Consider the following 72089-nt stretch of genomic DNA (forward strand, 5'->3'; position numbering starts at 1 on the left):
ATTCCCCATGCCAAAAATAGATCCATGAGTGTTTTATATTGTGTTCATCTCTCTTAAACCATTAGAATCATGGGACTATTTGAATGTGTTTTCCTTTTTTCTTCCATTTTGCAAAGAATCATTAAACTGTCAAACTGCAAACTTATCCCAGTACAAAAATATGCCAAGAAGCTATAAATATAGATTAGATGTTCAAATTCCCATAATTATATTTCTTCCTTTAATTTTTCTTTTTAAATTAAGTATTTTGATTGAAAACACACATTGAGTTGTCTGGAATATGCCATCATTTCATTGTCTCCAATATATTGTCATGAAGGTCATTCAGTGTCCAGAAAAGTAACTGGCTACTGGAATGGGTGAATTTAACTCAGATGACCATTATATCTACTACTGTAGGCAGGAATCCCTTAGAAGAAATGGAGTAGCCATCATGGTCAACAAAAGAGTCTGAAATGCAGTACTTGGATGCAATCTTAAAAACGACAGAATGATTTCTGTTCGTTTCCAAGGCAAACAATTCAATATTACAGTAATCCAGGCCTATGCCCCAACCAGTAATGCTGAAGAAGCCGAAGTTGAATGGTTCTATGAAGACCTACAAGACCTTTTAGAACTAACACCCAAAAAAGATGTCCTTTTCATTATAGGGGACTGGAATGCAAAAGTAGGAAGTGAAGAAACACCTGGAGTAACAGGCAAATTTGTCCTTGGAATACGGAATGAAGCAGGGCAAGGGCTAATAGAGTTTTGTCAAGAGAATGCACTGGTCATAGCAAATACCCTCTTCCAAAAACACAAGAGAAGGCTCTACACATGGACATCACCAGATGGTCAACACCGAAATCAGATTGATTATATTCTTTGCAGCCAAAGATGGAGAAGCTCTATACAGTTAGCAAAAACAAGACCAGGAGCTGACTGTGGCTCAGATCATGAACTCCTTATTGCCAAATTCAGACTTAAATTGAAGAAAGTAGGGAAAACCACTGGACCTTTCAGATATGACCTAAATCAAATCCCTTATGATTATACAGTGGAAGTGAGAAATAGATTTAAGGGTCTAGATCTGATAGATAGAGTGCCTGATGAACTCTGGATGGAGGTTCGTGACATTATAAAGGAGACAGGGACCAAGACCATCCCCATGGAAAATAAATGCAAAAAAGCAAAATGGCTGTCTGAGGAGGCCTTACAAATAGCTGTGAAAAGAAGAGAAGCGAAAAGCAAAAGAGAAAAGGAAAGATATAAGCAACTGAATGCAGAGTTCCAAAGAATAGCAAGGAGAGATAAGAAAGCTTTCCTCAGCGATCAATGCAAAGAAATAGAGGAAAACAACAGAATAGGAAAAACAAGAGATCTCTTCAAGAAGATTAGAGATTCCAAGGGAACATTTCATGCAAAGATGGGCTCGATAAAGGACAGAAATGGTATGGACCTAACAGAAGCAGAAGATATTAAGAAGAGGTGGCAGGAATACACAGAAGAACTGTACAAAAAAGATCTTCATGACCAAGATAGTCACGATAACGTGATCACTGACCAAGAGCCAGACATCTTGGAATGTGAAGTAAAGTCCTTAGAAAGCATCACTACAAACAAAGCTAGTGGAGGTGATGGAATTCCAGTTGAGCTATTTCAAATCCTGAAAGATGATGCTGTGAAAGTGCTGCACTCAATATGCCAGCAAATTTGGAAAACTCAGCAGTGGCCACAGGACTGGAAAAGGTCAGTCTTCATTCCAATCCCAAAGAAAGGCAATGCCAAAGAATGCTCAAACTACCACACAATTGCACTCATCTCACACGCTAGTAAAGTCATGCTCAAAATTCTCCAAGTCAGGCTTCAGCAATATGTGAACCGTGAACTCCCAGATGTTCAAGCAGGTTTTAGAAAAGGCAGAGGCATCAGAGATCAAATTGCCAACATCCGCTGGATCATGGAGAAACCAAGAGAGTTCCAGAAAAGCATCTATTTCTGCTTCATTGACTATGCCAAAGCCTTTGACTGTGTGGATCACAATAAACTGTGGAAAATTCTGAAAGAGATGGGAATCCCAGACCACTTGACCTGCCTCTTGAGAAACGTGTATGCAGGTCAGGAAGCAACAGTTAGAAGTGGACATGGAACTACAGACTGGTTCCAAATAGGAAAAGGAGTACGTCAAGGCTGTACATTGTCACCCTGCTTATTTAACTTCTATGCAGAGTACATCATGAGGAACGCTGGGCTGGAAGAAGCACAAGCTGGAATCAAGATTGCTGGGAGAAATATTAATAACCTCAGATATGCAGATGACACTACCCTTATGGCAGAAAGTGAAGAGGAACTCAAAAGCCTCTTGATGAAAGTAATAAAGGAGAGTGAAAAGGTTGGCTTGAAGCTCAATATTCAGAAACGAAGATCATGGCATCTGGTCGCATCATTTCATGGGAAATAGATGGATAAACAGTGGAAACGGTGTCAAACTTTTATTTTTGGGGGCTCCAAAATCACTGCGGATTCTGATTGTAGCCATGAAATTAAAAGACGCTTACTCCTTGGAAGGAAAGTTATGACCAACCTTGATTGTATATTAAAAAGCAGAGACATTACTTTGCCAACCAAGGTCTGTCTAGTCAAGGCTATGGTTTTTCCCGTGGTCATGTTTGGATGTGAGAATTGGACTGTGAAGAAAGCTGATCACCGAAGAATTGATGCTTTGGTGCTGGAGAAGACTCTTGAGAGTCCCTTGGACTGCAAGGAGATCTAACTAGTCCATTCTAAAGGATATCAATCCTGGGTGTTCATTGGAAGGACTGATGCTAAAGCTGAAACTCCAATACTTTGGCCACCATGCGACGAGTTGACTCACTGGAAAAGACTCTGATGCTGGGAAAGGTTGGGGGTGGGAGGAGAAGTGGACGACAGAGAATGAGATGGCTGGATGGCAACACCGACTCTGTGGACATGAATTTGAGTGAACTCCGGGAGTTGGTGATGGACAGGGAGGCCTGGCGTGCTGTGATTCATGGGGTTGCGGAGAGTCGGACACGACTGAGTGACTGAACTGAACTGAAACATATCAAAGCAAAGTTGATTTAACTCCATATGATGACGGATGGCAACTAGACTTATAGTGGAGATAATTTTGTAATGTATAAAAATATCAAATCATTATGTTGTACACTTGAAATCAATATAATATTGTAAGTTAGTTATAATTCAATAATAAAGAGTTGATAAAGTAATCACTTGAGTGGAACTCAAGGTAAAGAAGTGAATGTGCTGAGCTTAGTCACTCAGTTGTGTCCGACTCTTTGCGACCCCATGAATTGTACCATGCCTGGTTCCTCTGTCCACGGGGGTTCTCTAGGCTAGAATACTGGAGTGGGTTGCCATGCCTGCCTCCAGGGAATCTTCCCTACCCAGGGATCGACCTCAACCCAACCCAAGGTCTCCCACCTTGCAGGTGGATTCTTTACCATCTGAGCCACCAAAGAAGCCCAGAAGAAGTGCATATCCATTAACTACTTTTCATAATAGAAAATATTTTCATTCTTTTCTCTTGAGCAGCGACTTTCTCCTCCATCTGTGGGCATCTTTAGTTACACGGGAAATTTTTAAATTTCTCAGAGCTAGATAAGCTAGCATTTCCTAGGAGTCTTCATGTTCTACAAAACAATATGTAATATGTACACAATCATCATTTTAGAATATATCACCTAAACAACCACTAGAGAAATGAAAGACTAATATATGCCATATGCTGCTCTTTTAGAAAGTACTATATTTTCAGGGCATCTTACATGAAAAAGGACATTTTTCATTACTTCTTGGTTCAATAATTTCTGCTATACTGTATAATAAGTCTCTCTTTAACATACAGGAACACATCATTCTAAATCTACTTTTTTTTTCTAAGAAACACTAGACTCAGAAAAACTGGATTATTTTAGTTATATGGATGTGTTATGTATGTCTCAATGTCCACTCAGAAAAATCTTATAGAAAGGACAACTGGAATTTTACATCCATAACCACTTAAAAGCCTCACCCCTTGTAAGCAATATGCTTGAGAGCATTTATCTCTAATGTACAAAGAAGAAAACTAATCAGAAATAATACTTTTGATAGTGGTCAGTTTTTAATTTGCTCAAATTTCTGCCTGTCACTTAAGAAGCCTTACATTCCTCAACAACATAAATTGCTTAAACAATCAGAAAACTTAATTTTACGCTTAGAAAGATCTAAGGAAGAAAGTACCTACAGGATTGGTTCATTCAGTTACTCACCATTAGCACCAAGAACCCAAAGTGGTTTTTTTTTTTTTTTTTCAGCCTTATATAATCAGTGTTGTTCAAGTAGTCTTTTGGAAATCCCCTCCTATTTGAAAGATTGCTGCAAAATTCTAGGTGGTATATGCAGTGATATCAATATCCAGCAGAAAAAAATGAGCCTTCTTCTTTTCTTAATTGGTGAGGATACCTTCCCCAAAGATAGCCACATGCTTGCCCCCAAAACTAGCTGCCTGATGAGGCCACATTTCCATGGTACATCAATTACACTCAATGGTAATGTGATCACCATGCTAGGTTAATAGGAATCAGCTGAACAGACGTCTTCAGAAGTTCTGTTGCAAAGAAGGACGGGCATAGACATAAGTGTGGAGAGAAAAGGGGGTACCCAATGCTATTCTGACTTGTCATATTTATAAAATATATATGTTGTGAAAATGGTATTAAATTCTGAATGATGTAAATACTTAGATTTGCATACTCTGTAAAAATAATTATTTCTGAAAACATAAGTTAGGAGGAGGGAACAAGATGGTGGATGAATAGGAGGGCAAGAACACTTTCTCTCCCACAAATTCATCAAAAGAACATTTGAACGCTGAGTAAATTCCACAAAACAACTTCTGAATGCTGGCAGAGGACATCAGGCACCCAGAAAAGCAGCCCATTGTCTTCGAAAGAAAGTAGGAAAAAACATAAAAGATAAAAAGAGAGACAAAAGAGGTAGGGACGGAGCTCCGTTCCAGGAAGGGAGGCTTAAAAAAGAGAGAAGTTTCCAAACACCAGGAAACACTCTCACTGGAGAGTCTGTGGCAAGCCTTGGAACCTCAGAGGGCCATATAACCGAGAGGAAAAAGAAAGAAATAATTAAAACCCACAGATTACGCAGCCAGCGGTAACTCCCAGCGGAGAAGCAGCGCAGACTCCCACATCCGCCATTAGCAAGTGGGGGCTGGCAGGGAGGAGCTGGCTGAACTGCTGAGAGTGAGGACCGGGCCTGAATGCTGTGAGGGCAATCTGAGACAGCTAACTGGAGATAGCAGAGCAGACTGTGGGATAACTACCCCGTGAAAAGGCAAAAAGTCCTAACCTAAGACTCCGCCGCTGCAGACGGCCCATCCCCCGCCGAGACAGGCAGGGGAGGGCAGTCAGAGCCAGAAGTGGGTAATCGCGGCCCCAGAAAGGCATCGGATACCAAACTGCAGGCAGGCTTCGTTGCTAACCAAGACTTCTTAGGTTTCTGGCTGGTCAACATCTGCCTGAGAAGGTGCACCGGTTTTACACCCAGAAAACCGAGCAGGAGGGACCAGGGAGGCAATAAGTTGCAGTGACCGCGCTTGCCAAACACCTGGCCACCTGAGTTGCTCGGACCGGGGAAAGCACAAAACGCAGGCTCAACCAAATCTGCACCTTTGTGGAGTACCCGAGTACCTCAACCTGAGCGGCTTAGACCTGGATTGTGCATGTAACCCAGCACCAGCCTCAGACAGTTCTCAGCAGAGCAACCTAGAGCCTGTGCAGTGTAGACTGGGACAGCACACATGCCATGAGTGGGGGCAAACCCATTGTGGCCGAGACACTATGAGCACTCCCCACAGACACCAGAGATATTTGTCTGCAGCGTTCCTCCCTTCCCAGAACAGGACTGAATAAGTGAGCCTTAAAAGTGTCCACCTGTACAATGGCTGGATGGCATCACCGACTCTGTGGACATGAGTTTGAGTGTACTCCGGGAGTTGGTGATGGACAGGGAGGCCTGGCGTGCTGTGATTCATGGGGTCGCGGAGAGTCGGACACGACTGAGCGACTGAACTGAACTGAACTGAACTGAAAAGTGTCCACCACTGACCCTAGTGTCAGGGTTGAAATTAGACACTGAAGAGACCAGCAAACAGAAGCTAAAACAGAGGGAACCACTTTGGAAGTGATAGATAGAGAAGTCTAGAGGCTACTGCAAGAATAAGACTGAAAACCAGAGGCAGGAGGCTTAAGTCCAAATCCTGAGAACACCAGAGAACTCCTGACTCCAGGGAACATTAATGGATAGGAGCTCATCAAACGCCTCCATACCTACACTGAAACCAAGCACTACCCAAGGGTCAACAGAGCAAGACGTACCACGCAAATTCTCCAGCAACACAGGAAAATAAACCTGAGCTTTAATATACAGGCTACCCAAAGTCACTCCAAACCCCCTGACATCTCATAACTCATTACTGGACACTTCATTGCACTCCAGGGAGAAGAAATCCAGCTCCACCCACCAGAACACCGACACAAGCTTCCCTATTCAGGGAACCTTGACAAGCCACCCATCCAACCTCACCCATAGTGAGGAAACTCCACAAAAAGGAGAACTCCACAAACTTCCAGAAGTTGGAAAGCCACCCCAAACACAGCAATAAAAGCTAGATGAAGAGGCAGAGAAATACCCAGCAAATAAAGGAACAGGATAAATGCCTACCAACCCAAACAAAATAGGAAGAGATAGGGAACATGCCTGATAAGAATTCCAAATAATGATAGTGAAACTGATCCAAAATCTTGAAAACAAATTGGAGTTACAGATAAATAACCTGGAAACAAGGATTGAGAAGATGCAAGAAAGGTTTACCAAGGATCTAGAAGAAATAAAAAAGAGTCAATATACAATGAATAATGCAATAGATGAGATAAAAAAAACACTCTGGAGGAAACCAACAGTAGAATAATGGAGGCAGAAGATAGAATAAGTGAGTTAGAAGATAGAATAGTAGAAATAAATGAAGCAGAGGGGAAAAAAGAAAAATGAATTAAAAGAAATGAGGACAATCTCAGAGACGTCTGAGACAATGTTAAACGCACCAACATCCGAATCATAGGAGTCCCAGAAGAAGAAGACAAGAAGAAACCATGAGAAAATACTTGAGGAGATAATAGTTGAAAATTCCCCTAAAATGGGGAAGGAAATAATCACCCAAGTCCAAGAATCCCAGAGAGTCCCAAACAGGATAAACCCAAGGCAAAATACACCAAGACACATATTAATCAAATTAACAAAGATCAAACACAAAGAACAAATATAAAAGCAGCAAGGGAAAAGCAGCAAATAACACACAAGGGGATCCCCATAAGGAAAACAGCTGATCTTTCAATAGAAACTCTTCAGGCCAGGAGGGAATGGCAAGGCATACTTAAAGTGATGAAAGAAAATAACATACAGCCCAGATTACTGTACCCAGCAAGGATCTCATTCAAATATGAAGGAGAAATCAAAAGCTTTACAGACAAACAAAAGCTGAGAGAATTCAGCATCACCAAACCAGGTCTCCAACAAATGCTAAAGGACCTTCTCTAGACAGGAAACACAGAATGAGTGTATAAATTCGAACCCAAAACAATAAAGTAAATGGCAACAGGATCATACTTATCAATAATTACCTTAAATGTAAATGGGATGAATGCCCCAACCAAAAGACAAATACTGGCTGAATGGATACAAAAACAAGACCCTATATTTGTTGTCTACAAGAGACCCACCTCAAAATGAGGGACACATACAGATTGAAAGTGAAGGGCTGGAAAAAGATATTCGTCCCTTATACTGCAAGGAGATCCAACCAGTCCATTCTAAAGGAGATCAATCCTGGGTGTTCATTGGAGGGACTGATGCTAAAGCTGAAACTGCAATACTTTGGCCACCTCATGCGACGAGTTGACTCACTGGAAAAGACTCTGATGCTGGGAAAGGTTGGGGGCGGGAGGAGAAGGGGACGACGGAGAATGAGATGGCTGGATGGGATCACCGACTCTGTGGACATGAGTTTGAGTGTACTCTGGGAGTTGGTGATGGACAGGGAGGCCTGGCGTGCTGTGATTCATGGGGTCGCGGAGAGTCGGACACGACTGAGCAACTGAACTGAACTGAACTGAACTGATGCAAATAGAGACCAAAAGAAAGCAAGAGTAGCAATACTCATATCAGATAAAATAGATTTTAAGACAAAGGCTGTGAAAAGAGACAAAGAAGGACACTACATAATGATCAAAGGATCAATCCAAGAAGAAGATATAACAATTATAAATATATATGCACCCAACATAGGAGCACCGCAATATGTAAGACAAATGCTAACAAGTATGAAAGGGGAAATCAACAACAACACAATAGTGGGAGACTTTAATACCCCACTCACACCTATGGATAGATCAACTAAACAGAAAGTTAACAAAGAAACACAAACGTTAAATGATACAATAGACCAGTTAGACCTAATAGATATCTATAGGACATTTCACCCCAAAACAATGAATTTCACCTTCTCAAGCGCACATGGAATGTTCTCCAGGATAGATCACATCCTGGGCCATAAATCTAGCCTTGGTAAATTCAAAAATATTGAAATCATTCCAAGCATCTTTTCTGACTACAATGCAATAAGACTAGATCTCAATTACAGGAGAAAAAGTATTAAAAATTCCAACATATGGAGGGTGAACAACACGCTGCTGAATAATGAACAAATCATAGAAGAAATCAAAAAAGAAGTCAAAATATGCATAGAAATGAATGAAAATGAAAACACAACAACCCAAAACCTGTGGGACACTGCAAAAGCAGTGCTAGGGGGAAGGTTCACAGCAATACAGGCATACCTCAAGAAACAAGAAAAAAGCCAACTAAGTAGCCTAACTCTACACCTACAGCAACTAGAAAAGGAAGAGATGAAGAACCCCAGGGTGAGTAGAAGGAAGGAAATCTTAAAAATTAGGGCAGAAATAAATGCAAAACAAACAAAAGAGACCATAGCAAAAATCAACAAAGCCAAAAGCTGGTTCTTTGAGAGGGTAAATAAAATTGACAAACCACTAGCCAGACTAATCAAGAAACAAAGGGAGAAAAACCAAATCAATAAAATTAGAAATGAAAAGGGAGAGATCACAACCGACAACACAGAAATACAAAGGATCATAAGAGACTACTATCAGCAATTATATGCCAATAAAATGGACAACTTGGAAGAAATGGACAAATTCTTAGAAAAGTACAACTTTCCAAAACTGAACCAGGAAGAAATAGAAAATCTTAACAGACCCATCACAAGCACGGAAATTGAAATTGTAATCAGAAATCTTCCAGCAAACAAAAACCCAGGTCCAGACGGCTTCACAGCTGAATTCTATCAGAAATTTAGAGAAGAGCTAACACCTACCCTACTCAAACTCTTCCAGAAAATTGCAGAGGAAGGTAAACTTCTTAACTCATTCTATGAGGCCACCATCACCCTAATACCAAACCTGACAAAGATGCCACAAAAAAAGAGAACTACAGGCCAATATCACTGATGAACATAGATGCAGAAATCCTTAACAAAATTCTAGCTACCAGAATCCAACAACACATTTAAAAGATCATACATCATGACCAAGTGGGCTTTATCCCAGGGATGCAAGGATTCTTCAATATCTGCAAATCAATCAATGTAATACACCATGTTAACAAAATGAAAAATAAAAACCATATGATTATCTCAATAGATGCAGAGAAAGCCTTTGACAAAATTCAACATCCATTTATGATCAAAACCCTTCAGAAGGAGGGAATAGAAGGAAGGAACATTCCTCAACATAATAAAAGCTATATATGACAAACCCACAGCAAACATTATCCTCAATGGTGAAAAACTGAAAGTGTTTCCCCTAAAGTCAGGGACAAGACAAGGGTGCCCACTCTCACCACTACTATTCAACATAGTTTTGGAAGTTTTGGCCACAGCAATCAGAGCAGAAAAAGACATAAAAGGAATCCAAATTGGAAAAGAAGTAAAGCTCTCACTGTTTGCAGATGACATGATCCTCTACACAGAAAACCCTAAAGACTCTACCAGAAAACTGCTAGAGCTAATCAATGAATATTGGAAAGTTGCAGGATATAAAATCAACAGACAGAAATCCCTTGCATTCCTATACACTAATAATGAGAAAATAGAAAGAGAAATTAAGGAAACAATTCCATTCACCATTGCAAAGAAAAGAATAAAATACTTAGGAATATATCTACCTAAAGAAACAAAAGACCTATATATAGAAAACTATAAAACACTGGTGAAAGAAATCACAGAAGACACTAATAGATGGAGAAATATACCGTGTTCATGGATTGGAAGAATAAATATTGTGAAAATGAATATATTACACAAAGTAATTTATAAGTTCAATGCAATCGCTATCAAGCTACCAATGGTGTTTTTCACAGAGTTAGAACAAATAATTTCACAATTTGTATGGAAATACAAAAAACCTTGAATAGCCAAAGCAATCTTGAGGAAAAAGAATGGAACTGAGGGAATCAACCTGCCAGACTTCAGGCTCTACTACAAAGCCACAGTCATCAAGACAGTATGGTACTGGCATAAAGACAAATAGATCAATGGAACAAAATAGAAAGCCCAGAGATAAATCCATGCACCTATGGACACCTTATGTTTGATAAGATAGGCAAGAATATTCAATAGAGAAAAGACAATCCCTTTAACAAGTGGTGCTGGAAAAACTGGTCAACCACTTGTAAAAGAATGAAACTAGAACACTCCCTAACACCATACACAAAAATAAACTCAGAATGGATTAAAGATCTAAACGTAAGACCAGAAACTATAAAACTCCTAGAGGAGAAAATAGGCAAAACACTCTCCTACATAAATCACAGCAGGATCCTCCATGACCCACCTCCCAGAATATTGGAAATAAAAGCAAAAATAAACAAATGGGACCTAATTAAAATTAAAAGCTTCTGCACAGCAAAGGAAACTATAAGCAAGGTGAAAAGATAGCCTTCAGAATGGGAGAAAATAATAGCAAATGAAGCAACTGACAAAGGATTAACCTCAAAAACATACAAGCAACTCCTGCAGCTCAATTCCAGAAAAATAAACGACCCAATCAAAAAATGGTCCAAAAAACTAAACAGACATTTCTCCAAAGAAGACATAAAGATGGCTAACAAACACATGAAAAGATGCTCAACATCCCTCATAATCAGAGAAATGCAAATCAAAACCATAATGATGTACCATTTCACGCTGGTCAGAATGGCTGTTATCCGAACGTCTACAAGCAATAAGTGCTGGAGAGGGTGTGGAGAAAAGGGAACCCTCTTACACTGTTGGTGGGAATGCAAACTGGTACAGCCACTATGGAGAACAGTGTGGAGATTCCTTAAAAAACTGGAAATAGAACTGCCATACGACCCAGGAATCATACTCCTGGGCATACACACCAAGGAAACCAGAATTGAAAGAGACACATGTACTCCAATGTTCATCGCTGCACTGTTTATAATAGCCAGGACATGGAAGCAATCTAGATGTCCATCTGCAGATGAATGGATAAGAAAGATGTGGTACATTTACACAATGGAGTATTACTCATCAATTTAAAAGAATACATTTGAATCAGTTCTAATGAGGTGGATGAAACTGGAGCCTATTATACAGAGTGAAGTAAGCCAGAAAGAAAAACACCGATACAGCATACTAACGCATATATATGGAATTTAGAAAGATGATAACGATAACCCTGTATACGAGACAGCAAAAGAGACACAGATGTATAGAACAGTCTTTCAGACTCTGTGGGAGAGGGCAAGGGTGGGATGATTTGGGAGAATGGCATTGAAACATGTATATTATCATATGTGAAACGAATTGCCAGTCTAAGTTCAATGCATGATACAGGATGCTTGGGGCTGGTGCACTGGGATGAACCAGAGGGATGGGATGGGGAGGGAGGCGGGACGGGGGTTTCAGATGGGGAACACATGTACACCTGGGGCAGATTCATGTCAATGTATGGCAAAACCAATACAATAATGTAAAGTAATTAGCCTCCAATTAAATAAATAAAAAAACATAAGTTAATAAGACTCACTAAGATGGAAAATTTATGCAGAGATAGCTAAATAAATGGGATAGCTGGAGATTTAAATATTCTCTAACAGAATATCGATTTTAAAAAGCCAGCCTATCCTTATATCGGGCTTCCCTGGTGGCTCAGTCTGGCTAACAATGCAGGAAATGTAGGTTGGAGCCCTGGGTCAGGAAGATTCCTTGAGGAAGGAAATGGCAACCCACTCCAGTACTCTTGCCTGGGAAATCCCATGGACAGAGGAGTGGTGGACTACAGTCCATGGAGTTGCAAAGAGTTGGAAACAACTTAGCAACTAAAAAACAACAACAAACCCTTGTGTCTCTCAGCACTTACCCATCTTCCTTCTCAAATAATCTGGAAATGTTTTATCTATCTGTATTCTAGTCTCAATCACTTGGCTTTCATATGAAACACACACACACACACACACACACACACACACACTTTGATATTTTACAGTATAAAACTATATTTACTATACTGAGCCTCTGATTTTTCCATTGCCATTTTTTTCATAATTTGTTCATTATCACAAATAATAGGATATTTTGTAATATGTGAAACATTTTGTCAAATGGGTTTTTGCCTAGGATAAAATTGAATATGAGTAAAACATTTATTATGCACTATTTTACAAAGGGCAATATCTGTTGATCATGAATCTCTTTAAATTACTTTAAAGTGCAGCTTGGCTTTACTTCACACTCTATCTGTTTAAAAGGAAGGGGTGCTTCCTATTCATCATTTGAAGACATTTTGAAAATCTTTTCTCACACGTGATATTTGAGCTGAATTCTAGAGACATGAGTTCAGTCCCTGGGTCAGGAAGATCACCTGGAGGAGGGCATGACAACCCAACCCAGTATTCTTGCCTAGAGAATCCAATGGACAAAGGAGCCAGGCAGGTTACAGTCCATAGGGTTGCAAAGAGTTGGACTTAACTGAAGCAACTTAGCACACACACACTAGCCTCAATGGTCCAAATGAGTTTTATTTCAGTTCTTGAATGTGACTGCATCATGACTTTTACAAATTCCTGTTCTAGAAACTTCTCTCTTGTAAAAGATATATAACATAAATGATGCTATTATTTTTTACACCAAAATTTTCACTTTCAAAATACTGATAGATTGGTGTAAAGCTAGGTCAATGAGGATACAATTTTGCAGACAATTTCTTCTCCTTTTAAATTTAGAATAATTCAAAAGAGGTTCCATGTGCCCCTGACTTCTGTAGCTCAGTGGTGGGTGAGTATATTCTGAGATTTGCTTTCTTAATCAGAAGTAATTTTTTTTAAACTCTCACATTATATTTGAAAATTTGAGATGTGACTCATACTCTATTTTCAGCAAATATAAAGAGTTAGATGCTTTGAAAGTATAGTTCTTGGTAATCCCAAAGAAATAATTCAGAATCTTTTGTGCATTGAAAATGTTAAGCTAGAAATATTTTTATAGCATATTTAACATGTGAATATCCAAGAAAATTAATTTTCCTTATTTCTTTTCAGGATATTTTATTGTATTTACCATAAAACATTCTCTCTTCTAACAGTCCCTATTTCTTTTACAAAAAAAGGAATAGCTGTTTGGATTATCTACTCATGAATTTCTACTCTTTGGTTTTACCCATTTGTTAACTTTAAAGCCACTATGAGCAAAATATCTATGAAAGTCCTTAGCCAAGACTATCTGATAGGAATCACACTAATAAAAATGAAAACATATAAAAGTGTTTGTATTGAATTACAGGAGACACTGAACTTTTTTTTTTAATGTATACATTTTCAGAAAAGTGCAAAAATATTATAGTATTTCAAAATACAGTATCTCCCATTCTTTTTGCATCCTCAAAGATGTCAGTATTTTTCTTATTCTCATTGTAATTATTACTCTTATCACCACCTTATATAATACAGTGTATATAATACACCTTATATAGTATTATATATTGTCTCAGAAAATAAGAAAATAAAAATAAAAATGGTGAGGTTTATTTTGAGGCCTTCCCATCCTAGAAATGCTGTTTCACAGTCAAGATTGAGGCTTGTATCAAAGCCAGCGGATGGTGAGACCTCACTTCATGATCTTACTTAATTATTATTATTATTATTATTTACTTAAGGTATTGTAGGTAGGAGTCACATAACATTGTTCCTAGAAATAATCATGTAGTCTTAAGACTAGCCTTGTACAGTGCAATGAACCAGTTGGCTAAGCACTTGTAGGAAAAAAGCAGAAAAATTAGCTCAAAATGAGACCATAAGGATCTGGCGAATATTGCTTTCCTCATAAGCAGCTCTTTGTATGATGCTTGAGTAGTTGTTTTAAAATTTCCATATTTTTTAATTGTGTTCTAAGCAGTATTTTATATCTCACTCTGTTTTTCCTGCTTAGCAAAGCCATTTGAATGATTTGTGGGCTCATTTTCATGTTAAATATTTTAACAAGAATGGGTTCTTGACATCAGGGAGTCAGTCAGATATAATGTAGTTCTGCTAACAAGCCTCATAAAAATATAGGAAACAGATAATAAATCTGACTTCCATAGTTCATACATAATAATTTCATATTTGGAATAATTAAGTGTCAAACACACTATGGAATCTGTGAAACATTAAGAATTTGTTTCAAACAGAAAAACATATCAACTCAAATTTAAAGCTGATATTCCACTCAAATCATGTCACCAAGTCTCTATGTTGGCTATTTGGCCATCCTAACCTAGAAATGGTGTAGAGTCCTAAGGGTAACTGCTGGAATTATGACAAGTTCCTAGAGTTCTTTGGGAAGTTGGATGGAAAACCAGAAGCAGTGTTGAATACGTTAGCCACAGCTGGTCAGGATATTTTGTTGATGATATTATCATCAATCTTTGGTTAAGAGTACATGGAGATTCTATGAATTATTAATATCTTTGAGCTGAAAATGAGGCAGGCACTTTGCCTTAGGGGTAGAAATTTGAGAAAGCAAAGAATGAATGAGAATCATTATTTCTTTGGTTTTTCCAAAACATGATAATTTCTCTACCCAACATGACACCCACAATATTTTAGGATTTATATAAAACCTGATACTGATATTTCTACAAGTACAAGTCACCCCTATCTAAGAAACATACAGGATATTCTGTAATTTCAAATCAAAATTAAATAACGAATGTAAACAACAGTGTCATCACCAATATTATTTTATTTTGCATAGTGCTTTTCATCTGAAAATTGAATCTTCAGAAACTAATACAAGTCTTTAAAGACTAAGCTGATATAAGTATTCAATGAGTTTTATATGAGATAAACACAAAATAGGTTATTTCACAAAGAATAATTGCTCAATCAACATTAGTTATTGTTAATAAAATTGTTATTTCACAAGCATTATGCTTTTAACAACTTCTTACAGTTACTTGGAAAAGCAAACTAAAAGCAAAATGTAAGTTAAGACTGACTATGCATAACATCAATTTTAGACAATGATAAACAAAATTAACCCTGACGTTAAGGAGTTTAGTTTAATAAGAAGAACATTAACTTAATAAAGTATTTTTTACTATATATAAACTAAATGAACAAGGTCAGTTCAGTTCAGTCTCTCAGTCTTGTCTGACTCTCTGTGACCCCAAGGGCTACAGCACACCACGCCTCCCTGTCCATCACCAGCTCCCAGAGCTCACTCAAACTCATGTCCATTATGTCGGTGATGCCATCTAGCCATCTAATCCTCTGTTGTCCCCTGCTCCTCCTGCCTTCAGGGTCTGTTCCAGTGAGTCAGTTCTTCACATCATGTGCCAAAGTACTGGAGTTTCAGCTTCAGCATCAGTTCTTCTAATGAATATTCAGTACTGATTTCCTGTAGGATTGACTGGTTGGATCTTCTAGCAGTCCAAGGGACTCTCAGGAGTCTTCTCCAACACCACAGTTCAAAAGCATTAATTCTTTAGCACTCAGCTTTCTTTATTATCCAACTCTCATATCCGTACATGACTACTGGAAAAACCATAGCTTTGACTAGATGGACATTTGTTGGTAAAATAATGTCTCTGCTTTTTAATAGGCTGTCTAGTTTGGTCACAGCTTTTCTTCCAGGAGTAAGTGTCTTTTAATTTCATGGCTGCAGTCACCATCTGCAGTGATTTTGGAGCCCCCCAAAATAATGTCTGTCACCATTTCCACTGTTTCTACATTTATTTGCCATGAAATGATGGAAAGCTTAATGATTACCTTTTGTAATTTAACCAAAAATAATCTGGAATTGACTCACTGTAATGTATGAAGGAAGAGATTTCTTTTATTCTTACAGGGTTTTTTTATTAAATGGCCATGAAATACCATTTACTACAACAATCATCTTTTCTCCAGGAATCCATCATGGTTTTTTTTTTAAAGATAATTCAAGGATCCACTTATATATGTTTGTGATTTGGGCTTTTTTTTTTTTTTAATTTGTCTGTTTATCTGTCTTTTTATCCTTGCATCAAAGCACAATATTTTACATAATGTGATTTTTAGAAAGTCTGTATACCTTGTAGTGTCTTCTTTAAGTGCTTCTTAGTGATTTTTTCTTTATTTCATTGTCCATATCAGTATTAGAATTTTTGTTCATATTGATTAACTAAATATGACAGGCATAAAATTAATTATGTTAATATTAGTATGAGCCTCATTTATCAATCATGGGATTTCCATCCTTAACAAGTATGAAAATAACAGTTTCCTATTTATTTAGATTTTTAAAATTTTATAATTAATATTTTATAAATATTTTCTGGGTAGTTTATATTTATGTTAATGTTTTAAAAACAGATTTTTATTTGCAGAGCAGTTTAAGATTCATAGCAAAAACCAGAAAGAGTTCCCATAAGTATGTTATGTATATGTGTGTGTGTATATATGTGTGTGTGTGTGCATATATATGTGTATGTATATATACCCATATGTATATGTGTGCATATATGTATATATGTATGTGTATATATATATATGTATACGTATATGCATGTGTAGCAGTTTTAGTATGTCTAACAGTTTTAGATTCATAGCAAATTTTAGCAGAAAGCTGAGTTTCCATATGTGTGTGTGTGTATATATATATATATATATATATATGCATATATGTGCTGGCATAATGGCATAAGTCTTTTTGAAGCAGAAAATTGGTTAAAGATTTACTGAGTTTGGCCTGCTATGAAGAGCAAGACCCAGTTCTCCCCCCAGCCAGTCCCTCCCATCAGGAAGCTTCCACAAGCCTCTTCTCCTCATCCATCAGAGGGCAGACAGAATGAAAACCACAATCACAGTAAACTGACCACATGATCACAGCCTCATCTGACTCAATGAAACTATGAACCATGCTGTGCAGGGCCACACAAGACAGACAAGTCATGGTGGAGAGTTCGGACAAAACATGGTCAACTGGAGAAGGAAATGTCAAGGCACTTCAGTATTCTTTGTTGAGAACCCCATGAACAATATGAAAAGACAAAAAGGTATGACACTGAAAGATGAATTCCTCAGGTGAGTAGGTGCCCAATATGCTACTGAAGAAGAGCAGAGAAATAGCTCCAGAAGGAAAGAGTCTGAGCCAAAAGGGAAGCAAACCTAGTCGTGGATGTGTCTGGTGGTGAGAGTAAAGTCCAATGCTGTAAAGAGCAATATAGCACAGGAACCTGGAATGTTAAGTCCATGAATCAAAGTAAATTGAAAGTGGTCAAACAAGAGATGGCAAGAGTAAATATCGACATTTTAGGAATCAGTGAACTAAAATGGACTGGACTGGGCGAATTTAATTCAGAGGACCATTATATCTACTACTGTGGACAATAATCCCTTAGAAGAAATGGAGTAGCCCTCATAATCAGCAAAACAGTCTGAAATGCATTACATGAGTGCAATCTCAAAAACACAGAAAGATCTCTGTTTATTTATTTATTTATTTTTTCAGCTTCAAGCTTTTATTTATTTTATTTTTTTTTAATTTATTTTTGTTGGTGGGAATGCAAACTAGTACAGCCACTATGGAGAACAGTGTGGAGATTCCTCAAAAAACTGGAAATAGAACTGCCATATGATCCAGCAATTGCACTCCTGGGCATACACACCGAGGAAACCAGAACTGAAAGAGACACATGTACTCCAAAGATCTCTGTTTACCGGGACACGAATGAGCGACTGAACTGAACTGAACTGATTTCCAAGGCAAACCATTCAATATCACAGTAATCCAATTCTATACCCCAACCATTAATGCCAAAGAAGCTGAAGTTGGATAGACCTACAAGACCTTCTAGAACTAACACCCCAAAAAATGTCCTTTTCATCATATGGGACTAGAATGAAAAGTAGGAAGTCAAGAGATACCTGGAGTAACAGGCAATTTGATCTTGGACTACAAAATGAAGCAGTGCAAAGTCTAATAGAGTTTTGCCAAAATAAGGCACTGGTCATAGCAAATTCCCTCTTCCAACAACACAAGAGATGACTCTATACACAGGCGTCACCAGATGGCCAATAATGAAATCAGACTGATTATATTCTTTGTAGTTGAAGATAGAGAAGCTCTATATGGTCAGCAAAAACAAGACCAGGAGCTGATTTTGGCTCAGATTATGAATTCCTTATTGCCAAAATCAAACTTAAAATGAAGAAAATAGGGAAAAACACTAGCCCATTCAGGTACGATCTAAATCAAATCCCTTAAAGTTATACAGTGGAAGTGACAAATAGAAGCAAGGGATTAGATCTGATAGAGTGCCTGAAGAACTATGGATGAAGGTTCATGACATTGTACAGCAGGTGGTGATCAAAACCACCCCCCAAGAGAAGGAAATGCAAAAAGACAAAATGGGTGTCTGAGGAGGCCTTACAAATAGCTGAGAAAAGAAGAGAAGGTAAAGGTAAGGGAGAAGAGAAAAGATATAACCATCTGAATACAGAGTTACAAAGAATAGCAAGGAGAGATAAGAAAGCTTTCCTCACTGATCAATGCAAAGAAATAGAGGAAAATAATAGAATGGATAAGACTGGAGATCTCTTCAAGAAAATTAGAGATACCAAGGGAACATCATGCAAAGATGGGCACAATAAAGGACAGAAAAGGACCGAACAGAAGCAGAAGATATTAAGAAGAGGTATCAAGAACACACAGAAGAAATATACAAAAAGATCTTAATGACCCAGATAACCGTGATGGTGTGATCAACCACCTAGAACCAGACATCTTGGAGTGAGAAGTCAAATGGGTCTTAGGAAGCATCACTATGAGCAAAGCTAGTGGGGGTGATGAAATTACAGTTGAGCCATTTCAGATCCTAAAAGATGATTCTGTGAAAGTGCTGCACTCAATATCCCAGAAAATTTGGAAAACTCAGCAGTGGCCACAGGACTGGAGAATGTCAGTTTCCATTCCAATCCCAAACAAGAGCAGTGCCAGAGAATGTTCAAACTACTGAACAATTTCATTCATTTCACATGCTAGCAAGGTAATGCTCAAAATCCTTCAAGCTAGTCTTTAACAGTACATGAAGTGAGAACTTCCAGATGTACAAGAGGGAATTATAAAAGGCAGAGGAACCAGAGATCAAATTGCCAACATCCGTTGGATAATCAAAAAAGCAAGAGAGTTCCAGATAAACATCTACTTCTGCTTTCTTGACTACTCCAAAGCCTTTGACTGTGTGGATCACAACAAACTGTGGAAAATTCTTAAAGAGATGGAAATAGTAGACCACCTTATCTGCTCCTGAAAAACCTCTATGCAGGTCAAGAGGCAACAATTAGAACTGGACATGGAACAATGGACTGGTTCCAACTTGGGAAAGGTGTATGTCAAGGCTGTATATCATCACCCTGCTTATTGAACTTATATGCAGAGTACATCATGAGAAAAACTGGACTAGACGAAGCACAATTCTGGAATCAAGATTGCCAGGAGAAATATAAATAACCTCAGATATGCAGGTGACACAACCCTATGGCAGACAGCAGAGAGGGACTAAAGAGCCTCTTGAAAGTGAAAAAAAGAGTGAAAAAGCTGGCTTAAAACTCAACATTCAAAAACCTAAGATCATGGCATTTGTTCCCATCACTTCATGGCAAATAGATGGGGAAACAGTGGAAACAGTGACAGACTTTATTTTCTTGAGCTCCAAAATCACTGCAGATGGTGACTGAAGACATGAAATTAAAAGACACTTGCTCCATGAAAGAAAAGCTATAACAAGCCTTGACAATGTATTAAAGAGTAGAGACATCACTTTGCCAGCAAAGGTCCATCTAGTAAACCTGTGGCTTTTCCAGTAGTCATGTACAGATATGAGAGTTGGATCAATAAGGCTGAGTGCCAAAGAATTGATGCTTTTGAACAGTGGTGTTGGAGAAGAATCTTAAGAATCCCTTGGACTGCAAGAAGATCAAACCAGTCAATGCTAGAGAAAATCAACCGACTATTCATTGGAAGAACTGATGCTGAAGCTAAAGCTCCAATACTTTGGCCACCTTATGAGAAAAGCTGACTCACTGGAAAATTTCCTGATGCTGGGAAAGATTGAGAGCAGGAGTGGGGGCTGGGCAAGGCAGAAGACAGGATTGTTGGATGTCATCATCGACTTGATGGACATGAATTTCAGCAAGCTCAGGGAGATGGTGATGGACAGGGAAGCTTAGCGTGCTGCAGTCCATGGAGTCCTAAAGAGTAGGACACGACTGAGAGACTGAACAACTACAACATGTATATATGTATACAAACTCTGCTTTTTGCTCAGTTTTGCTGTGAATCTAAAATTGTTATGCAAATAAAAGCATTTTTAAAATATTAACATAAATATGTATGTAAAACAATATACAGAGACAGATTCTTTACTATCTGATCAACCAGGGAAACATATATATATATATATATATATATATATATATATATACACACACACACACAAGAGAGTTCCAGAAAGACATCTATTTCTGTTTCATTGACTATGCCAAAGCCTTTGACTGTGTGGATCACAAAATGTGGATCACATTCTGAAAGAGATGGGAATACCAGACCATCTGACCTGCTTCTTGAGAAACCTGTATGCAGGTCAGGAAGCAACAGTTAGAACTGGACATAGAACAACAGAGTGGTTCCAAATAGGAAAAGGAGTACGTCAAGGCAATATATTGTCACCCTGCTTATTTAACTTACATGCAGAGTACATCATGAGGAACGCTGGGCTGGAAGAAGCACAAGCTGGAATCAAGATTGCCGGGAGAAATATCAGTAACCTCAGATATGCAGATGACACCACCCTTATGGCAGAAAGTGAAGAGGAACTCAAAAGCCTCTTGATGAAAGTGAAAGAGGAGAGTGAAAAAGTTGGCTTGAAGCTCAACATTCAGAAAACTAAGATCATGGCATCTGGTCCCATCACTTCATGGGAAATAGATGGGAAAACAGTGGAAACAGTGTCAGACTGTATTTTTTTGGGCTCCAAAATCACTGCAGATGCTGATTGCAGCCATGAAATTAAAAGATGCTTACTCCTTGGAAGGAAAGTTATGACCAAGCTAGATAGCATATTAAAAAGCAGAGACATTACTTTGCCAACCAAGGCCTGTCTAGTCAAGGCTATGGTTTTTCCCGTGGTCATGTACGGATGTGAGAGTTGGACTGTGAAGCAAGCTGATCGCTGAAGAATTGATGCTTTTGAACTGTGGTGCTGGAGAAGACTCTTGAGAGTCCCTTGGACTGCAAAGAGATCCAACCAGTCCATTCTAAAGGAGATCAGTCCTGGGTGTTCATTGGAGGGACTGATGCTAAAGCTGAAACTCCAACACTTTGGCCACCTCATGCGAAGAGTTGACTCACTGGAAAAAACTCTGATGCTGGGAGGGATTGGGGGCGGGAGGAGAAGGGGACAACAGAGAATGAGATGGCTGGATGGCATCACCGACTTGATGGGGGTGGGTTTGAGTGAACTCTGGGAGTTGGTGACGGACAGGGAGGCCTGGTGTGCTGTGATTCATGGGGTCGCAGTCGGACACGACTGAGCGACTGAACTGATATATATACAGTTATGCACAGTAACCTGTTGTGTGAAGAGATACATATTCATATAGTAAAACTAAATGTTTGAGGTGAGGCGGAAAACAGTGACATAGCTAGGATAAATTTCACAAAAATGTGAGTGGTTGCTTTTATTCACAGGAGGACATCCAGATGGAAAGGAGATAACAGCAAAGTTTTTCTAGGCGCTGGCAAAGTTCTAGCTCTTTATGCTGATCGTTCCATGAATGCTTACTTTGTGATAATTCTTTAAGCTGCATCTTTATGTTTTGTTCCACTTTCTATATGTGTGTCATTGTCTATATTTTTAAAATGGATGGTTTTGTTTCTTTGTTTTGGCTTTGTTTTTAAAGAAGGGGAAAAGGCCTTTCAGGGTTGCGGTATTTTTCCTCTCCTTTCTTAAGAAAAAAGCTTCTTTCCTGAGTCATTTTTCATTGTCTCAGAAAGGAAGCTAGATGCTTGTTGAAGACTTGCTTATATTTTCTCTCATCTATTTTTTTTAGCTCTCTCAGTTCCGGATGAGCCTGGTGAAAATTTCAATTGCTTGGTTACTCTCTAATTTAAAATGTTAGGTATAAATTTAAATAAACATCTCTCAATACTGTTATAGTGTATCTCTTCTATATATTGTATGTGGGCCATTAGAATATCATTTGGGAGAAAACGTGTAACTAATAGGAAGAATGGGTAGAAGCCATGAGGCAAGGTTTCTGTTGCAATGATAGAATTGAATTTTTTCAGTTCTGAGTAAGTTCCAAGAATACTGTCAATGAAAGCTGTGTCAATTGAAAATTATTTGTATTAAATTTCCTGCATGTATTACCTTTTCAACTCTATAGGCAAAATTATCTGCAATGGGCTGATGTGATTGTTTTCAAAGGCATTATTTATCTTTTAGGTTTAACACCAAAAGAAGGATTTTGCACAGAATCATAGTATGAAAATCTATTTTATAAATAGATTTTAACTCACCCTGAATCTTTCATGATTTTGCAAAATGGATACAACCCACAAAATAAAATAAACTATTTAAAGAACATGCATTTTTAAAATTTGTTGTGTGTCAGGAACTCTTAAGACATGAGATAATCCAGAGGAAAATGTAATTCAGTAGACTGGGTGTAGGGTTAGAAATCAATGAAGAGAGCACAGATGTTTTCCTGGCTTCTTTTCTATGGTGAAATTACTAATCCATTTTAGGTCACAGATCCCTTATTCATAAAACCAATGAATACGACTCCAACTATGGTTTTCAAACAATATTCCAAGAATCTTTAAGATCCTCAGAAATGACTCAAGGTCAGTCATAGTACCAATAGAGAAGCTGAATGGGTGAGAATCCTGTGGTTGATTCAGAGAACAGCTCTATGTTTTCAAGATTATGTATCATAATCTTTACTAAACCCTCATTACGATAAAGGCGATCTGGGTGCTAAGCTAAAGAAAATAAGAATATTAACGATATGATAAACATAACTTGATTTGGTATGATTTAAAAGTATAATGAAATAGTTGTTAGTAGCTAACATAATGCCTTTTGTATTTTAAGTACCTATTAAATGCCTGTTGAAGTTATGAAATAATGAGCAAGTTAGCTCACAATTATATAGAGGGTTTATAACTCCCATATATGAAAATTCATTGAAGTACACAAGATATAATAAGGGTTCTTTAGAGTCTTACAGGTTTCATAGCCAAAAGAGATATGAATGTAGAAAGTTCCTACCCCCTTACTTTATATGAGGAAAAAAAAAATCAGAGATTATATGACTAGAACTCAGCTTTTAATACCAAACACAATGCTCCAAGCATTACAGCAAACTGGTACCAATTAATCATTCATTTTTAAACTCCTTTTCCTTAATCATCTGTAAAATGAAGAGATTGGACAAGATAACGTTAAGGTCTCTTTCAGCTTAAAACTTTTGACTCTAAATCTTGATAAGAATCTTAATAAATTTTGCCAAATGCTTTATGTAAAAGGAAAGAATATTATCAGTCTCCAGTGGATTCACCATGAACTTTTTTTTTTTAACAAGCTAATAATCCTTCTTAATATGTTTAAGAACAATACCTCCAGAAGTTTGTGGCTTGATAAGGCAAAGTTCAATAGTAATTCTTTCATTTCCCTTAGAGTCAGATTTATTTTAAAATTATGCTTATTGAAGTAAAAAAAATTAATGTGCTAATATGGAAATGAAATCTAAAATTCCATCATTTCAGCACCCAGTATTGAGTTATGCTTCTCAAATTAAATGTGAGTGCTTATAAAATTCAGCTAGGTTGGCTGAGAGTCCACAATTCTAAAATAAGTGCCTTCAATTTAAAAATATAATCACATGTTCATTGGGGATTTTGTAGATTCTAAATTGAATTAAAAGAGTAGAAATTTTGACAAATGCAAAATTTTGCACATACCTGTCTTGAAAAATATCAGTAGACACTTAAAAATACCTTAAATAGCTTCAGTTCAACTTAAATTCTAAATAATTTTAAACAGTAAAGCCAAAGCATAGTAAAGATGAAATTAAAATAAATTTGGTACCCAGACTCTAGGTTAAATAGACTACAGAAAACTCTCTAGAGAATATCAGAGGGATTTGTATCTCTTGGAAATACATCATTCATAGTTACATGCAAACAAACAGTTGCTTTATTTTTATTATCCCTATGTGCTGTGCTCTACTAAGTCTCTTCAGTCATGTCTGACTCGTTGCAACTCCATGAACTGTAGCCCACCAGGTTCCTCTGTCCCTGGAATTCTCCAAGCAAGAATGCTGGAGTAGGTAGCCTTTCCCTTCTCCAGAGGATCTTCCTGACCCAGCGATCAAATCCTCACCTCTTATGTCTCCTGCCTTGGCATGTGGGTTCTTTACTGCTGGCCCCAACTGGGAAGCCTTATCCCTTATACTTGTAACATATTCCAAGGTGCTTAAGAATTTCAGAAATGCAATAATCATAGCAGCATTCCCTGAAGGGCATCAGTGAAACTTCCCTCTTCCATACAGAGGTGTTTTGGTGACCATCTTCTCAGGAATAGCTAGCTCTCTGTGACTTCAACAGTTAACTGCAAAGATATTTGAGGAATGCTGACAGAGGCCAAGCTGTAAATATTACCTCTGTATCATCTCCACTAACCTGCAACAGTGTTAAGTTTCTGAAATTAACCCTTTAGTATGAAAAAAAAAATTAGTCCATAAATGTTTCAAGTTTATGGATCAGTTGCTTTATAAAGTATTCTTAGGCATGATAGTGATTCTTCCTCTTTATGGGCCTCCTTGGCAGTGAGGCCCTTCTCCCATCTACAAGCCTCTGCTTGACCCTCATTTCATGCTGTTCTTTGGGGGAAGATGAAATGCTGGTGAGCCAGCATCTCTTTCTTTTTTTTCTTTTGCCTCTTGATTGCATTATCACTGTAAAGACTGGTGACTTATTGTTTTAATTGACCATCTCAATACCTGATGGCTCAACAGAACCGCAGTGTCAGAAGCAGTTTGGAAAAGGAAAACATGGCTGGAGAATTAACAATCTTATTTCAGGTTATTGTAGAGCTATAATTATAAAGATAGTTTGGTATTAATATCAAAATAGACAAATGGGTCTGTGGACTAGTACAGGTTACAGATATAACCTTGCATATAAGAACAGCTCTTCCTTATAAAGGTGAAAAGACAATTCAGTGAGGAAAAAAAATTTTTTTTTCAGCAAATGGTTCTGGAACACTTGAATGTTCAAAAAATGAACTTGAATTCATTCTAAATACCATATGCAAAAAGTTCACAAGATTTATCAGAGATGTAAATTTAAAATTTAAAACTGTAAGACCTTGAGAAAAAATATAGGAGAAATGTTTGCTATCTTGGTTTAGGCCAGTGGTTGTCAAACAGGGCCAATTTTGTCCCTTGGGGGACCTCTGGAAATATTTGGAAACATTTTTGTTTGCCACACTGAGGAGGAGGTTTTACTGGCATTAAGTGAGTAAAAGCCACAAATCCTGATAAACATCCTACACTGCACAAAACAACCACTGACAACAATAATTATCTGGGTAAAAAGTTAATGGTTGTCTGGAGACCCTGGATTGGTCAAGTTTTCTTCAGTATACACCAAAAGCACTAATCTATAAAAAAAAAAAAAAAACTAAAAAATTGAACTTCATCAAAATGAAGTACTACTCTTCAAAAGATGCTATCAAGAGAATGCAAATACTGACCAAAACTGGATAAAATCTTTCCAAAGCATATCTGATACAAGATTTGTGTCCTAAATCTATAAATAAGTGTCCAAAGAATAATGAATAAACAAGCAGCCCAATAAAAAATACAGATATGGATAGGCACTCCATGAAAGAAAATATAGATACAACATTAAGCACTTAAAAAGTGTTCAACTTCATTCACCTTCAGGTAGATGAGAATAAACCCACAATGAGATATAATTTCACACCTATTAAAATGGTGAACAGTAAAAGAATGAGCATACCAAGTTTTGGCAAAGATGTGGAAGAAATGGAACACTCATACACTCTCTGCTTTTGGGAGTGTAAAATGACACAGTCACTTTGAAAGACTTCTTTGTTGATTCTTAAAATATTATATGCATGGCTACCATCCACTTCTGTTTATCAACTAAGGAGAAACTAAAGCATATATTCACAAAAAGATATACACATATGATCATAGCAGCTTTATTTGCTGTAAGTCTAAGTTGGAAATACCCCAGATATCTATTGTCTGGTGAATGGATCAGTAAACTATGATATAACCATACAATGGAATACAGATTAGCAATTCGATTAAAAGAACATGCACTGCAACATGGATACATCTTGAAATCAGTAACCTGTTGAAAAGACTCAAAGTAAAACATATGTGCATATACTGCATGGCTCCGTTTATGTAATTTTATAAAGAAAAGCAAGCTCATCTATAGTGGCAAAACACTGATAGCTGGTTACTTGCAGATGGGACATATCTTGGGGAGAACCTGTAATAAGGGCATAGGGAAAACTTCTCAGGGTGACATGTCATTTTTGAGACTATGCTGATGACATTTCAAGTATATACTGATTCAGTACTTTAAATTATTCTGTTTAAATCGTGCAGTCTGCTGTATGTTAATTATACCTCAATAAACTGCAAAAACAAAAAAGATAATTAAACAACTTAACAGGTATGCCAAACTAGAGACATGAGGAATTGACAAAAAAAACAAAAAACAGTGTGTGCATCTACATAGCCCCTAAGAGCATCATTATCGAACTAGAAAAACAAAATCTGTTCATGATTTAAACCACAATCCCAAAGCATATTTTTCTATTTCATTAAAGAGTTCCAGAAACATTGCAGCACTTTAGAAAGATTTTATTTAAAATGAGAGTTGATTTAAAGTTATATTTAATGAATAACTTCAATTACCAGGGGGGGAACCATTTATATGGAAAAGCTGAGCCTTTGAAAATTACTGGACAAAAATGTCACCATTCTCTGATTAACTTTATTTTCCACAAGGCATGGGATTTTATACCTAGAACTCTTTAAGGTTCTTCAATCACAATTGGATAAGATATACAGTTCGGTGTCACGCTTGTAATGTAACAGAGAAGGCACAGTTAAACATTGTATAACAGAAAGGAGTGCGGTTGTGATTTGAAACGATACCCAACCATTGTGAATGGGGCGATCGGCACCATCTGCTCCTGCAAGAAAGTTGTGGATTATTGCAGCTCTGAGTGGAGCTAATTCTCCCCCATGTCAGCAGAAGGTAAAAGGCAGTGAGAAGTATTCTGGGAGCTCATGCTTGTTTTTAAGGCTGCTGATTTTTCTGTTAAGAGTACTAGTTGTGAACTTTTAACGCTGATTAGAAGAGGGACTGCTAATGCTTGAAGTGGGTTGGGAGCAAAAGGAAACAAAGAACAGAACTTCTCTCCACGTCCTCCCTAGCTTCTTACAGCTAGCACTTCCAATTGTCTCCACCAAGATCTCACCCAGTCGCCTATACAGTAGTAGCTCCAGGTGATATTTTTATAGTGTAGCCTAACCCATACACTTAAAACCATTTAAGTAAAGATTATTATGGCATTTATTCTTTCTGCAGCATCTAAACAGGAAACTAAAATCATACGGACTTAAAGTAAAGAGATAATAATATTCGACAATATGCTCAATTTCATTCAACTCTGGTTGTTTAATACCCCTAATTCCAAAGCGGACATGAGGATGCCAAGGGTTCTCCAAAGAAAAACACGGTTTCTAGCCTCTGTGTCGGGAAGGAGTCTGTTAACTTCACTATGCAGAAACAAGATCTTCCGTATCCTGTTTTACAGCTCCAGTACACATTCATAATTCCTCCCTTTTGTTCTCTCTGCATCTTAGAACGGAATCTTAAAACTGAACTAGAACTTGGCATGCCTAAGAGTCAAGAAAACGCAGGTTTGCCAAGTCTTCACAATGTTAAGGCACTAGAAATTTTTAGATGTGGCATTTGGCCACCTTCTCTCTCCAGGAAAAGTTTACAAAGCACAAGTTGTGATCATGGGTCACAAGTTAATACCAACTGTCTCTCTGTGATAATCATATTCTTATAAGAGAAAAATTTATTTTATGTATATTTATACATTATATATACACATATGCAGTATTTATAAATCTATATTTTATTTCAAAATTCCCTATATTAATCTCTTATGTAGTTATCATAGTCTGCTTTGTCCATTAAAATATTTATGGATGAGACATTATGGTTCCTAAAGCTTCCACTTATTAGCTATTAAATCTTGAACAAATTACTTCCTTTATCTTTCCTTCAGTTTCTTTTCTTATCAGTAAGATAGTAATAACCTACTTCAAAAAGATATTCTAAAAATTGAAGGAGTTAATAGAGTCAAAAATATTTGGATTAGTGCTCAGAACAAAATGCATTTTCAAGATTGTTAATTAATAGCTTTATATATGCCAAGCACTGTGTTAAGCATGGGAAAACCACAATATTAAAACTAATGTACCCTCTTGCTTCTCAGATTTTATAATTAAATATTAATACCAATGGTAGAAACACATTATTTTAATTGTTTATTTAATAATAAATATTATTTAGATACAAACTATCCAGAGCTAGAACTAACTAGGCTTACATATTATCATAGCAACAAAATGATTATGTATTTAACGAGTTAAATTTTTTTCCATGAAAATTAAAGGAAATCTAATCTAATGAATGAAAGGGAGGAATTGGTGAGGTTGACTTAGGTAAATATTTTGTTAAAATGGGCACATTAAGTTGATATTCTCTGTATGTGCTATGTAAGTATATTTCCTGACATAGTATGGAATGGTTTCCCACATAACTAAATAAATTATCATTTTCTTTGCTTATTATTTAGATTGGTGGAAAAGTAATTGTGGTTTTGCATTTTTGAACTTTGCTGCTTGATATTGAAATACATTCTTAAATAAAAGTGTTTTGTTATATATCATTTTAATGTGCATTTCTCCCTTTATGATTTTTTGCTAACTAAATTACTTACTGTTTATTTTATTTTCATTTTAGACTAGAGAAATGATGTTAGACAAAAGGCAAACTTGAGCTATTTTTTTATTCGCGTTCAAAATGGGTCGTAAAGCAGTGGAGACAACTCACAGCATCAATGATACATTTAGCTCAGGAACTGCTAATGAACATACGGTGCAGTGGTGGTTCAAGAATTCTTGCAAAGGAGACAGGAGCCTTGAAGATGAGGAGTGCAGTGGCTGGCTGTCAGAACTTGACAGTGACCAATTGAGAAGATCATCAAAGCTGATCCTTTTACCACTACACAAGAAGTTGTTGAAGAACTCAATGTCAGTCATTCTATGGTCATTTGGCTTTGGAAGCAAATTGGAAAGGTGAAAAAGCTGGATAAGTGGGTACCTCATGAGCTAACCACAGATCAAAAAAATCATCATCTTTAAGTGTCATTTTTTCTTATTCTACACAACAATGAACCATTTCTCCATTGGGTTGTGGTAAGATGAAAAGTGAATTTTATATGACAACCTGACGACCAGCTCAGTGACTGGAACAAGAAGAAGCTCCAAAGCACTTTCTGAAGCCAAACTTGCACCCATAAAAGGTCATGGTCACTGTTTGGTGGTCTGCTGCCTGTCCGACCCACTACAGCTTTCTCAATCCTGGAGATGTAATGGTTATTACATCTGAGAAGTATGCCTAGGAGATTGATGAGATGCACTGAAAACTGCAACACCTGCAGCCAGCATTAGTCACAGAATGGGCTCAGTTCTTCTCCACAAGAACCCCCCACCAAACGTTGCACACCCAGCACTTCAGAAGTTGAACCAATTGGGCTACGAAGTTTTACCTCATCTGCCATATTCACCTGACCTCCTGCCAACAAACTACCACTTCTTCAAGCATCTCAGAAACTTTTTGCAGAGAAAATGCTTCCACAACCAGCAGTAGGCAGAAAATGCTTTCCAAGAGTTCTTCAAATCTCAGAGCATGGGTTTTTATGCTGCAGGAATAAACAAACTTAGTTTTCATTGGCAAAATGTGTTGATTGTAGGGGTTCCTATTTTGGTTTACAAAGATGTGTTTGAGCCTAGTTATAATGATTTAAAATTCATGGTCTGAAACCACAATTACTTTTTCACCAGTCTAATAGTTTGTCCTGAGTAGTAAAGACATTTTGCAAATTGTGCCTATTTTTTTTTTTTTTAAAGAAATCTCCTGGCCAGTTCAAAAAAATCGACCACATACTACTAAAATAAAAGAAAACCCTAGTTATCAATAAGAACTGAGTAATTGTTTTTAATTCATGTTTAAGATGCTTGTATGTATTTAATTGTGAAATGGGCATAAACTCTGGTGCTCAGAGGTGCTCTGGAAGCACACGCTAATGAGTCTTGGGAGATCAATGCGAGAGATTACATTTTAAAAGTGTTAGATCAAATGAACACATGTTCATTTCCTTCTTATCCGGAGGTGGCATTCAGATGCCCAATTGCGGATACATAATTTTTTTTTTTCACACACAAGACATTTGGCTTCTTTCTCAACTGCTTACTTGGGAAGACTGTTGATTTGGCAGCTATAGCCATTTTCCATCATCAGAAATGAATAAAATTGTAAGTTCTAGGATGATTCTTAAAAAAAAACCCCACAAAATAAAACTTTCTGTTCTTCCACCAGACACATATGGATCATTGGAAGAAGAAAATGTTTTCCTTCTGTCTCTAATTAAGCTTTCATGCATCTCTGGCTTTCATTAAGCTAGAAAAACAGAGACTCTGTATAAATGAGATTACATATGGGAAAGTACTTGAGAAATGCAAAGCATTGTACTTTTCTAAGGCATAAACACTAATGTAAATATCATAGGCTCTTCTGTCTTTTCCACGAAATCACCACTAACTACCTTAACATGTAACATCACCTCTTTCTTTTAAGTCACGTTACTGAAGTCTTGCTAGTCATTCTGTAAGACAAAGAATAATTTTCACACCACCCAGAATGGGCTCAGATCATTCATTCAACATGCAGAACTCTCCTTCCCCCGCTTATTCATCTTCTCACTAACTTATTTAAAAACATTTATTTATTACCTATTATCTACCAGACACTGTTCTGTGTCCTAGAATATAGAAACATAAGGGAGAGAAATATTTCCCTTTGAAAAGATTAAAATTTCCACCCCATTATTTCTTCAAGGGAAAAAAAAAAGGTGGGAGCATGAGGAAGCCAGCAGACTGAAACGTGGTGAATTAGGAAAGTGTAAAACCATAAGAACTTGCAGTGGTAAGTACACTCTGCCACATGGAGAGCCTGGATGCCATGATTAAACATATGGAATTCATTGTAAATGCAATGGAAATCTACCGGAAGGTATGAAGCAGCAGAGAATAATGGCCTGATTTACATTTTTATACAATTATTCTATTTCTACTTTTACTCCCCTTAGACTCAGGCAACAGGAATCCACTGCCCTGAACGTTGTGCTTTGGAAAACTCAGTATATCACAGACACAACAATACATTTATTAAAGAAGATACCTTTGTCACTCAGGACAGGACAAGCAGCTATGGTACAGGACATCTTGTGCCGTGAATACCTACTCTTGAGACAAATGGTAGTTAGACCCCAGAAAAATGCATCTAAGTGTCTCTTACCCTATGTCCTTAAGACTTAAGGGAACCGTTTTTTAATGACACAAAAGTCTGTGATTTGTAACTCTGTCAAAAGTTAGAAACAGACACCATTCCAGTGTTCAAGGAGGATTTGAGCAGCAGGAATAGTTAGGTAAGAGATAATACAAATATGCTTAACTTGCCACAAGCAGTTTCTCAAATAGCATGAATACACTGTATCTATATATTCTGAAACATAATTTTCCAGTAATGTCAAGTATTCATTTCCTTGTATCTCTGTATTGTCCAATTCACATTTCTGTGAATATTTACAAATCAATCAATGCACTAATTACAGTTAGGGGACATTTTACAATTTTAAAGTATGTCTTTTCTTTTTGAATTTGCATAAATGCATATCTAGATCAGCAGGCAGGCCAGAACATTATAGTTCCTAGGCTAAACTGAGCTCACTTTTTGTTTATATAAATAGAGTTTTATTGGAACATAGTCACAGTCATTTTAAACAAATGTATTTTTTGTGCTTGCTTTTGTGCTACTGTAGCAAGGTTTCAGAGTCATTGGTACTGAAATTCTACAGTACAAAATCCCTAAAATATTTACTGTGTAGACCCTTAGAATAAAAGTTTTCTCTCAGCTACATATACCTGAAGTGTAATGTTAATTTTTGTATTACCTATATGTTCCTTGCTTAGCCAATAAGTCATGTCCCATTCTTTGTGACCCCATAGCCTGCCAGGCTCCTCTGTCTGTGGGATTTTCCAGGCAAGAGTACTAGAGTGTGTTGCCATTTTCTTCTCCAATATTTTGCTTAAGAAGTTGTAAAAAAATAATTAATGACTAGCTGTGAAAGGCTGTAAAGTTAATTTCTCAAGAGAAGTAGAAAGCTATACCCACACAAAACATATACTGTTGTTAGTAACAGCTTTATTCATAGTATCCCCAGGCTGGAAACCACTCACATGTCCTTCATGAATTGACAAACAAATTTTATTTCATCCACAAAATGGGAAGTTTCTCAGCAATGAAAGGAAATATCTTCTGTATAAACCCAATAACATGCATGAATTAAAATATATCATGCTGAGCAAACAAGCAAACAAAGAAGAATACCTATTGTGTGATTCCACTTATTTAAAATTCTGGAATAAGCAAAACTCTTTTACATTTAAAAAGTAATTCAATAGTTGCTTATGGTCACAGGTATAGGGAAAGGAATTGACTGTAAAAGTGACAAAATTGGAAAACTAAAAATCTTTGACCCCAATTCAAGGGCAAAAGAAGCAGATCTTTGGTGACTGATCTGACTTTATACACAGGATACCTAAGCCAAAAAGGAAATCAGAGCTGAATTCTGCAGGCAGCTAACTTCTTTGTTAAAAACTATTGAAAACTGTCTGATGATGTGGGGCCCCTTGTACTGTCTTCTGCAGGATAAGAATAAGAACAAATGTGCAGATGATACAGGACCTGATGACAGAGTGTGAGAAATGTCTGTAATGATTGACATGGTTGTCCACCATGTTTTCTTAGAAGCCAGTGTACCTGTCTCCCTGCTTTGGGTACTAGATGCTATTACTATGCATTGCTGTGTCCCTCACTGGGAATACTACTCAGCCTCACAGCCTTGCCTAATCCCACTGTAGTATCTTCTCCCACAAGGCCACACTTGGTCAGTGGCAGCTGATGAAGAGACATGAAGCCTGTGATCCCTTGCTGTGCTTTGGAACATCTCTGAAGGGCCAACTGTAGAGTTCCCCATAGGAGCCATAGCTTTGGCTAAGTCTTCAGTTGCAGCCATTATCTCTCTGTGCCCAAATTTCTGACTCTACTTCCTTTGAGGAATGTCTCATGACAGCTCTTCCAAGAAATTTCTCATCTCAGAATCTATTTCTAGGGAACTCAATTTAAGAGCATTGGTGCTAGAAGTGGTCCAAGGAAGCAGATTGTTAATGGAATTTGGGGTTAGACTTACTCCACATTACTAGTCAGCTTCTGCACCCAATCTTGCTTTCCTATTCTCTTTATAGAGGTACCTCCTGCATATATTCCCAATAAAACTTCTTCATGCAATTCACTATTTGGGTATCTATTTTCAGAAAATTCAATCATAGACAATGATGTAACTTGTGACTGAAAAATTTTAACAGATGCAGAGAGGGATAAAAAAACTACAAGAATACATTTAACAGAGCTAAATATATTCTGACTTTTCAGTTAAACATTGCATTTTGAACATCTATACTTTCACCTCGATCCAAAAATGTCACTAACATCATGAAGAGTTTTTTGAAACACATTAAACCACAAAATCAAGGATAATGAGAAATAAGAAAACATTTGCAGGAAGTTTTTTAATTTTTTTTTAAATTAGAGGATAATTACTTTGCAATATTGTGATTTTTTTGCCATATATAACATGAATCTATATTAGGTATACAAAAGTCCCCTCCCTCTTGAACTCCCCTCCCACCTCCCACCCTATCCTACCCCTCTAGGTTGTGACACCGCCTGGCTTTAAGTTGTCATACAGCAAACTCCCACTAGCTATCTATTTTACATATGGCAATGTATGTTTTTCAATACTATTTTTGCATATCATCACACCTTCTTCTCCCACTGTGTCTAAAATGTCTGTAACTCCTTTGCTGCCTTGCAAGTAGGATCATCAGAACTATCTTTCTAGTATCTTTCTACTATGTTTCTAGTATCTTTCTACTTTCTTTCTAGATGCCACATATGTGCATTAATATATGATATTTGTCTTTCTCTTTCTGACTTACTTCACTGTGTAATAGGCTCTAGGTTCATCCACCTCATGAGAACTGACTCAAATGTGTTCCTTTTTATAGCTGAGTAATATTCCATTGTGTATATGTATATGTGCATCTTCCTTATCCATTCATCTGCTGATGGACATCTAAGTTGCTTCCATGCCCTAGCTATTGTAAATAGTGCTGCAGTGAACATTGTTTTGAAAACAATAAACCCAGTGGATAAGTGGTACCTGACTCGGGAAGGGCAAAAAGGGGGAAATCCCTGCAACAGGGGATAAAATCACTAAGCAAACTATTTGCATCTCAAATCCCCAGATGCTCATAAGTTAGCAATGCAGTGGCCAGTGATGGCAGGAATTCTGATAGAGGCCGAATGATTAAGGATTACTAGAAGACTTTATGCGGAACAGTTAGTGTGTAAGATCACTTTTCCTACCTTGTCAATAGGAAGTCTTTGAAGCTCAGTTGAAGAGGATTCTACATATTTAATATGTACAGTTTAATGATAGAGATTTGAAATTCCAACTGTGAATGAAAATGAAGATGAGACAGTTTAACTACATCATAAATTGTGAGGAAACCCAGGCATTCCTTCCCATGTTCTGCCCTCAGAGCTATCAATCTGCATAAATCAGTGCTTCACTGATAAATTCAATAAAGTACCTATAAAGCAAAACATACAGAAAAAGATAGTGCAAAGAAACCAAACACAATTCATTGGACAGAGAAAAACTTCTAACAAATGTAATCAATACATTCATGAAGTTAAGAAAAATATTAACATGCCTCAAGATAAACAGTAAGTTAGACAAGGGAAAGCTATTGGGAATTAACAGTAATGCCCCAGAAATTGAAACAAAATTTAGTAATATAGTTAGAAGACAGTGTAAAGAAATTTTTACAGAAAGCAGATGAAAACATCAAGGTTTATTCAAAAATATACAAAATTCAAATAAGACTTCTGAAAAGAGAGAAGATAAAATATAAAAGAAAAGTGTATTATTCAAAAACTTAAGAAAAGCCCCAGAGAGTTTGCCTCTACTTGTAAAAAGACATAAGAGAACATCACTCCTATACAAATTACAAGAATTTAATAATCTACATAAGCATGACATTTCTTGTTTGAGATCAGATAGAAACCAAGAAGAATTAATTCCAAATTAATAAATTCATTTGTGATTCAAACTCGTCCAATACAGAAAATTGCAAGCAAATTTATGGCTTTACTGATGAATTCTACCAAACCTTTAGTGGAGAAATACCACTGCCACACGGACTTTCCAACTCATTTTATGAAGGAAGAATTACCCTAACAACAATAACAACAAAAATAAACTTAGAACATAAAACTATAGACCAATGTCTGTTATTAACATACATGCAAAAATCTTTAAAAAAATTTTAGAACGTCAACTACTGCAATATACAGAAAAAGAATAAGACATATCTAAGTGGATTGTAACACAAAAATACCAAGTCTGTTGTGTCCACAGAAAATCAAGTGATGTAATTCACCATATTGACAGACTAAGGAAAACACCCACAGGATAATTTAGTGTGGGCAGAAAAACATGTAGCAGATTTCAACATTCACTCATGAAAATATTCTTAGCAACAGAAGATCTGATGGGAATTTCCTCAAACTGATAAAAGCATGTATCAGTTCAGTTCAGTTCAGTTCAGTTGCTCAGAAGTGTCCGATTCTTTGCGACCCCATGAATCACAGCACGCCAGGCCTCCCTGTCCATCACCAACTCCCGGAGTTCACTCGAACTCATGTCCATCGAGTCGGTGATGCCATCCAGCCATCTCATTCTCTGTTGTCCCCTTCTCCTCCTGCCCCTAATCCCTCCCAACATCAGAGTCATTTCCAATGAGTCAACTTGTCACATGAGGTGGAAAAAGTATTGGAGTTTCAGCTTTAGCATCAGTCCTTCCAATGAACACCCAGGACTGATCTCCTCTAGAATAAACTGGTTGGATCTCCTTTCAGTCCAAGGGACTCTCAAGAGTCTTCTTTGAACCACAGTTCAAAAGCATCAATTCTTCGGCGATCAGCTTTCTTCACAGTCCAACTCTCACATCCATACATGACCATGGGAAAAACCATCGCCTTGACTAGACCAGACCTTGGTTGGTAAAGTAATGTCTCTGCTTTTTATTATGCTATCTATGTTGGTCATAACGTTCCTTCCAAGGAATAAGTGTCTTTTAATTTCATGGATGCAATCAGCATCTTCAGTGATTTTGGAGCCCCCCCAAAAATAAAAAGTCTGACAGTGTTTCCCCATCTATTTCCCATGAAGTGATGGAACCAGATGCCATGATCTTAGTTTTCTGGATGTTGAACTTCAAGCAAACTTTTTCACTGTCCTCTTTCACTTTCATCAAGAGGCTTTTTAGTTCCTCTTCACTTTCTGCCATAAGGGTGGTGTCATCTGCATATCTGAGGTTACTGATATTTCTCCCGGCAATCTTGATTCCAGCTTGTGCTTCTTCCAGCCCAGCGTTCCTCATGATGTACTCTACATATAAGTTAAATAAGCAGGGTGACGATATATAGCCTTGACGTACTCCTTTTCCTATTTGGAACCAGTCTGTTGTTCCATGTCCAGTTCTAACTGTTGCTTCCTGACCTGCATACAGGTTTCTCAAGAGGCAGGTCAGGTGGTCTGGTATACCCATCTCTTTCAGAATCTTCCACAATTTATTGTGATCCACATAGTCAAAGGCTAACCTGTATATAATATCCTATTTTTTCTGTCTTGAAAGTTAAAAATAATGGATTGATGACTTCAAAATTATACAGATAACTTTCCAGTGTAACACTTTCCATACACTTTCCAGTGTAACACTTTCCATAGCTGTCAGTCAAGACCTTAAAAAAATTCACTCCTCATGCCACCCCTTCTCAGAAAGCAAGTGTGAAATATACTTGATTTGAAAACACACCCTAAACAATAAAAAGAAAGACTTGAGGATTCAAATAGGAAGTATTCATATAGGAAGCATGAATGGAATCCTTGGCGTGATAGTAATTGGAGCTCCCAGGATGAAACCTACACAGAAATTTGGACAACAAATAATATGTTATAATATGAAGAAGGAAGGATTCTAGAAGAAATTTGACAAAATGATGGATAATAAATAGTAATTCATATTTGAAACAACCAAAGCCTGAATTTAATTTTATCAGAAAATTAGGAGATAGATTATTTGTTAAGAAAACAGATAATTTAGTAATAAAAAAATAAAAGAGGTAAATATTAACCCAAGGAAAACCAAATAATTGAATATACCAGGAAATATTTCATAGTTTGATATGTGAATCAATAGTGGTTAGTATTTCCATAGTTATAATAAGTACATTGTATATTGGCTTTGAAGTATTCTAAAAGAATTTTCATGGAATCCAATCTGAAAATTCTATTAAAATATAAAAGAACAAAAATTTTCAAGACAATCAAAAAATGATAATGTTGATGTATTAGCTAAATACAGCTTAGCTAATACATCTTCTTCTAGTCTTCCCCTAAACTTTAGGTAGGATGGTTCAGTTCATTTAAGTTCAGTCACTCAGTCATGTCAGATTCTTTGCAACCCAATGGACTGCTGCAGGCCAGGCTTCCCTGTCCATCACTAACTCCCAGAACTTGCTCAAACTCATGTTGATTGAGTTGGTGATGCCATCCAACCATCTCATTCTCTGTCGTCCCCTTCTCCTCCTGCCTTCGATCTTTCCCAGTCTTTTCTAATGAGTCAGTACATTGCATCAGGTGCCCAGAGTATTGGAGCTTCAGTTTCAGCATCAGTCCTTCCAATGAATATTCAGAACTTATTTCCTTTAGACTGACTGGTTTGATCGCCTCTCAGTACAAGGGACTCTCAAGAGTCTTCTCCAACACTATAGTTCAAAAGCATCAATTCTTTGGTGCTCAGTATATTTATGGTCCAACTGTCACATCCATACACGACCACTGGAAAAACCACAGCTTTGACTAGACAGAACTTTGTCAGCAAAGTGATGTCTCTACTTTTGAGTATGCTGTCTAGGTTTGTCATAGTTTTTCTTCCAAGGAGCAAGGGTCTTTTAATTTCATGGCTGCAGTCACCGTCTTCAGTGATTTTGGAGCCCGAAAAATAATGTCTGTAACAGTTTCCACTGTTTCTCCATCTATTTACCATGAAGTGATGGGACCAAATGCCATGACCTTAGTTTTCTGAATATTGAGTTTTTATATTTTTATTTTTTTTTCTTTTTTCAAAAACAATTTTAGGAATCTTTACTTAAAAACAACCTTATCTTAAAATGGAGTAACTTTGGTTTCACGAGCAGCAAGCAAAGTACAGAAGCAAAAATGCATTACAGGAGCATTAAGTTCTACATTAGGTCACAGCGTCTAATCTGAAATCACACCCATAATATCATTTTTCAGGATATCTGGGAAATAGTTATTTCCCAGGATGTCTGAACCATAGCTACTCTATTTTGACTTTTAATTGTAAACAAAAAAAAATTTTTTTTAATAGCCAAAGCAGATTTCACCATTAATGACATCAGTGTTTTTCTAGGTATGAGAAGATGCAAGAATTGGAACTCATAAAACCTTTTTCTGAAAAGATCTAACTATCTGAAGGCCTGTTCTGCCAGTTTGTTTGTTTTTGTTTTTGTTTTTCAGAGCACAGAGTGCCTCATTCCTGATTTTCACCCTGAACTTCTTTCAGAGGGTGTTGAAGGTCAGCAGCTTGCAATGGTCATGATGTAATCTTTGTAGAGGCATCTGGCAAGTACCAACTTCCAGTCAGCAGGGTCCCTTCATAGCCACATATCTGACCATGTGACACCATTTCATGGCCATTGTGTCCTGCGGTCTGGGAAGGCTCATTCCCAGGTCTAGGGAAGTGATGGGCCACTCAGTGTGCTAAAATTGGACCAGGCCTTGCAAGTAGCAAAAGTCTCTGGACCACTGTCTTACTAGCCTCCTGGTCCAGGAAAATATTTCCTCTTGTTGCTTTTTCCCATACCCAGAGTCACATTATTACAATTATTGATCTCATATGGAACTGTCAGTTCAGCATTATATCACAGGCTCAGTGAAACAAGTGACATAGAAAATAATATAGCCATAGCTAGCAGTTATTAGTAAAATTAAGAATTATAAGTCAAGAACTTTCATTAGATAAAGCCTGGTGTACCCCACGTCACCTGACTTCATTCGTTAAATGATTATAGTCTGGTGTTAGTCTCCTGGTTGTACATTATGGAGCATCCGACCTTTATCTGAAGATTGGTTACTGAGATAAGCCTTAGAAACTAACCTGTAGTGTCCTTTTTAATAACTTAATTAAATCTTTCAGCAGTATCACGTAACAAGGAACTGCCTCAGCAGTGAGTCTTAGTAAACACTGCTGCTGCTGCTGCTGCTGCTAAGTTACTTCAGTCGTGTCCGACTCTGTGTGACCCCATAGACGGAAGCCCACCAGGCTCCCCCGTCCCTGGGATTCTCCAGGCAAGAACACTGGAGTGGGTTGCCATTTCCTTCTCCAATGTGTGAAAGTGGAAAGTGAAAAGTGAAAGTGAAGTCGTTCAGTCGTGTCCGACCCTTAGGGACCCCACGGACTGCAGCCTACCAGGCTCCTCCATCCATGGGATTTTCTAGGCAATAGTACTGGAGTGGCTTGCCATTGCCTTCTCCGTAGTAAACACTAGACATTAACAAAACTAGAAACTTAATTTAACAATTTACAAAACTTAATATTCCATGATTTTTCATTATGGAGGCCCTGTAGCCAGGGAGGCTTTAACCCATCAAGTAAAAAATGAGGTTTGTCAGGGAGCTGGGAAAAGCCAAGCAGCCATCTTGGATTTCCCATAGCCCTGACTCTGATTTCCAGCTATTGTTTTTAATTTTCCAATTTAGAAGCAGACTGTTGCCATGGTTTAAGGACATTAGGATGGCACAAGTCTAACAGAGTTTTTGTATAAGCAGAATGAGCTTTTACGTGTCTACAAACCCGACAATTGGATTAATTTCTAAAACTAGCATAGGATCAGGCCTATGGTAGAAAAGCATTTGATTTATATGCAGAGGGCTCAGAAGTCAAGAAAACATTATAAATGATCATACGAATCAGTTCCAGCATCTTGGGCACGCTGTCTACCTCTGATGTCGTCGTCTTCTCATCCTGGTGTAGTGTAGTTTCTTCTGAAAAATGTCCTTCCATCCAGGTTGGAGACAGTCCTTTAAATTATGTCCTTTTTTTTTTTAGTCCTGGTTGCAGGTCACAAGGCATCTGATCTTCATCCAAAGATAGATCACTGAGATAAGCTTCAGAAACAAACTTAGGGTGTTCTTTAAGTATTCAATTAAATTTTACATTAATATCACATAACAGCAAGGAACTATCCAAGAAATGAGTCTTACTACCTCCATTGGTAGACTGCCATTGACAAACTGGGATTTAACATTTATTGAAACATCCTTTTCTCCGTAAAATCACCCTCATTTTTACCAAATATAACCAAATTAAGACTTGTTTAAAAAATAGATCTGTTCTCAATAAACTTGACCTGATTATTTATATAACCATCAGTTCAGTTCAGTCACTCAGTCGTGTCCGACTCACTGCGACCCCATGAATCACAGCACTCCAGGCCTCCCTGTCCATCACCAACTCCCAGAGTTCACTCAAACTCATGTCCATCGAGTCGGTGATGCCATCCAGCCATCTCATTCTCTGTCGTCCCTGTCTCCTCCCGCCCCCAACCTTTCCCAGCATCAGAGTCTTTTCCAGTGAGTCAGACCCCCTTTTCTGTTTTTTTGCTGAGACTTTTATGGAGTCTCAAACTTAACATTATTTATTTATTTATTATTGGAGCTAGTTATTTTACAATATTATTTTGGTTGGTTTTGCCATACATTGACATGAATCCGCCCCGGGTGTACATGTGTTCTCTTTCTTGAACCCCCCTCCCACCTCCCTCTTCCTCATATCCTCCCTCCATGTCATCCCCGTGCACCAGCCCCAAGCATCCTGTATCATGCGTCGAACCTGGACTGGTCACTTATGATAATATACATGCTACAATGCCGTTCTCCCCAATCATCCCACCTTCACCCTCTCCCACAGAGTCCCAAAGACTGTTCTATATGCCTGTGTCTCTTTTGCAGTCTCGTATACAGGGTTCAGGTTACCATCTTTCTAAATTCCATATATATGCATTAGTATACTGTATTGATGTTTTTCTTTCTGGCTTACTTCACTCTGTATAATTGGCTCCAATTTCATACACCTCATTAAAACTGATTCAAATGCATTCTTTTTGATGGCTGAAAAATACTCCATTGTGTATATGTACCAAAGCTTTCTTATCCATTCATCTGCAGATGGACATCTAGGTTGCTTCCATGTCCTGGCTATTATAAACAGTGCTGCAGTGAACATTGGAGTACATGTGTCTCTTTCAATTCTGGTTTCCTCGGTGTGTATGCCCAGGAGTGCGATTGCTGGATCATATGGCAGTTCTATTTCCAGTTTTTTGAGGAATCTCCACACTGTGCTCCATAGTGGCTGTACTAGTTTGCATTCCCACCAACAGTGTAAGAGGGTTCCCTTTTCTCCACACCCTCTCCAGCATTTATTGCATGTAGCCTTTTGGATAGCAGCCATTCTGATTGGTGTGAAATGGTATCTCATTGTGGTTTTGATTTCCATTTCTCTGATTATGAGGGATTTTGAGCATTTTTTCATGTGATTGTTAGCCATCTTTCTATCTTCTTTGGAGAAATGTCTGTTTAGTTCTTTGGCCCAATTTTTCATTGAGTCATTTATTTTTCTGGAATTGAGCTGCAGGAGCTGCTTGTATATTTTGGAGATTAATCCTTTATCAGTTGCTTCATTTGCTATTATTTTCTCCCATTCTCAAGGCTGTCTTTTCACCTTACTTATAGTTTCCTTTGCTGTGCAGAAGCTTTTGATTTTAATTAGGTCCTATTTGTTTATTTTTGCTTTTATTTCCAATATTCTGGGAGGTGGGTCTTGGAAGATCCTGCTGTGATTTATGTCGAAGAGTGTTTTGCCTACGTTCTCCTCTAGGAGTTTTATAGAATCTGGTCTTACATTTAGCTCTCTAATCCATTTTGAGTTTATTTTGGTGTATGGTGTTAGGGAGTGTTCTAGTTTCATTCTTTTACAAGTAGCTGACCAGTTTTCCCAGCACCACTTGTTAAAGAGACTGTCTTTTCTCCATTTTATATTCTTGCCTCCTTTGTCAAAGATAAGGTGTCCATAGGTGCGTGGATTTATCTCTGGGCTTTCTATTTTTTTCCATTGATCTGTATTTCTGTCTTTATGCCAGTACCATACTGTCTAGATGATTGTGGCTTTGTAGTAGAGCCTGAAGTCCGGCAGGTTAATTCCCCCAGTTTCACTCTTCTTCCTCATGATTGCTTTGGCTATTCGAGGTTTTTTGTATTTCCATACAAATTGTGAAATTATTTGTTCTAGCTCTGTGAAAAATATCTTTGGTAGCTTGATAGGGATTGCATTGAATGTATAAATTACTTTGGGTAGTATACTCATTTTCACAATATTTATTCTTCCAATCCACGAACATAGTATATTTCTCCATCTATTAGTGTCCTCTTTGATTGCTTTCAGTAGTGTTTTATAGTTTTCTATGTACAAGTCTTTTGTTTCCTTAGGTAGATATATTCCTAAGTATTTAATTCTTTTCGTTGCAACAGTGAATGGAATAGTTTCCTTAATTTCTCTTTCTATTTTCTCATTATTAGTGTATAGGAATGCAAGGGATTTCTGTGTGTTGATTTTATATCCTGCAACTTTACTGTATTCATTGATTAGCTCTAGTAGTTTTCTGGTAGTCTTTAGGGTTTTTTGTGTAGAGGATCATGTCATCAGCGAATAGTGAAAGTTTTACTTCTTCTTTTCCAATTTGTATTCCTTTTATATCTTTTTCTGCTCTGATTGCTGTGGCCAAAACTTCCAGAACTATGTTGAATAGTAGTGGTGAGAGTGGGCACCCTTGTCTTGTTCCTGACTTTAGGGGAAATGCTTTCAGTTTTTCACCATTGAGGATAATGTTTGCTGTGGGTTTGTCATATATAGCTTTTATTATGTTGAGGTATGTCCCTTCTATTCCCACTTTCTGGAGGGTTTTTATCATAAATGGATGTTGAATTTTGTCGAAGGCTTTCTCTGCATCAATTGAGATAATCATATGATTTTTATTTTTCAGTTTGTTAATGTGGTGTATTATGTTGATTGATTTGCGGGTATTGAAGAATCCTTGCATTCCTGGGATAACGCCCACTTGGTCATGAGGTATGATCTTCTTAATGTGTTGTTGGATTCTGATTGCTAGAATTTTGTTAAGGATTTTTGCATCTATGTTCATCAGTGATATTGGCCTGTAGTTTGCTTTCTTTGTGGGGTCTTTACCAGGTTTTGTGATTAGGGTGATGGTGGCCTCATAAAATGAGTTTGGAAGTTTCCCTTCCTCAGCAATTTTCTGGAAGAGTTTGAATAGAATAGGTGTTAGCTCTTCTCTAAATTTTTGGTAGAATTCAGCTGTGAAGCCGTCTGGACTTGGGCTTTTGTTTGCTGGAAGATTTCTGATTACTTCCTCTATTTCCGTGCTTGTGATGGGTCTGTTCAGATTTTCTATTTCTTCCTGGTTCAGTTTTGGCAAGGTGTACTTTTCTAGGAATTTGTCCTTTTCTTCCAGGTTATTCATTTTATTGCCATATAATTCCTGATAGTATTCTCTAATAATCCTTTGTATTTCTGTGTTGTCAGTTGTGATCTCTCCATTTTCATTTCTAATTTTATTGATTTGGTTCTTCTCCCTTTGTTTCTTGATGAGTCTGGCTAGTGATTTGTCAATTTTATTTACCTTCTCAAAGAACCAGCTTTTGGCTTTGTTGATTTTTGCTATGGTCTCTTTTGTTTCTTTTGCATTTATCTCTGCCCTAATTTTTACGATTTCTTTCCTTCTAGTGACCCTGGGGTTCTTCATTTCTTCCTTTTCTAGTTGCTTTAGATGTAGAGTTAGGTTATTTAGTTGACTTTTTCTTGTTTCTTGAGATGTGCTGGTATTGCTATGAACTTCACCCTTAGCACTGCTTTTACAGTGTCCCAGAGGTTTTGGGTTGTTGTGTTTTCATTTTCATTCATTTCTATGCATATTTTGATTTCTCTTTTGATTTCTTCTATGATTTGTTCATTATTCAGCAGCCTGTTGTTCAGCCTCCATATGTTGGCATTTTTAATATTTTTTTTCCCGTATTTGAGATCTAATCTTACTGCATTGTGGTCAGAAAAGATGCTTGAAATGATTTCAATTTTTTTGAATTTACCAAGGCTAGATTTATGGCCCAGGATGTGATCGATTGAAAAGGTTCCATGTGCGCATGAGAAAAAGGTAAAATTCATTGTTTTGGGGTGAAATGTCCTATAGATATCTATTAGGTCTAACTGGTCTATTGTATCATTTAAAGTTTGTTTTTCCTTGTTAATTTTCTGTTTAGTTGATCTATCCATAGATGTAAGTGGGGTATTAAAATCTCCCACTATTATTGCATTGTTGTTAATTTTCCCTTTCATACTTGTTATTGATTGTCTTACATATTGTGGTGCTCCTATGTTGGGTGCATAAATATTTATAATTGTTATATCTTCTTCTTGGATTGATCCTTTGATCATTATGTAGTGTCCTTCTTTGTCTCTTTTCACAGCCTTTGTTTTAAAGTCTATTTTATCTGATATGAGTATTGCTACTCCTGCTTTCTTTTGGTCTCTATTTGCATGGAATGTCTTTTTCCAGCCCTTCACTTTCAGTCTGTATGTGTCCCTCGTTTTGAGGTGGGTCTCTTGTAGACAACATATATGGGGGTCTTGTTTTTGTATCCATTCAGCCAGCCTTTGTCTTTTGGTTGGGGCATTCAACCCATTTACGTTGAAGGTAATTATTGATAAGTATGATCCCGTAGCCATTTTCTTTATTGCCTTGGGTTCGAGTTTATATACCCTTTCTGTGTTTCCTGTCTAGATAAGATCCTTTAGCATTTGTTGGAGAGCTGGTTTGGTGATGCTGAATTCTCTCAGCTTTTGCTTGTCTGTAAATCTTTTGATTTCTCCTTCATATTTGAATGAGATCCTTGCTGGGTACAGTAATCTGGGCTGTATGTTATTTTCTTTCATTACTTTAAGTATGCCCTGCCATTCCCTCCTGGCCTGAATAGTTTCTGTTGAAAGATCAGCTGTTATCCTTATGGGAATCCCTTTGTGTGTTTTTTGCTGCTTTTCCCTTGCTGCTTTTATTATTTGTTCTTTGTGTTTGATCTTTGTTAATTTGATTAATATGTGTCTTGGAGTATTTCACCTTGGGTTTATCCTGTTGGGGATTCTCTGGGTTTCTTGGACTTGGGTGATTATTTCCTTCCCCATTTTAGGGAAGTTTTCAACTATTATCTCCTCACGTATTCTCTCATGGTCTTTCTTTGTGTCTTCTTCTTCTGGGACTCCTATGATTCAAATGTTGGAGTGTTTAACATTGTCCCAGAGGTCTCTAATATTGTCCTCATTTCTTTTAATTCGTTTTTCTTTTTTCCTCTCTGTTTCATTTATTTCTACAATTCTATCTTCTAGTTCGCTTATCCTGTCTTCTGCCTCTGTTATTCTACTGTTTGTTCCCTCCAGAGTGTTTCTGATCTCATCTATTGCATTATTCATCGTATATTGACTCTTTTTTATTTCCTCTAAGTCCTTATTAAACCTTTCTTGCATCTTCTCAATCCTTTCCTCCAGGTTATTTATCTGTAACTCCATTTTGCTTTCAAGATTTTGAATCGTTTTCACCACCAAAATTCAAAATTCTTTATCAGGTAGATTCCCTATATCTTCCTCTTTTGTTTGTGTTGGTGGGCATTTTTCTTGTTCCTTTACTTGCTGGGTATTTCTCTGCCTCTTCATCTTGCTTATATTGCTTTGCTTGGGGTGGCCTTTCCCTCTTCTGGCAGTTTGTGGAGTTCTCTTTATTATGTAGTTTCCTCACTGTGTGTGGGATTTGACAGGTGACTTGACAAGATTCCCTGGTTAGGGAAGCTTGTGTCAGTGTTCTGGTGGGTGGAGCTGGATTTCTTCTCTCTGGAGTGCAATGAAGTGTCCAGTAATGAGTTATGAGATGTCAGTGGGTTTGGAGTGACTTTGAGCAGCCTGTATATTGAAGCTCAGGGCTATTTTCCTGTGTTGCTGGAGAATTTGCGTGGTATGTCTTGCTCTGGAACTTGTTGACCCTTGGGTGGTGCTTGGTTTTAGTGTAGGTATGGAGACATTTGATGAGCTCCTAACGATTAATGTTCCCTGGAGTCAGGAGTTCTCTGGTGTTCTCAGGATTCGGGCTTAAGCCTCTTGCCTCTGGTTTTTGGTCTTATTCTTTGAGTAGCCTCTAGACTACTCTGTCATTTCCAAGGTGGTTCCCTCTGTTTTAGCTTCTGTTTGCTGGTCTCTTCAGTGTCTAATTTCCGCCCTGACACTAGGGTGTGGGTGGACACTTTTTAAAGGCTCAGTTGTTCAGTCCTGTTCTGGGAAGGGAGGAACGCTGCAGATGAATATCTCTGGCGTCTGTGGGGAGTGCTCGCAGCGTCTCAGCCATACTGGGTTTGGCCCCGCTCACAACACGTGTGCTGTCCCAGTCTACACTGCACAGGCTCTAAGTTGCTCTGCCAGGAACTGTCCAAGGCCGGCGCTGGGTTGTATGCACTTCCCAGGTCTGAGCGGCTCAAGTTCAGGTTCTCAGGTACTCCACAAAGGCGCAGACTTGGTTGGGCCTGCGTTTTGTGCCTTCCCCGGTACGAGCAGCTCAGGTGACCAGGTGTTTGGCAAGCACGGTCCCTGCAACTTATCGCCTCCCCAGTCCCTGCCACTCGGTTTTCTGGGTGTACAACCGGTGCACCTTCTCAGGGGGATATCGACCGGCCGGAGCCCAAGAAGTCTTGATTAGCAACAAGCCTGCCTGCAGTATGTATCGGATGCCTTTCTGGGGCTGTGGTTGCCTCCTCTGGCTCTGGCTGCCCTCCCTGGCTGTCTTGGTGGGGGATGGGGGATGGGCCGACCACAGCTGGCTCGCTCTACTCAGCCCTTTGTTCTGTGAGTGCGGCTGGCGGAGTCTTAGTTAGAGCTTTCCGCGGGGAAGCTATCCCAGTCTGCTTTGCTATCCCCAGTTCTCTCAGGTTGCCCTTGGGCATTCAAGCCCAGTCCTTTCTCTCAGCAGTTCAGCCGGCTCCTCCCTGCCCAGCCCCCGCTTGCTAATGGCATATGCAGGCATCTGCGCTGCTTCTCCGCTGGGAGTTACCGTTTGGTGGGTAATCTGTGGGTTTTAAAAAAATCTTAAAAAAAAGAGGGTTATATGGCCCTCTGAGGTTCCAAGGTTCACCACAGACTCGTCAGTGAGAGTGTTTCCTGGTGTTTGGAAACTTCTCTCTTTTCAAAGCTTCCCTTCTCAGGATGGAGCTCCGTCCTTACTTCTTTTGTCTCTCTTTTTATCTTTTATGTTTTTTCCTACCTCCTTTCGAAGACAATGGGCTGCTTTTCTGGGTGCCTGATGTCCTCTGCCAGCATTCAGAAGTTGTTTTGTGGACTTTACTCCGCGTTCAAATGTTCTTTTGATGAATTTGTGGGGGAGAGAGTGGTCTCGCCGTCCTATTCCTCTGCCATCTGGAGTTTTAAGCCAACTTTTTCACTCTCCCATTTCACTTTCATCAAGAGGTTTCTTAGTTCTTCTTTGCTTTCTGCCATGAGGGTGGTGTTATCTGCATATCTGATGTTGATTGATATTGATATGTTATTGATATTTCTTGATTCCAGCTTGTGCTTCATCCAGGCTGGCATTTCTCATGATGTATTCTGCATATGCTTGAATGTTCTAGTGGTTTTCCTACTTTCTTCAATTAAAGTCTGAATCTGGCAATAAGAAGTTCATGATCTGAGCCACAGTCAGCTCCCAGTTTTGTTTTTGCAGACTATATAGAGCTTATCCATCTTTGGCTGCAAAGAATATAATCAATCTTATTTTGGTGTTGACCATCTGGTGATGTCCATGTGTAGCCACTAGACCATTCAAGTATGACCTAAATCAAATCCCTAAAGATTATACAGTGGAAGTGAGAAATAGATTTAAGGGACTAGATCTGATTGACAGAGTGCCTGATGAACTATGGACGGAGGTTCATGACATTGTATAGGAAACAGGGAGCAAGACCATCCCCAAAAAATAAATGCAAAAAAGCAAAATGGCTGTCTGAGGAGGCCTTACAAATAGCTGTGGAAAGAAGAGAAACGAAAAGTAAAGGAGGAAAGGAAAGATATAGCCCTTTGAATGCAGAGTTCCAAAGAATAGCAAGGAGAGATAAGAAAGCCTTCTTCAGTGATCAGTGCAAAGAAATAGAGGAAAATAATATAATGGGAAAGACTAGAGATCTCTTCAAGAAAATTAGAGATATCAAGGGAATATTCCATGCAAAGATGGGCACAATAAAGGACAGAAATGGTATGGATCTAACAGAAGCAGAAGATGTTAAGAAGAGGTGGCAAGAATACACAGAAGAACTATACAAAAAAGATCTTCACGACCCAGATAATCACGATGGTGTGATCACTCACCTAGAGCCACCCGTCCTGGAATGTGAAGTCAAGTGGGCCTTAGGAAGCATCACAATGAACAAAGCCAGTGGAGGTGATGGAATTCCAGTTGAGCTATTTCAAATCCTAAAAGATGATGCTGTGAAAGTGCTGCACTAAATATGTCAGCAAATTTGAAAAACTCAGCAGCAGCCACAGGACTGAAAAAGGTCAATTTTCATTCCAATCCCTAAGAAAGGCAATGCCAAAGAATGCTCAAACTACCGCACAATTGCACTCATCTCACATGCTAGTAAAGTAATGCTGAAAATTCTCTAAGCCAGTCTTCCACAATATGTGAACCATGAACTTCCAGATATTCAAGCTTGATTTAGAAAAGGCAGAGGAACCAGAAGTCAAATTGCCAACATCTGCTGAATCACTGAAAAAGCAAGGGTGTTCCAGAAAAACATCTACATCTACTTGATTGACTATGCCAAAGCCTTTGACTGTGTGGATCACAATAAACGGTGTAAAATTCTGAAAGAGATGGAAATACTAGACCACCTGACCTGTCTTCTGAGAAATCTGTATGCAGGTCTGGAAGCAACAGTTAGAACCAGACATGGAACAGCAGACTGGTTCCAAATAGGGAAAGGAGTACGTCAACACTATATATTATCACCCTACTTATTTAACTTATATGCAGAGTATATCATGGGAAACGCTGGGCTGGAAGAAGCACAAGCTGGAATCAAGATTTTTGGGAGACATATCAGTAACCTCAGATATGCAGATGACACCACCCTTATGGCAGAAAGTGAAGAAGAACTAAAGAAAGTGAAAGAGGAGAGTGAAAAAGTTGGCTTAAATCTCCACATTCAGAAAACAAAAATCACGGCATCCGGTCCCATCACTTCATGGCAAATAGATGGAGAAACAGTGGAAACAGTGGCAACCTTTATTTTTTGGGGCTCCAAAATCACTGCAGATGGTGACTGCACCCATGAAATTAAAAGACACTTACTTCTTGGAAGAAAAGTTATGACCAAGCTAGACAGCATATTAAAAAGCAGAGATGTTACTTTTCCAACAAAGTTCCCTCTAGTCAAGGCTATGGTTTTTCCAGTAGTCATGTATGGATGTGAGAGTTGGACTATAAAGAAAGCTGAGTGCCAAAGAATTGATGCTTTTGAACTATACTGTTGGAGAAGACTCTTGAGAGTCCCTTGGACTGCAAAGAAAACCAGCCAGTGAATCCTAAAGGAAATCAGTCCTGAATTGGAAGCACTGATGTTGAAGCTGAAACTCCAATACTTTGGCTAGCTGATGCAAAGAGCTGACTCATTTGAAAAGACCCTGATGCTGGGAAAGATTGAAGGTGGGAGGAGAAAGGAACAACAGAGGATGATATGGTTGGGTGGTATCACTGACTCAATGGACATGAGTAAACTCTGAGAGTTGGTGATGGACAGGGAGGCCTGGCGTGCTGCAGTCCAGGCGGTCGCAAAGTGTTGGACATGACTGAGAGACTGAACTGAACTGAACTGACTCTGCATATAAGTTAAATAAGCCGGGTGACAATATACAGCCTTGACATACTCCTTTCCCAATTTGGAACCAGTCCATTGTTCTATGTCTGGTTCTAACTGTTGCATCTTGACCTGCATACAGATTTCTCAGGAGGCAGGTCAGGTGGTCTTCCCATCTCTTGAAGAATATTCCATAGTTTGTTGTGATCCACATAGTCAAAGGCTTTGGCATAGTCAATAAAGCAGAAGTAGATGTTTTTCTGGAACTCTCTTGTTTTTTCATTGATCCAATAAATTTTGCCAATTTGATCTCTGGTTCCTCTGCCTTTTCTAAATCCAGCTTGATCATCTGGAAGTTCTCAGTTCACATACTGTTGAAGCCAAGGTAGTATTGTTATCAACTCTCTTTCAGCTGGGCAAATTGAGTTACCGAGAGTAACTTTAACTTCAAGACTATGCATTAGTTAACAGGGTAGCTGGGCTTTGAACTCAGCTGTTGGTTTCTAGAATCCTTGCTTATCACCACTGGGTTATGCTGGGTATCCATTATCAGATGTCAGCACTGATTATGAAGTTGTAGTAATAAAAAAATAGTGTTAGTTTACTTGTATTAGGGACTACCTCAACAACTCAATGGTAAAGAATCCACCTGCCAATCAATGCAGGAGGCACAAGAGATGGAGGTTAGATCCTTGGGTCTGGAAGATTCCCTAGAGGAGGAAATGGCATGGTTGTATTAGGAGAACCCCAAATTGGAAAACCAAAAGGAAATCAGTCCATGAATATATGGTAACTTGACTAAAAGAAGCATTGCAAATAAATGAGATATTGATAGATTACTATTCAATGAATGGTGTGGTGTTGATGGTAATCCACTTGAAAAAAGAAAGACTGTGGCTGGAATGGGTGGTGATTCATAAAATAGGGTTTTATTTTATTAAGGTAGAGAACATACTTGAATTTTGTAAGTTTTGGGGAATTATCCTATAGAAGTGGAAAAACTGATGAGGCAGGTAGGAAATTATATACAGAACCTAAATCCTTAAGAATTAAGATGAGAGTAGAGTAGTGGATCAGCCTCTGATAGGATGACTTTCCTTTCATTGTAATAAGAAAAAAGATAGACATTATATTCAGATGTGTATAGGCATATAAATTTGTTAGTAGAATGATGTGAAAGCTTCTGTCTGATCACTTATAATTTCTAAAGGAAGTGAGAGTGGCAGGAGGTAAGGAGGCGGAGAGAGAGTGGCGAGTATGAAATAGTCAACTTGGAAGTGAAGAACCACCAGGATCAATGGAGCATTTTTTTAACATCTGTGTTCATAATCTAACAGTGAAGCCAAACATATGCCAGTATGATTTTTTATGAGTTTTATTCATTTAATTTAATTCTGAGAAATCAAGTGCTTGAATGCACCAAGTTAGACATTTTCTCAAAGTTTATACTTTTGAGAAGGAAAGGAACAAATTTTAGTGATATTGACAGGGGAGTGATTATAGAGAATGTGTGGAATCCAAGCTGGACATGGAAAAGGTGAGGACTTCAGAACAGTGAGCTAAGATGTGCAGTACAAAGAGGATGAGTGAATGGATTGCACGTTTCAGAAATGTCCAAGATTTGTTGCAATGGGGGCAGGGAAGATGCTAATGTTATATGGTCCTAAAGTTTGTACATTTGCAGGGGTGTGGGTATCTTCTTTAAGCAAGAGAATACAAAACTATCTCCTTTTTTAAAAAATTTTACAAAAATATGACATCTCATTGCTAAGTATCTCCCCTGGGGCTTGGATGGGGCTCCTCCAAATGAACAATCAAAAATATAAGCCTCATGAGCTTCAGTAATTAACAGGAGAGCAGATACTTGTCAGAAAATTGAGGCACAAAGTGTAGACTTCTAATCCAACAAACTGGCTTATATGACCCTTCTTTATAATGCCTAAGCCATACTTTTAAATTTTGCTAACAACGGCTATAGTATTTATTCATCATTACCTTCCCTGTGTAATCTAGTATCTGATAGGTTCACAAACATTTAGAGTTGACTATATACAGAAATGGATACATAACTGATGAGCTTCCCTTCATTTTGGCTGAAGTTCAAAATAGTTCATTCCTACTCTGTTTTGTTTTTCCTCTGAGTGTGCTACTTCTTTCACTTGTCACTTTCCTGTCTGTAATGTTAAATAAACTCCCATGCAATAATATATATTAGAACCCAAGTCAATGTTAAGACCTCTGGGTTAGTATTTGCTAAAATTAAACACAGTAGAGTGCTAAATAGTGTAATATTGATTAAAGTGAGATAGAAATGAATCAAGCTTGAGGTTTAAGAAATTATTTCATGAAAAAAGCATTTAGAACAATTGGAGAGAAGTCAGAGAGCAATTTAGGCAAAGGAAACCTTCAGATATATTAATCAATTGTTTCATTTATTCATTTTATAATTAATCATTTATTGAATTCCTATTATATGCAAGAGGTTAGCCTACATAATTGTTGCAGAGCACCTATTCTGCCTTTTTATATACAGTGAGCTCACCATATAAAATTTTATTAGAGGTTTGGGGAAATTAACATAAAATAAATAGAAATAAATCCAAAACTTGAAATGTCTTATCTTCAACTGGAAATTTATGAATCTCACATTATTTCTTATTTTAAAAGATTCCTATCTTTTGGATGCAACAATAAATCACCATTTTCATGTTGTACCAGTAGTTTTATAGCTTTTGAAGTAACTGCAAAGGACACCATTGACAGGCTTTCAAATATATCCCAGACCAAAACAATAAAAATAAATAGAAGAAAACAATATAATCTTTCTGACATTTCCATGAAAATTGAATGCTCTTCTTCTACAAACATAGAAGAGCAGTTTCATTATTGAATGCCAAGGATCACATATCCATAAAATACCAAGAGATTTTGCATGTCATTCAATCACATGGCTGACAGTCGTCAAGAAAAACTGCTTTTCAGTGGGATGGAATGCTTTAATGAGCTAATTAGTCAGCTCAGGAAGGTGATTCTGTGACATTACTTACAGAATTATTCTGAAATCTACCTGTTCTTGCTGTTTATCTATGATAAATCATGCTACCATATAGATCCAACTCCAGTATTTATATTTAAAATGGAAATCCTACTTAATAGCATTTTTCCTTGTATGGCAGGCTATTGATTTTTACATTGTAGTGATTTTAATACTTTCATTTTGAAATATTTCATTCTGTTTAGTAAAGTATAATTAGCTCTATCATTAGTGCAAGAAGTTCGGTCTGTAAATCATCTCAGACAGAATATTGACATAGAAATCTCCTGAGTCCTAATAATCATGTTTGTACTGTTTTCTAGTCCACTCTTCAGACTTCAACATTACTGCAGTCTTGGAGACATGGAAGATCTAGTCATATTGCAAAAGACTTGGCATATAAACAGCATTCGGGAAAGAAGGGCAACTAAATAAAATGTTAGCAATGAAATTAAAAAATCAGTACACAGTTACCCATCCCACTCTTAAATGTGCTAGGACCAGTCAAAATGCATGAGGGCAGTGGACATGGAAGCACAATCAAACATCAACAACAAAGGAGCCAGAGACACGATCTAAACTTTTGAGACCTGACTTGAAAAGAAGGGAATATCTTTTATTTGGACAGTTGTTTTAAATGGAGTCATTCTACCTGACTCACGTGTGTGTTTAAGAAGAAGCTGTTCAGTGGGCTGCAGGGTCCATTACCTTTAGTTCACTCCTTGCCTCTCATCTGTTTTGAATTTTCCAGCAAAACAGCTGTTCGTTATTCTTCAGGCTGTGTTGCCGCGCCTCTTCCCCTTACGCAGGTTTCCGTTCTTGTCTTGCAGTGGTGAATTCCATCGCCACCTACTGCGGTCGTCAATGCAGATTTTAAGACAAAGCTTTAGTAACTTCTCTTCAGCAACACCATTATCAGTTTAAGTAGATGTGTATACCTCCATAAATCATTCTCCCTGCCTACTTAAGGCCTGGTAATATGTCTTGGTCACTATATTAGTCAGAGTCCTCCAGAGACACAGATATAACTATAGATATGCTATAGAGATGGATATAGGTATGTCCACAGTTGCATGATTATGGATCACAATCACATGATCTAATGCCTTGAAATAAATCCTTGCATAATTTTTCATCTGTGTATCTATCTCTAAAACAGTCTGTCTACAGAGATGCCTATTGATCTATGTCTCTTTCTTGCTCTCTCAATATATATGTGTGTGTGTGTATAAATATAGATATACAAAAATGTATATTTTAAGGAATTGAATCACATGATTATATCTGTACAAATCAGATACATAAGGAGATTTATTTTTAGAAACCAGATCACATGATTTTATATGTGTGTGTGTGTATATATATATATACTATGTAAAGAAATATCCATATAAATTGACACAAATATATAAAGATATTTATTTTAAGGAATTGGATCACATGAGTGTGGTGGTTGGCAAGTCCAAAATCTAATGGGGGAGGCTGGCAGACTGGAAACTCAGGAAAAAGTTGCAGTTTGGGTTCAAAAGCAGTCTGCTGACAAGCCAGAAAGAACCATTGTTTTTCAACATTGTCTTAATGCTAGAAAATCGCTTCTTACTCTCAGGAGGTCAGCATTTTTTCTCTTCAGGCCTTCAGCTGATTGGGTGAGTCCCACCCTCATTATGAAGCACAATCTGCTTTACTCAAAGTCCACTGATTTAAACGTCTCATTCAAAAACATCCTCAAAGAAATATCCAAAATATTTGGCCAAACATCTGGACACTGTGGCAGAGCCAAGTTTGACACATCAAATTGACCATCACGATCACTATTATTTTCTCAGGTTCTAACAGTGTTTGAATTCTAAGGCACTTCAGTTCAGTTCAGTTCAATCGCTCAGTCGTGTCTGACTCTCCGCGACCCCATGAATCACAGCACGCCAGGCCTCCCTGTCCATCACCAACTCCCGGAGTTCACGCAACCTCATGTCCACAGAGTCGGTGATGCCATCCAGCCATCTCATTCTCCGTCGTCCCCTTCTCCTCCCACCCCCAACCTTTCCCAGCATCAGAGTCTTTTCCAGCGAGTCAACTCGTCGCATGAGGTGGCAAAAGTATTGCAGTTTCAGCTTTAGCATCTAAGGCACTTAATACATGTTAAATTAAGAAATAAATCTAAGCTACTAAGTTCTACCAAAGAAAGAATATCTGTTTCATTATCTAGAAGACAATTGCTCAGCCCTGTAGGCAGACTAACAGAATAGGGCTAATACAACAGGTTTAATTATAAATTTAAAAGCAGCAAAAATGATCAATTGAGCCAAATTTTCATTTTCAGGGTATAAACCCTCACTTTTGAGAAGAATAGGAGGAGACTTTAGCCACATGGCAAGGCTATACTTTCTCTACAGTGTGGTATAAATGCTCTATATATGCATATTGAGAACAATCTCTGCTCTGTCACAAGTAAGCATTCTACTCACTGCTCCTTTTTAAAATCAGTACAGTTAAACACGTGCATGTCAAAATAGTATATTGTTATGTGTATTCAGTATTGTTAAAGTCAGAGATAGTCTGACATCCTGGCATCAATCGCTTTTTTTAGCTTTTGAAACAGTGCAAATCCATAACCTGAAAAACACACACTTTAGAAAAAAGTCTGTTTTTAATAACCTGATAAGTATTAGCTTATAAAATGAACATATATATGCAACAAATATCTAAATTTGTTATTCAAAAATCAACCTTTGATACAGGATTAAAGAAATTTCAAGAAATCCATTTCTCATGATTTTGTTTTTTTAATTCTGCATAATTTATGTTTTAAACATTATACTTCATAACATACATTTTTACTTTACTGTAGCTTTTATTTCAATATTGTTTATTATCCTAACTTGTTTAGGGATTTCTTAGTACAGTTGCTAAAATAGAAAAAGTAGTTTCACGGTCACATTATATAACAAATATTTATACATCTTTAAGTCTACATCTTAATAGATTTGCTTGCTTTGATACTTCAAATTGTATTGTTTCAATGGCTAATTTCAATGGTTTTAACAATCCACTTCTGAAAGAAGGTACTATCAATTCCTGCCTACAGTAAATGAATAACTATAAAATCCTTCCAAGTTAAAGTTGAAGTTATTTTAAAGCAGAGAAATGAGTGAAAAATAAATCCGGGTGATTCGTATTTATCAAGTGTATAATTGAATACACTTTGTTTCAGTTATCTGAGTAAATATGTCTCTTCCCTTGATTATCAGACTAATTTTTGCTAATTTCCATTGCTTGACTTAACTGACCAAAATATAGCTCATGATCATGTCATGTTATGTGGAAGCTTTTAGCTCTATTTTCTGATTCTCCAAGGTGACCAGCATATTTGTTACATATGATTCTTTCTAAAAAGTTCCATATGATCACACACTCTAAAGTTTTAAAAAAGAAAAGACATCATTTATGGCCTCATTTTTAAAATGTTTACTTCAAGAGTTCCCCAAATGGGAGAACAAACTTTGACTGAGTAGAAAAAGGAAGAAGCACTAATCGTGCCAAGGTTCACTCTAACTTCAGGTGGTTTCTACTGTCAGGACATCAGTAGTCTACCCAGAGCTCTCCTCCCTCGATTTACCTTCTGCCTTCTGCTGCAGGTTTGATTGCAGAGGGGCTACTTCTGGCACCTTATTCAGATTTACCCTTCTCCGGGAAGTAGGGTCATGTGAGGTCCCAGAGCAGAATTCTGTCCCTGATAGTTGAAGCAAGAAGATGCAGAAAAGCATATCCTGAGAATGAGAAAGCCTGTGTACCAAAAAAAAAAAAAAAAAAAAAGGTCAGGAAAGCCTTTGATTAAGCCAAGAGTCAGAACTGGATAAGGACTGGGAAGAGATCAGGAGTAAGCTAGGGTGTCAGGGGTGATCACTTCTTCTAACACAGCTGAGCACTACATTTGGGTACTGTGCCAAGTGTGAGAAGGAGGCATGAGTATTGAGGCTGTGAGTGATAAAGTCAGGGTCAGTTATGATTTCTGCTATTCCTCTGTTCCCAATATGACAGTTTCAAGTCAACACAGTCTCATAGTTGCTCTGCTGAAATATGTCCCACTTTTTTGGTGTTCTGAAACCAGCATGAAGGATAGATTGACCACTGCAAAGTGATACTTTCCCATTAATTGATCAAGGCAGATTCATTACTATCTGAGCCACCAGGGAAACCCGATCAAGATGCTCCATTCCTGTAAATAAAGCCCCAAATGTATATTAAACTTACATTAGCTTGGGGGGATGTAACTTAATAATTGACTTAAATTGAACCAAAAACCAACTGCATTCTAAAGAAAATATGGCTTCTTTTAGGGGTCCCAAGTTTAAGACCTACAGTTTTTCTATGTTAAATTTAATCTTGCAGATTTGACCCAATATTCAAGAGACTGTTTTAGATTCTGACTTTTTTGCCCAGATGCTAACAATTTCTCCTAGCTTTATGTCATCTACAATTTTGGAAAGTACATGTATTCACTGGGAGAAAGTTCATAATATAATTGCAGTAGTTTCCTTCAGTATAGAATTATCACCAACAATATTTCCCTTCTATTACCTAAACTCTATCTATTTTAATGATTTGCTGTATCATTTTATTACAATCATTTATGGAAGTGATCATTTCCCAAATAATTAAATACATAATAAATTATGTATGTGCTTTTATTTTAGACAACACATACTTCAGTTCTAAAGGAGTGTTTTAAATTAAATTTAAAATTTTAGGAAAACATTTTCAATAAAATATCTCACAAGAAGATGATTATATATACTTTTATCTTCTTGTGTTTGCATACAGTGCAAGGCAAACTTCAGGATTTTGATATAATAATTTATTAGATGATAATATGTTTACAATGATTATAGCAGCATAAGAAAAATAGCATAAACACAAACAAAATATTGAAAGTAAGCTATGTTAATCTCTGAAAATCTACATATCTGTACCCTAAGATTTCTATGATAGAAATTTTTACATAAAACAGGAAACAACAGTACATATTCCATTAGCCAGTAACACACAGATATCATCATCATTTATGTGGCCCTTTGTAAATGCGACCATTCACTTATGAGGGAGCAAGAGTGAACAAAAAAAATGACATAAATATTAGTATGGAAAAAGCTACATTTCTAATAGTATCAGATAAATTCTGAAAGTAATAATTTACATTAGACTTCAATAAGTGAAGGTGAATTTTGTTATTTCTAGGTTAAAATCTAGGTTAAAAAATAAGAAGTATTAAAAACAAGTCAATATAAGAAAAACGTATTAACCCCAAAAGACAAAGGAAAGAAAAAGCAGATATGCAGATTAGAAAATAAATAATTAAATGATAGATATACAAGTATTATGTCAGTCATTCATTAAAAATGAATGCACTGAAATAGGAACCCTTGATTAAAACACACATATACACACTCTGAAGCCAAATATCTTGAATTTGAATCCTGACTCTGCTAGTCTTTGGGTATGTGATTTAAGAAAAGTTAGTTGAACTCATATTTATCATCACCAAACAGAAATAGTAGTAGAATATAATTTATGTGTTGTTACAAGAATTAAGTGAGTTAATATCTGTAAGTCTCTTAAGAAAGTACCTAACAGAATAAGTGCTGCATACATAAAACCTATATGACTTGGATAAATTGTAGAAGTTTTACAAATAGCAAATGAGATAAGGCACCTGGAAGAGCTTTAAATATTTCTAGTACCTTCGGAAATACATTGTAGTATTTTTGAATCACTGAAACAAAAATGTAAATTAATACATAATTCTATCCTCATATACACTTCCTAATTAATACTACTTAATCATACAGAGATAAAGACAGAAACCTTATGATAGAAGAGTATTGTCCTTGTGATTTCATTTTGCTTGGATGATTTCCTACACACATTTTAATATGTCTTCTAATTTGCCCATGTCACTAGGTAAATTTGCTAATGATTTGGGAATGTGCTGCCATTTGTCTAAAGACTTGAATCGTACCCTGGGAATATCTCTCCCTTCTGTTGGATCTCTCTCCTAACTAATTCATATTATTATCATCAAATATTATTCCAGTGGTTAAATACATTTGGTGAGTTACAAATTGATGAGGAATATGTGCTTTCTGCTAAGAGGATCCAGCCTCCTTTCAGATCACTTTATAGATAATTGATTGGTAAACACTAAGGGAGACATCAATATAAGTAATATGACAGAAACTAATCTGTATAAAAGTTTTTCTCCAGTCCTTCTCTAGTGTTAACACTCATTTGAATATAGTGCCTTTTCTACTTTCCCTAAAACTTTGTGTGTATGCCCAAGCAGTGTGTGTGTGTGTGTTTATGCTTTAATACTCCTAGTAGGATAAGTATAAGAAAGAATAGTACCTGACTTGTGTTATGCTAGTTGCCTATATATATGCCAATGTCTTCTTTTTTAAGTAAACTTTCCAGAAAGAGACTTATTTTTACTATGAAGATTTTCCCCATAAATGCACATTGACTATACTATCAGAGTAGATTACAAGTATTTGCAAAGATGAAATTTAAAGTAGGCCACATCATTGTTAAAAATTTGATAGAGATGGGAAGTTTGTGCCTGAAACTCTGTGAAAGATACTGTGAATATATAAATAAATTTAAAAGGCCTATGCTGTCAGGCTTATTTTTATCTTTTAATTACCGAGAATGAGTTTTTGTAATTTGGGGTTCAGAGACCATATATCTCTCTCTACAAAGGAGAATGATTCATTTAAAACATAAATTCTGTTCTGAGCTACAGTACAGCAAATTAGACAGCATTCTCTGCTTGGAGGAAGATTTAAATCAAATTATTAGGGAATTCCTGCAAGGAAAGTAAAAGGAAAGCTCTTATAGTCATCAAGAATGTCATGCTTTTATATATATGTACCTTCAATTTGTTACCCCCACAAGAGGTAATTTCAGTCTTATAGATGGAAAAATGTACTGTAAAAAGTATCTACTTTCCTTAGCTCACCATTAAGACAAGCTTCAAACTCACAGGTGTTGGCAATTTTAAAATATTTTTAAAATTCCTACTCAGAAGTTCAATCTATTTATTTTTAAAAAATTATGTATTTTAAAATATGAGGATACTAATAGTAAATGATATGATCACTTAAATATGCCCTCCTATGTTTGTTTTTACATAAAATTATTTTTTTATGTAGAGATGATTTATGTTTCAAAATATTATTGTATTTTATATTTTCTTATTTCATATATATCCATTTAAAATCAAGATTAGGTTTGAAAAATATTTCTTTTTAAACTCATTTATGCCAATTGTATCTGGAATATTCTTCTCTGCATTTATAAAATCATTTGAATTATTATTTTGCCATGCATACCTTTTCCCTACTTTCTGCTCTATTTTAGTTTAAAATGAAACAAACCATATAAAACAATGACACAAACAAAACTATTGATATTACTAGTAGATATAAATGTTTTATGTTGTAGAATAAAACTACACCCAAACTTCCAACAGGCCCATGATTACCTAGTGGATTTCTTAATAATACATCCAGATTATCTCCTAATCTATTGATGCTGTTTATGCAGGAGTGACTGGATAGTATAAGCAAACTCTTGCATGTGACTGGAGGATAGACTTAAAAAAGAGCCTGGACCACAGCCTTCCAGTACTCGAAAGATGGTCACAAGGAAGACACCCTTCCTTTCAAAAGCATCCAGAATAAATTGGCCTAGAGTGAGGTATAGAAAGTATTGAATGAGTTGGGAGCTAGAGGAAACTAGGTAGATTTTGTGATAAAAATGTTCATAAGAAAGTCATCTGTTAGCGCTTAAGACTGCTGTAAAGGGAATACCTACAGCAAAACTGGAACTACCCAAAGAATCTTTTTTTAATGTGTGCAATGAAGCATGGTATGCACACATGTGAGAAGATAGATATTATAGTTGGCTGTATCATTATTTCTAGACACAAACTCCAGATGTGAAAAAGTATGTCTTCTGCTAAGACCCTTTGTCTTTAGGAGGTACCCAAGGCCACCACCGGAGAAGGCAATGGCAAGCCACTCCAGTACTCTTGCCTAGAAAATCCCATGGATGGAGGAGCCTGGTAGGCTGCAGTCCGTGGGGTCCCTAAGGGTCGGACACGACTGAGCGACTTCACTTTCACTTTTCACTTTCCACTTTCACACATTGGAGAAGGAAATGGCAACCCACTCCAGTGTTCTTGCCTGGAGAATCCCAGGGACGGGGGAGCCTGGTGGGCTTCCGTCTATGGGATAACACACAGTCGGACACAACTGAAGTGACTTGGCAGCAGCAGCAGCAAGGCCACCACACCATGTGCTTTCCTTGACTTTCCACAATAGTCATGTTATGAGCTGAATGTTTGTCTTCTCAGTTTAGTTTTAGATGAGGAATAACAGAATAGGAAAAACAAGAGATCTCTTCAAGAAGATTAGAGATTCCAAGGGAACATTTCATGCAAAGATGGGCTCGATAAAGGACAGAAATGGTATGGACCTAACAGAAGCAGAAGATATTAAGAAGAGGTGGCAGGAATACACAGAAGAACTGTACAAAAAAGATCTTCACGACCAAGATAGTCACGATAATGTGATCACTGACCTACAGCCAGACATCTTGGAATGTGAAGTCAAGGGGGCCTTAGAAAGCATCACTGCGAACAAAGCTAGTGGAGGTGATGGAATTCCAGTTGAGCTATTTCAAGTCTTGAAAGATGATGCTGTGAAAGTGCTGCACTCAATATGCCAGCAGATTTGGAAAACTCAGCAGTGGCCACAGGACTGGAAGAGGTCAGTCTTCATTCCAATCCCAAAGAAAGGCAATGCCAAAGAATGCTCAAACTACCGCACGATTGCACTCATCTCACACGCTAGTAAAGTCATGCTCAAAATTCTCCAAGCCAGGCTTCAGCAGTATGTAAACCGTGAACTCCCAGATGTTCAAGCAGGTTTTAAAAAAGGCAGAGGCACCAGAGATCAAATTGCCAACATCCGCTGGATCATGGAGAAAGCAAGAGAGTTTCAGAAAAACATCTATTTCTGCTTCATTGACTATGCCAAAGCCTTTGACTGTGTCGATCACAATCAACTGTGGAACATTCTGAAAGAGATGGGAATCCCAGACCACCTGACCTGCCTCTTGAGAAACCTGTATGCAGGTCAGGAAGCAACTGTTAGAACTGGACATGGAACAACAGACTGGTTCCAAATAGGAAAAGGTGTACGTCAAGGTTGTATATTGTCACCTTGCTTATTTAACTTATATGCAGAGTACATCATGAGGAACTCTGGCTGGGCTGGAAGAAGCACAAGCTGGAATCAAGATTGCTGGGAGAAATATCAATAACCTCAGATATGCAGATGACACTACCCTTATGGCAGAAAGTGAAGAGGAACTCAAAAGCCTCTTGATGAAAGTGAAAGAGGAGAGTGAAAAGGTTGGCTTGAAGCTCAACATTCAGAAAACTAAGATCATGGCATCTGCTCCCATCACTTCATGGGAAATAGATGGAAAAACAGTGGAAACAGTGTCAGACTTTGTTTTTTTGGGCTCCAAAATCACTGCAGATGCTGATTGCAGCCATGAAATTAAAAGACGCTTGCTCCTTGGAAGGAAAGTTATGACTAACCTTGATAGTATATTAAAAAGAAGAGACATTACTTTGCCAACCAAGGTCCGTCTAGTCAAGGCAATGGTTTTCCCCGTGGTCATGTATGGATGTGAGAGTTGGACTGTGAAGAAGACTGATCGCCGAAGAATCGATGCTTTTGAACTGTGGTGTTGGAGAAGACTCTTGAGAGTCCCTTATACTGCAAGGAGATCCAACCAGTCCATTCTAAAGGAGATCAATCCTGGATGTTCATTGGAGGGACTGATGCTAAAGCTGAAACTGCAATACTTTGGCCACCTCATGCGATGAGTTGACTCACTGGAAAAGACTCTGATGCTGGGAAAGGTTGGGGGCGGGAGGAGAAGGGGACGACGGAGAATGAGATGGCTGGATGGGATCACCGACTCTGTGGACATGAGTTTGAGTGTACTCCGGGAGTTGGTGATGGACAGGGAGGCCTGGAGTGCTGTGATTCATGGGGTCGCAGAGAGTCGGACACGACTGAGCGACTGAACTGAACTGAACTGAACTGAGGCCATGAGGGTGGGGCCTGCATGATGGGATTAGTGCCCTTGTAAAAGAGGAGGAAAGGAAGGTCCCACTCTCTGCCCATGTGTGTGCATGAGGAAAGGCTGTGTGAGCACAGAGCAAGGGGGCAGTTGCTTACAAGCCAGGAAGAGAGCCCTCACCAGGGACAAATATGCCTTGCAATTTTCAGCTTCCTGACTGTGAGAAATGGATGTCTCTTCTTTAAGCTACACAGTCTATGGTATTTCCTAACAGCAGCCTGAGCCAACTAAGACAAATAAAAAGAGGAAAGAGGAATAGGGAGATGTGGAACATAAGGTAAAATTTCTGTGTTAACATTCCTAGCAAAACAGGGAAATGATCAATTACAAAAGTCAGGTGTTCCATTAAATTTTACATAATTGAATGTGTTTAGAAGAAGCATTGTTGTTTATGTTTGGATGATGAAGTAATAAATACCACTCTCCACTCTATCCCCAGATTTTCCTGGGGATAAAAGAGAAGACAGTGATATGGCAGACACACACACAAAAATTCAAATGCAACTCTACGAGGGCATAATAGCAAGTTTATTTGTTAAATTTTGAGTTTCATGTTTTGTAAGGAGACATGAGGTGGGTAGATCCAGAGAGGAAAGCTGATGGTTGAGAAACAATATTTTAAGTTCTAATAAGTAAGTTCCTTGCTGTTCTCACCTGATTAAGGAATAAAAGTCTTGTATAGTTTAAGAACCAGTTTGAGCCTAAAACCATGTCCATGAGGCATGTGAAAGAGGTCTGACAATTTGAAGGGGGCAGGGACATCACACTCTATATGCATGAAAAAATAAGGAGTTTTAACATTATTATGTTGTGATAAAAGTTATGAGAAACACAATTGTGTGGGCAACTAATAAAAGTTCATTATCTCTGGGTAATTGTAATTCTGAATAGAGCATGTTACCATCCTTCACCCCAACTACCACTAGGCTATGTTTGAGGCCAGGAAATAAAATCTGTTAATTCTTGGTTGCAAACAGGGCTGCAAAAATTAATGAGGAAAAATTCTGCAATGCATTGGAGCAGAGTTTCATTTGGGAACTTCTCCAGAAAAGAGTAACACAAAAGAAGAAAACAATGCATAATTGCATAATTGCAAGATCATTGCAAGATCATCTGCACCTGAGAAGCTCCTTTGCTTTAACTCAGGCAAGCGATGAGAAAGCTGGGAGGGACAGAGCAGTGCTGAATGGGAGGCACTGGTGTCTGCAGAGAGACAGAGGTGCCTAATGGATACAGGTATATCTAAGAAATCAGCAGAGGTGGCCAGCAGGAGCAAGAGCATCTCCTGCTTTTCTCTCTCTTTTCTGGGCATCCACCAGGATGGTTGTGCGTGCCAGATGCTGCATGGATGCTGATCAGATCGTTGGCCAGGCTTGTGTTTTTGTTTTAATTTCCATTCTGCTATAGATTGAATGTTTGTCCCCCCCCTAAAAAAAAATTATATATTGAAATTCTAATACCATGTAATCACTTTGGGAAGTGATTAGCTCATGAGGATTAAGCTCTCAGGAATCAGACTGAAAGTTAGAGTGAAAGTCACTCAGTCCTGTCCGACTCTCTGTGACCCCATGCACTGTACAGTTCATGGAATTCTCCAGGCCAGAATACTGGAGTGGGCAGCCTTTCCCTTCTTCAGGGGATCTTCCCAACCCAGGGATCGAACCCAGGACTCCCACATTGCAGGCAGATTCTTTACGAGCTGAGCCACCAGAGAAGCCCATGAATGGGATTAATGACTTTATTAAAGAAACCCCACGGAGCTTCCTAGTGTGTCTGCCATAAGAAAAGACACCCATGAAACAAAAAGCAGGCTCTCATCAAACATTGAAATTGGGAGCACTTTAATCTTAGACTTTGCAGCCTCCAAAAGTGTGAAAAGTGAGGACATTTATAAGACATCAGCTGTGGTATTTTTTGATAGTAACCGAAACAAAGACATTCTTTAGTCCTTCCCCCAATCACATGAAGACTTCTCAAGGGATTAGGTTCTTGCAACTGTGTTGTAGGAAAGAGCAAATGCAACATAGACTACAAAGGAGTATGAAAAATGGATGCTGATTTGCTTCTCAGAAAATATTCTAAATTGTTTCCACTGAAAAAAAGCCTTTGGAGAGATTTGAGAGGCAATAAAAGTGGCAGTTATATTGCCTACAAATAGTTTAGATTACAGGTCTACTGTTGCTGCTGCTGCTGCTAAGTCGCTTCAGTCGTGTCCAACTCTGTGCGACCCCATAGACGGCAGCCCACCAGGCTCCCCCATCCCTGGGACTCTCCAGACAAGAACACTGGAGTGGGTTGCCATTTCCTTCTCCAATGCGTGAACGTGAAAAGTGAAAGTGAATTGGCTCAGTCGTGTCCGACTAGTAGCGACCCCATGGACTGCAGCCCACCAGGCTCCTTCATCCATATGTGTCGACTAATGGCAGATCTAGGAACTTTAAAAATCAACCAAGTAGAATGTAGGATTGACATATTCATTAAAATTAAAGCACTTAATTCAGACTCTTACCTGCATCAAAGGACACTTCCTTAAATGGTGACTGTTGGCAGAGTCAAGAGTTTTATTCTTGTGGATCTTTCCATTATGCAATCACAGAAACTACTGCAGCCTCAAAGTGGCTAAGGTCACAATGATTTTGGCTTTAAAAATGTTTGTTCTTTGGACTAAATTAAAGTAATAAAAACTCCCAATAACACACTGATGAAACACCTAATTGAATAGGCACCTTGAAAAGTTCTCTAAAATCAGTCAAAAAAATTGATAGCACCTGGTTTTGAGAATTAGTGACTATAAGCCACTCACTTAAAAATACATCTAATAAATACATGATTTTGGACTAGCATAGTTTACTTTGCCCTTAAGCCAAAGAATTCCATACCAATAAGCTCTGAACTTACTCTATTTTGTTACAATAAGACCGTATCTTCTTAATAGAAACTATTTATCTAGGAGTGTAAAGCAGAATTGGATATACTCAATTCATTTAAAATTATTTCAAATTATTATGTCACTAATAAAAAAGATTGTGGAAGTGGGAAAGAACAAAATTCCCAATCTTAAATTATGCTGTTCAAAATGGTCTGGTTCACCTAGAAATGTTTATCAACCCAAACCCTGACTTCAGGGTCAAGTTTTATTTCAACTTCTGAAGGCTTTTGACTAGTTAACAAAATTTAGGTCATGATAGATTTATCTTCCAAGTCAGTGATTGAATATGATTATGAATCACTTGAGAAAAAATTTTCAGTTACATGGAAAAATAAGGTTATCTGGTATTTCTTTAAATGTGAGGACTTCCCCTATAACTCAGATAGCAAAGAATCTGCTGGAGACCTGAGTTCAGTCCCTGGGCTGAGAAGGTCCTCTGGAGAAGGGAATGGCAATCCACTCGTTTTCTTGCCTGGAGAATCCCACGGACAGAGGAGCCTGAGGGGCTACAGTCAGTGGGGTTGCAAAGAGTCATAATCTCATCAGATGTATTACCAAATTTTCTCTCACTTATCAATTGAAAGGTGTAAAGCATCTACACATTATTCAAGAGCTTGGATTCTTAGTGTTGATAAGGAAAGAATTGCCTGCTGTGTCATACAGTTTTATAACGTTTGTTAATAGTTTTTAATGATATTTCACTTTGGAATATTTTTTCTTAGAACATTTTTGCTTTCCATGCTAAAGGGAAAGTCACTCTCTTTCAAAACATCAATGAGGGACCTGTCCTAACATCTAAATGAAAGGTAAATGAAAGCCTCTCATCTACCACCTGTACCACTAATCTCTGGAATTTTAGATTCAGTAGTTAGTTTTATATTTCACTTGTAATAGGTAGGTTAACTTGAGCCCCAAAGAATTACATTTATAAATTTAATGTGTGTGAAAAGAGGGCAGGGTAGTGCACACATGATGGGTTTTGTGGGGGTCAACTTGGCTAGGCTAAAGTCCCAGTTTAAAATGAGTGAGATCATTCTATGTTGTCTTGAAAACCATCCTTTTTCTTACTAGATCTTGCACATTTTCTCATGAAAACACTCCCACCCACACACTTTTATGATCGAGATCACTGTCCCTATTTGATGAGAACTTAGGTTGTAATCTCATGAATACTCCCATTCTATCAAAACAACAAGTCAATGTACATCTTGAGGTTTTAAAACAGGTTATAACTTGTCCTGTCAAAAGTAGTCTACCTGGGACCTAAGGAGAAATGGGAAGCATTATGGGTGAAGTATAAAAATGACACCATTTGCATTTTAGTATTTTTCTCACTCTGGGCTTGACATTTATTGCTTATTGTAAGAGCCTACCCAATGTGCTGATTTTTTGTGCAAAATAAAAGAGGTATAGGATATTATTTCTTTTTAATTAAAATTACCAGGCCAATGTCTCCATCCTAGGTGTGAGGGGTGAGTGGTACTAATTCTAAGAGATCATTTTATCAAAGGATTGGATAGCTTCTTATATTTTCAAGAACAAAAATGAGTTATGCTTTGTAATTTTGACTATGGAGAGAGACTCTCTAAGTGAGAATACATTTACTATTTCTTACCCTTCACCACAATTTCAAAGACATAATAAATTCCAAATGTGATGTGAAACAAATAATCTAACATTGAATGAAGATTGAAAAAAATGTACATAATTTTCCTAGCAGTGCCACATTTCACTTACTTTAAGTCACATCAATTTGACTGAATTTGTTGTTCAAATTTTCCAACCTCAATAAATATGTGAGAATTAAGTTCCCATAATTAACACAAATTCGAAATAAATTATTAGATCGTACTAAAATGCATTGTTCACAAACAAAATGAACTTTAACAAAGGATGAATAACAAACATCCAGTTACAAAGACATTAGAGCAAAGTAATAACTGTGCAAGAGTTGGTACATCAAGAAGAAGAGCAATTTCTATTTCAGTACCAAAGGCTATTAAGGCATGTGTGTTTATGCAAATTTCATTTCTTCTGATGAAGACTTTAATTGTACTCATTTAAAAAGCTAGACTAGAGAATTTAATGTTTTCTATAAAGAGGAGAAATATGAACCTTTTGTGGGAAGGTGAATTTAACTAATTTTGAAATAAACACTGAAAAAATGTTACTCAAAATGAAACAACAATTGGTTTTGGCAAGTTAAGGAATTCAGTTAATATTAGATTACTTAGGTTTTGCATGTCAGCTCACTTTTAATTTATTATAAACTTTCTGTTGAGAGAGAATGCATGAATGAGAAATATTACATCAATATTGCTTTTCTATATAAATTTAACAACACATTAAGTACAAATGTGCAGCTTCTATTAGGACTTACCTCCTTTGAAGCACACTGCCACGGAAAAATTATGGAAGCATTAAATCAAATGCTAACAAGGTAGCCTTAGCCATGATTGGAACTATAATTTATTTGCTTAAAAACACTTGGGAAATATGTCTTTTGCTGACCTTGTTTTCTATAGATATTTTATAACAGAAATCACATTCAATAGAGGAGTAAAGGATGACTTTTTAAGGACTTTCTTTGGAAAAAAGGATGAAATACACTGATGATATGCTCAAAAAATAATGAACACTCAAATCATCTTTAACTTAAAAATCCAAACAGAGTCCATATCACCACCAAAGCAGTTATACCAATCATGTAAATTGGTTGGGCTCAGAAACTCAGAAATGAACAGAAGTCAGAATTTTCAATCAAAAACAAAATTATGGTTTTATACAGTTTACTTACAGTTTACCTGTACTCACTTCCCATTAATGACCCTCATGTCAGTGAAATGAATGACTTTGATCATTTATTTATCTTAAATAACTATTTTTTGTTGTTTTTCTGATCACAAAAATAAATGTTTATTGTGAAAGTTTTTAAAGATATAGAAAAAGTACAAAGAAAGTAAAAGTAATAATTAATCCTTCTATCCAAAAAAAGGAAAAACCGATTTTCTTCATATACTCTCATATACACACACGTGTGTGTGTGTGTGTGTGTTTCCACAAAGGACTTAATACAAAAAATATCTTTATATTATACGTGCACATTGTAACATATATCTCTATTCCCACAAAATGCTTTTGGTTATTAATGTCTTAACAATCTGGCTGGAAAATCAAATTTTCTGGATGTAAATAAAGAGTAACTTTCTGTTACGCTTTCTTCCAAAGTCCCCTGCAATGAGTTTTAGAATGCCAACATGGCACATTGACCAGAGGCAATCAAGTGAGAGCTTCAGTAAAACCACTCCAAGAGTTAATAGTTGTATTCAGCACGTGTAAAGGACATTCTTTCTAGTCCAGATCATTTATTAAACTGCAGCAGAAAAATCCGTGCTGCTGCCAATTATCAGACAACATAACTAAAAGTATTAAACAATTCTTCCTCTGTAGGCAGTAGCAAAATTTCAAGAATTTGCTGATCAACCAAATAAAAGAATGTGGAGTAAAAATCTAACACTTCTAAAACCAGAAAATACTCCTAAGGGGAAAGTGAAACAAAAAACTTTCAGATCACAGAAAGCACACAAATTGCATATGATGTGGAATAATTAGATATGGAGAAGCACACCCACATCTTCACAGAGGCGAAGTAGTAAACTAGGAGGTGAGAGGTGTGTAGGCAAATTATTTTTTAGGTGATCCATGTAGATAATGTCTCTATGGTGAAATATTAAAAATTCATATTTTTCTTTTTCAAAACTATACTTAATAATCTCAGTTGTGTTACATATATGTGTTTCAATGCGCTCTATTCATAAGATATTGGTATGAAAGAGAAAAGGCAATGCTTTTCCTAAATACCTGCAAGAGTTTTCTAGTTTCCAGTTCTATTTAACAGAAATACCAGCTAACAGAGCGACTGAGCGACTAAACTGAACTGAACTGAACTGCTTTCCTATATTTGTTTTGGTTAATAACGTTAAGCAAACAAGCAAAAAAAAAAAAACAATGTATACTTTGAGAACGGGACCAAGAGCTATTTAATTTTCCATCCTTCTTTATGCAGTGTAGTACCAAGTAAATGTATAAATATGACCTCACTGAACAAGTAAGTTAATATTTTTATCAGGAAGCAGTAAGTGTTTCCTTTATAAGATTGTGCTGTCTATGGTATTCAAATAGATCATCTTACTGCTGTTTCATTAAGCCTTAATCATTCTGTTTCTGATCTAAATGAAGCAAATAATCAGGAAAAAAAAGACAGGCTTTGAGGATGTTTTTCTTCTCTGGCTTAAGTTTATTTTCTTCATTATGTTAGTATTTCTAAAGGTTACAGTTTGAAATTATATCCCCAATTTGTCCTCTTTGTTCATTTTTAAAGAGCAATATATTCCATGATCTTTCTTTTTTCTTTCTCCCTCGCTCCCTTTCTTCTTGTCTTTCTGTGTTCTTTCTTTCCTTCCTCCCTCCCTCACTCTCGCTCTTTTCTTCAACAAATGACAAAGATTTATGATCTCTCTTTAAGCCATTGTAGTCAGAATAACTACAAAAACAGTGTTCTAACATGCACTTTCTCAACATGGCTATACATTCAAGC

The 72089-nt window shown here is 37.4% G+C and overlaps 1 pseudogene; it reads left to right on the forward strand.

Moving 5' to 3' along the window:
- Window positions 1-29779: 29779 nt before the first annotated feature.
- On the forward strand, window positions 29780-30816 carry LOC129556278 (histone-lysine N-methyltransferase SETMAR pseudogene; annotated as a pseudogene).
- Window positions 30817-72089: the final 41273 nt, after the last annotated feature.

The sequence above is a fragment of the Moschus berezovskii genome, chromosome 15 (assembly GCF_049115385.1).
Source record: "Moschus berezovskii isolate FMDL1 chromosome 15, NW_MosBer_1.0, whole genome shotgun sequence".
Taxonomy (NCBI): Eukaryota; Metazoa; Chordata; class Mammalia; order Artiodactyla; family Moschidae; genus Moschus; species Moschus berezovskii.